At 47.0% G+C, this 54,111-nt stretch overlaps 1 long non-coding RNA gene and 1 pseudogene across 1 annotated transcript; both read left to right on the plus strand.

The window, feature by feature from the left end:
• Positions 1 to 1,305: 1,305 nt before the first annotated feature.
• Positions 1,306 to 35,211, plus strand: LOC130520848 (NACHT, LRR and PYD domains-containing protein 12-like; annotated as a pseudogene).
• Positions 35,212 to 47,465: 12,254 nt separating this feature from the next.
• LOC130520849 (uncharacterized) lies at positions 47,466 to 49,123 on the plus strand. The gene is made up of 2 exons (XR_008949077.1): positions 47,466 to 48,729; positions 48,806 to 49,123. It is a non-coding gene; the product is annotated as an uncharacterized LOC130520849 (long non-coding RNA).
• The last annotated feature ends 4,988 nt before the right edge of the window (positions 49,124 to 54,111 follow it).

Below are 54,111 nucleotides of genomic sequence, written 5' to 3' on the forward strand. Positions count from 1 at the left end.
TTTTCTGTGTCAACAAGGCACCAAAAGTTTGGTGCAGCCTGAGAGGCTTTGAGCTGCAGCTCATTTCACAATGTTCCAATTTCAATTAGCATCTGTGCAGCATCCAGGCTGAAGGTTGCACTGAACTGCTGAGCAATGCATGATATGTCCACGTTCATGAAGGGTTAGAAATGAAGGACACACATGGCTCAAGCTGATCCAGGTCCCAAAACCTGTTCTCAACTCTTCCCAAGTCTTTTTATGAGCTGAGAGCACTTTTCTGCGCTTTAGTCCAAAGCCTCACATGCAGAAGCGTTGTCTCTCAGCACCATCTGCACAGAGGGGAAGTGCAGCACCTTTTGTCTGGAAATGCACAGAGAAAATGTTCATCTTGGCTTTAGATGCATTTACAGCACTGATCCTCTCAGCAACAGTCTCACCTTTGCCTTGCAGCTCCCAGTTCAAACTGTTCCGTTTCCCAGTAATGTCCGTTAAAAATGCAAGGTCCAGTGTCCAGCCAGTGTCCTCCAGCAGCGCGGCGTCTTCCCCTCTGGACTGCATGAACTCTTTTATTTCACTCAAAAGGGACAAAAAAGGAAGCAAAATCCGTCCCCTGCTGAGCCATCGGATTTCTGTGTGTAGGAGCAGGTCACCATATTCAGTTGGCAGCTCCACTGGGGAACAATTTGAAAATATCCTGTTGAAATTATTCTAAATTATTCTGATCAAAAATCAAATTGGCACGCTGATTCCAAAATTACAGTCATTTCCCCCCAAGCCCGTCAAGTTTTGAAAGCTTCTCCTCCAGATCAGCAAATTTCCCCTAATGAGCTGGAGTCAGACTGGCCAGCTGATGACAACTGGATCAGCTCCGTTGGTGCCGTCACCATTAAGAGGTGTGTGCAGCCCCCAAAAGGTCAGTACTGTCAATATCCTATAGGGGACACTTTGAACCAGAGGGGATCCTATAGATCAAAAAGTTGACCCAGTTTGATTCCGCACCCAAAAACGAACATCTGTCAGACGAACTCCAGTTGTTTCCCAGTATTTCAGTTCAAACGTGGACCAAATTGTTCTGAAGAGAGGCGCTTGTGCCGGATATGACGCGATCCAACCACAAACACGGTGACGTGTAGAGAAGAAGAAGAAGTGAAAGTGAAAGTTCTCAACTTCGGGCTCCATCTTGAGGACCGAGCCCTGATGGAAAACCTCTAATATTCAGGTAGCATTTGGTTCTTTCACTGCTGTCGTCTCGAATCAATGTTCCGCTGCGAGATGCGGCTTAATAACTGCGTGTTCGCAATGAGCGTGCGCGTGTTTCGGACGCACATTGCGGCTGGTGGACGGGAATGTTGTGACGCATGATCAAACTTTGTACCGTGTTTCCTCTAACTGCGTTTTCCGCTAACCCTGAGCCAACATTTTAGAGGTTGAGGAAGCACATTTTAATACTCACAATAAGTCGACAATATTATTTGTTCGTGGAAAAATCCACGGAAAGAGGGACACAAACGCGACAGTTTTAGCCTCCTCTCTTTGTCCCTCCACCAGGGGACAATCAATCCTTTATTTAAAAAAGGAGAGTATGGAAAGAGGGAGAGATCAAGGCATTCCATTTTATTGTTTTAACAACTGGTTCTTTGTGGAATATGAATTTGTTATTATGGATTTATGAAATGTGTTCTGTTTTGAATGAAGCCGTCAAGAAAACGAAGCGAAACCTAAACCCATGGTGTTTTGATATTTTTGGTCCTGTACATGTGGTCAGATCAGATTAGTCTGAGCAGAATTGGGTGTTTTTTGCCCTTTGCTGTGTGTCATCTATTCTATTCAGCATGTTGGGTTGCTTGACTTCTGTTGGGTTGTGTCAACTTGATCATCACTTCTGAGATATTGACACACCTTTTTCCTGAGGCTGGCTCCAATGCTGCCAACACACCTGGCCATGGATATGGTGGGACTTCTGTGATGAGTGGGGTCAGAGGTGGTGGACAAGCTCTGCTCCAAAACAAGCTTGCTAGATATGTTTGGGATCTCCTCCGCCACAACCAGCAGCTGCAACTAGTAGCTGTGCACGCCATGCAGAGTTTTGACCTCTAGGTCAGGCTACAGATGTTTTTTCCAGCACCATCATGTGTTGGTGAGAAACATGATGCGCCTGATCAAAAAAGCTGCTTGTAATCTGACAGACGAGCCATGATGAGATGTCAAGGTGCGTTGTTGAAAATGAAGATCCTCTTCTTGGAATCCTGTCTGAGATGACAGAAGATGATGCTGCATTTGACCCACTTTGATGATGTGATGACGTATTTCTGTTTAGTTTTGAATGCATTCTCATCTTATTTGTTGAATTTAATGTTGAGAACTGACATCTTGAAAGAATTTAGGTTTTCTTGTAAACCATAACCAGATAAAAAATGATTTAATTTGTATTTGTGTGCGTCCGTCTGATGCCACCGCACCTTCTGAAACACCCAGGAGAAACATTTTTTCCACAACTATTTTATATTTAACATGGTGTAAACTTTTAAGATGTCCCAAAACTTTTTCCAATATATATGTGGCCTGTATGATGTACAGGGTGACATCATATAATAGATTTGATGTGAATGAGCCGACAATACGTCATTGGACAGACCTCTGCTTGTCTTCATGCTGAGAATCATGTTCTTTAATCTTCTTTTCTGTGTCAGCAGACTGTTCCTGCTTAACCGTTTAGACTCACATTTAAAAATGAGCGAATGTGTGATGGAAGAGGAAGAGAGAGCAGAGTCCACAGTGTCCAGCTGTGTGTCCATGAAGAGCGACTGGTCCAAAGACCAACCTTTAAACTTCGGTATTGGACCTCAAGGCTCACCTTTAAAGTAAGGTTTTCTGAACCACATAACTCTGCCTTAGAACATTTCACAACCATACAAAACATCATTTTGTGGGTATTAGCCTCCACTATCGTGAAAAATGAAATTCATCAGCTCTTTAAAATGAAACGGTGCACAGTCCTTTCACCATGTTGGCCTGTGGAAAACCAGTGTTGTGGGCCCGATGGACCAGCGTCCCCGTCGTTGCCGGACCACCGTTGGCCACCAGTTGGGTTTTGGGATCAAAGTGGGGGCGTTTCCTGTATCCGGTTCTCCTCACGGATCCATGACTACAACATGTTGCTGCAAGTGCAGAGACGTTTGCTCTGGAAAGAACTTTAGAGCACATTCAGTGCTGCAGGATGAGGGGCTGGAAAAGGTGCCAGTTCTTTTCTCACTGCAGGGAACAGTTAAAAAAAGCAGCTTAAACTCTGAAAACATGAAAATTATACAGAGACATCATTGATTTATTGATTCAGTTGTTATCCAGAATGGATTAGAAATGTTCCTGTTTGATAAAAATGCAGTGAATTGGGATTATTGAACTCCAACCTCTACAGATTATTTACCTTCATCACAGTCTCATCACTATTTCTGATGTTTCCTCAGGATGGACGAGGACAGAGCAGAGTCCACAGTGCCCAGCTGGGTGTCCCTGAAGAGTGACCGGTCTAAAGACTACCCTATAAACTTCGGCATTGGACCTCAAGGCTCACCTTTAAAGTAAGGTTTTCTGAACCACATAACTCTGCCTTAGATCATTTCACAACCATACAAAACATCATTTTGTGGGTATTAGCCTCTACTATCGTGAAAAATGAAATTCATCAGGTCCTTAAAATGAAACGGTGCACCAACATGTCAGGCGTTTGCTCCCATTAACTCCCATGTTAATTTTAGTGTGGTAAATCTTTTAAAACTGAAAATTGCTTCTGTTTTTAACTGGTCATTTCTCCTACTGGGTTAACATCATCTCACAAAAATTCCTAGGCATATATTTTAAAGTTTCCCAACAATGTCCATCATTGCAGAGTGCTCCAGCTCTCCATTTAGATACGGATGGGTAAGACATGGCAGGTCTGTGCAGCTGTTCTGCCACACTGTTCCACCACATGTCATGAAAATTCATTAAAAAGTCTATTTATAAGGCTCCTGGTTCTAATAAACCCATAGACAACAATATCAGTCATTTCTAAATGGTTTAAATAAGCTTTGAATACGCGTGACCTCTGTGCTATTTAATGATCAGTTTCAGAGACAGACGACTGTATTTGGAGCATAAATGGAGAACTTTTGTTCTATTCTATGAGTTTATATTCCTGATTTGGCACTTTTATTTTAACATAAATTCACAATGAAGAAAAGCCACTAAACACTTAGATCAAATACACTTTTCTCCAACTAAACGAGCTTGTTGGAACGTAAATAACTTTATATTTTTTGCTCAGTGTTCATTCAATCTTCAACTGTCAGAGCAAACTGAAAGTAGAAGTGAACGCAGCCTTTCTTAGGCGTTGCTAACGCCCAGTAGACATGTATAACCACTATTCCCATTTTTGACAGGTGTCAGAAACGGTCTGCTTCCATTGGAGATTCCTCCTGTCCCGAGGGTGAAAACAAACGGAGAACTGAACTGCAGACCGCCGACCTGAACAACAGCGTCTCACGTAAGCTCGTACATTTGTATTTATAAGATACTTTGGGTCGGAATAAAGGAACAACTTGTGTATTTACAATGTGCAAGAGAAGATCCAGAGAGCACTTGTTTGGTTCCACTGGAACCCTGGGACCCTCTTCAGACCTTCCTAAATGCTTAGACAGTATTTAGCAACATTTAGTCACTTAGTTCTGGAAAGTGTTAAAGAGCTGAAGGCAGGTGACCTTTACAGGACAATGGGTCTGCTGAGTATGATGTGTTTGGAGAAGGTTTGATGTGTTTTTCTAAATATCACCAGCTTTTACCAGCTGTTTAGTCCAAGCAAACTCTGGAAGACATGGAAATGGTGTTATAGACTAAATTACATTGAAACCCAATGAAATAAAAGAATAGGTGTACATAAGAAGACATAACATTTAAACTGACAGTGAGATGGGTCATTACCCGACTGTTGCTTCTATCATTCAAACATGACAGAATATTTTCCAGTTGAGGACATCTGTGTTACTGCTGTAGATGACAATTGTAAAAGGATTTAAAAGATTGTTTGTTTCAGAGGGTGGTGAACTGCAGGAGGTGATAGAAGGTCATAAGATCAGTCTGAAGAGAAGATGTGAACATGTGACTGAAGGAACTCATGAAGCAGGAAGTGGAACCCTGCTGAACAAGATCTACACTGAGCTCTACATCACTGAGGGACAAAGTGAGGAGGTGGACACACAACATGAGGTGAGACAGCTTGAGAGAACCTCCAAGAAGAACATCCAGGACACTCCAATCAGTGCCAGGACATCTTCAAAGTCTTATCTGAGCAACAGAGACACATCAGAGTGGTTCTGACCACGGTGTCGCCGGCGTTGGAAAAACCTTCTCAGTGCAGAAGTTCAGTCTGGACTGGGCAGAAGGTTTGGAGAACCAAGACATCAGTCTGGTGCTTCCGCTCTCATGCAGGGAGCTGAACTTGATCAGAGATGAGCAGCACAGTCTTCTCTCACTGCTTCATGTTTCCATCCAACATTACAGAAGATCAGAGCAGAAGATCTGACTGTCTGGAAACTTCTGTTCATCTTTGATGGCCTGGATGAAAGCAGATTTTCACTGGGTTTCAACAAGCATCAGCTCATCTCTGATGTCACACAAGTATCGTCCGTTGGCGTGCTCCTGGTGAACCTCATCCAGGGGAACCTGCTTCCCTCAGCTCTCATCTGGATCACCTCCAGACCTGCAGCAGCCTATCAGATTCCTCCCTCGTGTGTTGACAGGATCACAGAAGTACGAGGCTTCACTGACTCCCAGAAGGAGGAGTACTTCAGGAGGAGGTTCAGTGATGAAGATCTGTCCAAGAGAATCATCTCACACATCAAGGCCTCCAGGAGCCTCCACATCATGTGTCTGATCCCAGTTTTCTGCTGGATCACTGCTATAGTTCTGGAGGACATGATGACCAGAGACCAGAGAGGAGAGCTGCCCCAAACCCTGACTGACCTCTACTCACACTTCCTGAGGGTTCAGATAAAGAGGAAGAAGCAGAAGTATGGAGGAAAGCAGAGACCAGGGAACTGACTAAGGCTGATAAAGAACTCCTTCTGAAGTTGGGTCGGCTGGCGTTTGAACATCTGGAGAAAGGAAACATCATGTTCTACTCAGAAGACCTGGAGCGATGTGGACTGGACGTCTCCGAGGTGTCGGTGTACTCAGGAGTTTGTACAGAGATCTTCAAGAGAGAGAGTGTGATCTTCCAGAAATCAGTCTACTGCTTTGTTCATCTGAGCATTCAGGAGTTTCTGGCTGCCGTCTACATGTTCCACAACATTACACCAGACAGACACAGTGGTTATATAATCAGTTCCTAAAATATTCTGAACCAATCCGCTTTTCCGGGTTTGTTGGGTTGTATAATAACGATCCAGCCACATCTCTTGATGACTTCCTCAGGAGAGCACTAATGAAATCTCTCAAAAGTGAAAATGGCCACCTGGACTTGTTTGTTCGCTTCCTTCATGGTCTCTCTCTGGAGTCCAATCAGAGGATCTTGGGTGGACTGTTGGATCAGAGGAACAGCCACCCAGAAACCATCCAGAAGGTCCTCAACAACCTGAAGGAGGAGAACAGTGATGAATTCTCCCCAGACAGAAGCATCAACATCTTCCACTGTCTGATGGAGATGAAGGATCAGTCAGTCCATCAGGAGATCCAAGAGTTCCTGAAGTCAGGGGAGATATCAGAGAGGAAACTGTCAGAGATCCACTGTTCAGCTCTGGCCTACCTGCTGCAGATGTCAGAGGAGGTTCTGGATGAGCTGGACCTGCAGCAGTACAACACCTCAGATGAGGGACGACGTCGCCTGATTCCAGCTGTGAGGAACTGCAGGAAGGTCGAGTAAGTAAAGATTTTTGGGGCCGGACATCGGCGTTTAAATCAAGCGAGTGGATCATGTCAGGTAGCAATACCCCCTCCAGTGGTCATTCCTTCAATTCTTTATCTCCATTGCAGCGTCCATAAATTAAAAACAACAATTCATCCAGAAATGTTCAACACTGGCTGGATATAAGTTCAAAGGTCAATCCAGACAAACCAACATAAGGCAGGAATAATAGGAGCCACAAGTTAACTGACTATCATGAAATTACTGTCATGTCATTAAATCACTTTTGTTTGTTTGTATACATCGTATTCTAACAACAGAAAAACACATTTTAACTAATGACACGTGACTATTTTGCTTCATTTGTTCAACGTAAAAACAGCCGGCCTCGTTGGTTTAAATGGGTGTTTTAGGTCTTTGTGGCGGTTCCGTTTGGAGCCTTTATGTGACCCACAAAGTTGTTTGAGCCTTTCCACACCCGTTAGGTGGCAACTTCATCACTAGCAACAAAAGGTGCAGTGAAAATGATTTGAAGGGAAACAGGCAGATAGAACAGAAGCTGAGGGCAATCGATGCAACCAGAGACTCTGATGTCATCGATCGGATCGCTGAATTAAGACTTGACGCACCATCGTACAAATTGGATGAAATGCAAAATATCCAAAGAGCCGATAGACAGATAAAAAGATGCACGTTTCTTTAAACCATTTGCTACAATCATTTTAAATATTGAGTAATTATGAGCTGTTCTAAAATAAGACAAATGTTGAGAATAATTCAGTTGCATTTCAGATCTGATGGTCGTTCAAACTGTTGCTCTACGGTGTTGAATTTAGCTTTTCCAGGAAATGAGCTACATTTGTGTTGAGGTAGATTCTCAGATAAGTTGATGAGAAATCCCAAAGTTTGACTCACTATTTTTGTTTCATACACAACAGACTGGCTGGTGATGTTCTTTCAAAGAGTCATTGGGAAGTTGTGGCCTCAGCAATGACGTCAAACCCTTCTCATCTACGGGAGCTGAGCTTAAGCAAGAACCAAAGCCTGACAGATGCCGACGTAGAGTTACTGTCTTCTGCAATGATGCATCCAAACTGCAGACTGGAGATGCTCAGGTCAGGAGGCCTCTGTTGGTCTTTTCTAAATTTCTTTACATTTTCTGCTTTTCTCTTCATTTTCAGATTTAGAAATGTGTTTTTATTTGCCCCATTTATTCCTTTTCCAGGCTGTGGAACTTCAGGTTATCAGAGATCAGCTGTGACTCTCTGGCCTCGGCGCTGAGGTCCAATCCCTCCCATCTGAGGGTTCTGGACCTGGGTGGGTACCAGCTGAAGGATCCAGAAGTGAAGCTGCTCTGTGGTGCTCTCCAGGATCCTCTCTGTGAGCTGGAGACTCTCAGGTCAGTCAGAGATGATCCAGTACTTTCCCAGGTGTAACTAGTTAGACAATAAATGTTTACATGTTTGATCTTTGTTATAAACGTAGTGTTACAGTTCTCAGAAAAAAGACCACACAGGACAGATTTGCAGTATTAAATTGGTTGTGGAAATCTGTCCCATGTGAGGATGGTCATCAATGACTAGAAAGGAAGTATCAGTTGTAGATTTGTCTTGTTTTATTTTAGGCTGGCCACAAAACCGCCCAAACATTCAGACCAATCAAAAAGGGTTCTTCCTGTCTTTTAAAGATCAGAAGGAAAACTAGAAACCCCAAAAAGAAAGCTGCTGCAGTGTGCCATGCCCCTTCTCTCCTGAGAAAAGCCATCCCAAAAAAGAGAAAAGCCCAAGTGTGAAGTGAGCCCCCTGTTAAACCTTGGTACCGAAAGCCTGCAGTCATTCTCATCTTAGGTGGCTTCATTCCAGCCAGAAGCCCAAACCTGCCTCCCTCTTAAAGGGGCAGCAGGTCAGTCCAACCACAGAAACCTTCATGAAGATCTGAAGCTTTCAGCATCCACAATTGTTGCACCTCACTTCCATTGGAGTCCAAATCAGAAGTCAACAAGTTGATTCTACACCGATTCTACACAATGCAACCATTTTAAAAAGGTTTCCATCCATAAGTTTTCACGAATATTTAGATAAATCTGTTTGTTCATCGCCTCCTTCTGTTGTAATGGTCATTAAAGAAAATGACCTTATTGGAGTTTTTCTCCTCACAAATATGACTTTCTATGAACGATGCAATAAATGCAGCTTGCAATCTAAGACAATATGGAAGTATGTGTATATAATAGTAGTGGAAGGAGCTCATAAAATAATACATTTGCTCTTCTCATCGAATCTTTCTATGTTATTAAAGAAAAACCTGCTCTTAGTCAACAACATCTAAGACATCAACCAAACATCCTAATTTTATACAATCTAATATAAAACAGTAGAGAAGACTCTTTCTGCAGAGACCCTGGTGGCAGGAATGCAGAAGTATCACCTGCTCAACTTGGAAGGTGGAGCATAAACCACCAGCTGAGAAGGTCCTCAGCCAGAGGAAGTGGTGGAGAACCATGAAACTTGCTCAGCTCCACCTCAGCTCCAGAGACGGGCTGAGCTGGAGCTGTGGCACCAGGTATCGCCCAGAAGAGCCTCCAACAAACAAGCTCTTCTCTTGGGAGGAGAGGGCTTTGAATCTCAGCTCAGTGTGCTTGTCTCTAGTAGGTGGCAGCTGCACCTTTTCCTGAGCTCCTTGTTGATGCCCTGAGGGGAATTGATGCTCCTGCAATGTTTTCTGGCAGCATTGAGCTTGCAGTGGGGCAATCAAACACACTGTGGGGGGGCTCTCTTTCCTTCTCTCATCTGGAGAACAAGTGACACCAGCTGCCAATCATTGTTGGAGAAATGTGCAGTCAGGGGAACGATGCGTCCAGACTATAGCCACCCTTCCAGCATCCAGCAGTGTCTAAAACCTTTGATTTGGTTTCACCAGAGAGTGTAGGGATTGCAGGGTCGCTGCAGCATCGCCCACAAGCTATCAGGAGTGGGTCGCTTTGTCCCAACTCCTGACAAGAGTTGAGTGCTATTGAGAAATGTGGTCTCACAAACTTGGAAGGTGTTTTGACCCACACACACTTTACATACGGTGGAGATCTTGTCCAACCGCCCTGAAAGAACCCAAAATAGGAACATACGGCAGATAAGCCGGTGCAGGACCAGAGGTTTGTTGCTTGTAAGCTGTGTTTTGCTCTGGTACATGTTGATTTTTATTTGTCTTCTCTCAAAATAATTGTTATTTTAGACTATGGGGCTGCAGTTTATCAGAGACCAGCTGTGATTCTGTGGCCTCAGCTCTGAAGTCCAACCTCTCCCATCTGAGGGTTCTGGACCTGAGCTTCAACCCGTTGCAGGATTCAGGAGTGAAGCGGCTCTGTTCTGGACTGGAGAGTCCAAACTGTAAACTGGAGAGGCTCAGGTCAGTCTTCATTTTTCTACCTATATACCAGCTGCTAAGATGGTGAAGTGAGGCTGTTCTCAACACTGCTGTGATGCACCACATTAAAAAACTTCCTTGGAATATCGTGAATTCAGGTCTGACCCAACTAAGAACTAACGTAGGTTTAGTACTGACGCAGATAACATGCAGCCCTGCACCGTATAACCTCATCCTGCATTTTTCAGATTAGAGCTTTGCAGGTTATCAGAGATCAGCTGTGGCTCTCTGGCCTCGGCGCTGAGGTCCAATCCCTCCCATCTCAGAGAACTGGACCTGGGTCAGAACCAGCTGAAGGATTCAGGAGTGAAGCTGCTCTGTGGTTTTCTCCAGGATCCAAACTGCCGACTGGAAACTCTGAGGTAAACACCATTCTCAAAAATGTCCATTATTCCATCCGAGGGTCCTCACACTTTCTGAGTGTGTGTGTTGTGCCCAGTTCCTTCAGGAGGGAGGGCCACACGGGGACCACTTATTCATGATAAATTGATTTAAGGACAATGAAAAAGCCGACAGATGGTAACCAAAATTAGACAAAACTAGGTGAGGGTGCCTGGTAGACACCAGCCAACGAGGAGGGAGATGGTGAGGGAGACAGGAAGTCATCTAAGACAGGTTGTGCCTTTAAAGATGAGCCACAGGTGAGATGGATCTCCATGATGAGATGGGAGGGAAAGAGGTGGGAGAACCTGGGAAGAGTGAGGGCCAGAACAATATATATTCTCCTTTGGAACAGTGCAAACCTGAGAGGTTGGAATTGTGGTAATTACATATTACTATCATTTTTTAACCTGTAACTAAATTAAATATTTACAGATCATGCCTTTGATTAACCTTTCAGATTAATACTGGTTTCACTTATAACCTTATAAAAGTTTCCCTTCTTTATTTAGATTAAGGACTGCAGTTTATCAGAGATCAGCTGTGGCTCTCTGGCCTCGGCGCTGAGGTCCAATCCCTCCCATCTCAGAGAACTGGACCTGAGTGAGAACCATCTGCAGGATTCAGGAGTGAAGCTGCTGTCTGATCTCGTAGAGAATCCACACTATGGGCTGGAGACATTGAGTCATGGCTTTAGAAGCCAGTCAACTCCCGCTCATCTGCTGCATCACTCACTGACCACTGGTGAAGAGCATCTGTGGAAACATCTGCCGTCTACTCCCTCCATAGAAAAAATTCAGTTTTTAAAAAGCGCTGGTGGACTTTCAGGAGATCAGTCGATGGTCGACAAAGCAGAAGCAGCTTCGCCTTGAAGTTAAATTAGTTCCTGGTATCACACAATGCATCTTTATAAAGTTCTAAATGGCTCCTCGGCCACTCTTAGAAGCATGGAAACATTCTCTTAATTGTCTCTTCAAATGTCTGTATTATACGTTACTATTTTACATCATGCCTTCAGAATCTTTAGGGTTTAGTATTTACTGTCTCTGTGACATGGAGCATTGGAATATTTCAGCTGCAGCCAGCAAAAACCCATCAGAATGACGGCTATCGGTGGGAACCACAGGTCATTTGACTTTAGTCAGTCTGTTCAATGTTATAGGATTTATTGCAATCTAATAAAAACTATGAATAAATGTGGGAAATAGGAAATAAAAAGAAGCAAAATGACCAAATAAATCTCCCATGAATACTGTAAATTTAAAGATGTCAAGAATGGAATATCAGCTTAAATGGAATCAAACATAAAGGGAAAAGGCCTCCTTTAAGTTTACTGCAAAAATAAACACTAAATCAAGAGCGACACGCGCCAAAAACGTCTCATTCTCTCTTCTGTCTCCACTCATTCTTTTATATTCTCTTAAGATAATGGGGAGGGGGTCGTGTGATAACAAAACAACCTAATTGGGGACTATATTTTTGTTGCAAGAACTTTGGCTCTTCAGAAGTTTCTATGTTGGCTTCCACAGATTGTGCATCCACTAAAACTCAGTGTTTTTGAGGAACTACAGGAGTGGCTGGAGTGGAGGCCAATGACGCTATAGCTACATATAGCTACATATAGATCACCGTGATCCTCAACCCAAAAGACCACCAGTTGGCGCAGCAATACTAAAGATAGGAGGTTGTGGTCGTTGCGCAGACGCGGAGTGATATCACGCCCAAACGTGCCCTATGTTCTATATACCGTATGTTCGCGACCAAAGGGCGCACCGTATTAAAGGTGCAGCCTCAGTTACGGTGCTATTTCTGTATTTAACACATACATCAGGCGCTCCGGATTATAGGGCGCGGGCATGGTAAAACATACCGCTACCATAGCTTAAAACATGCATGCTAGCGCGTATTTAGCAATTTTGCCAAAGCCGGCAAGTCGAACAACCGACAACAATGTTTCCAAAATTAAAATTTTCGTATTTTTCGTATTTTGTTATTAAGCCCCGGAGGGCTGAAGCAGGACCGCTGTTAAAAATGTATCAGTCCGCGCTTCCAGTTCTGGTGCAACGTCCAGTTCTAAATGTATGAATCCGCGTATTGACGTTTCAACGTCCCATCAGTAAAGGGAGAGATTTGGATATAGTCCCCCTGAGGTGGTGTTTTTAGAGCAGTTCTTAACAACTTTCTCTTTGCCTGATAAGAGGTCCAAACATTATTTCAGTTCCCTATAAAATACTCTAAAATTTGCCATTCAAGATCAGATACCACCAGGTATAATTCATCCTCTAAATTTTCACAATTTCTTATTCTGTCAGGCTGTTTTTAAACCTTTGGCAACATCAAATAAAGCACTCAACTGGTATTATGTCAGGCTGGTTTACATCCCATTAAAGAAGCCAGCAGAAATAAAGCACAACAGTTACACAGACTACGCACAATAATATAGAGGATATAAAAAACAGTGCTGAGATGGGTTTGTGTCACTTTAGTAAAATCAAAGCATTTTTCTTTATGTGCCAGCAACGAACACAATCTAAGAAGTCTCTGACACTAAACATATGGAGCTCCTATAGAACAAACTAAAGATTTGTTGTTATTAAGATAAGAAATGCAACATTTCCCCCAGAGAAACGATGGCGATGGAAAAAGCCCTGGCTGTGTGTGTGCATCACAGCAGGCGTGGGTTCTCCTCTCTGGAGTCATGCGGGGCTCCTTTGAAGGGCAGATGAGGAGGTTGGTTACAGATTCCCCTCAGAAAGATGATTACGGTGCCAAAGGTCATCACCGGGGTAACCAGGAAGAGGCAGAGTCGGTCTACTGTACGAGCGATGCCGCTCCAGTTATCCTTCTCCTGTCAGGACCAGACATTTACGCCACTTTTGATCTTTTTAAATCAGACTTTGGGTTGAGGACTCTGTTTGAACCCTCTGAGCTCATTGTAGTCGTTCTTGTTGCGCATGTGTTTAATGATGTAGTGGCTCCATCCACAGCCGGCTTGATCTCTGCGTACAGCTGATGGCTCCTCCCTCTTCTTGTGGTTTCACAGCTCCACACAGACACCAAAGCTCAGAACTCAAATGAAGCTACTGATGCTTCTATATCTCATGTGTTTAAATGTTTCTGGAAACGTCCTGGCAGCGTGTGTGACTCGGGTCACCAGTCCGTGTCTCCCAGACTGTTTCTCAAACATCAGCTCACTGCGGGACTTCACACTGTCGTACTCCTCAGCCGAGGCAATGGAGCCCACTGAGCTGGATCGCCGCGGTAACGCTCCATCCCAGTACGGCTCTGCCTCAGCAGGGCGGGACATGCGCCAGATGCGGGGTAATCGCTGGAGGAAGAGCTGGCAGAAAAAGAAAACAGGATTTGGAACACTGATACTGATGTGTGTGTGTGTGTGTGTGTGTGTGTGTGTGTGTGTGTGTGTGGTGTGTTATAGTGTATAGACCCAAATCTCCAGTTTTTAGATGGTGGCTCAACCAGATGTTGTCCTGATGTGACACAGGAGGAACTTTTGGGCTTCTTCTCCTGGTGGAACAGCCGATGTTCTTGTACGAAGCTCCCCAAACCAAGACGTATCCGAAGCGGGTTCGTCTGGTCCGGGTTCCCGGCGGTCCGTTATCGAGACCCGATGAGGCCGAACAGGTCGCAGCATTTGTGCTTTTGCCTTTATTTGAGCAGCTTGTCCCGGTTTTCAGAGGGCGCGGAGCTTTGCTCTGTTTGGAATTTAACGTGTCCCGCACCCCCCCGAGGGATCACGATAATGGGCTTTTAGCGAAATGAGATCCCAAAGTTTAGCTGCGTGCCCGTCTTAACACCGTCTGGTGGTCGGGTTCCGTTATTGGAGCCCTGATCTGAGGGGAGAGGGTTTAATCAAATAAGAGTGAATAAATAACAACGGGGACTGAGGAATTAGCTTCTAACATTAGCATTTTAAGGCAAATATTAAAGCAGCCATTCATATAATTCAGGTCAAACCTGTTAGCGGAGAGGCTCATGGCTTCCAGAAACGGCATTAAGTCCGCAGACAAATTTCCAAAACTCAGCTAACGACATTAAAAGTAAAACTCGAAGAAACTGAGATTCAATTCGCTGTGATCACATTTCTGGCAGGGAGCCACCCGGAGAACAGCGGGATATTTCAAATGCGGAGTTCATTTCTAATCCCGAAACCTCAAACATTCCGACCCACCTGAGCGCAGAACCGGTCCCAGCATCTCCATCACGTCCGATGACGCCGCGGCGCCAAAGACGGCGCTAACACGCCGGGGGCCGCTGCAGCGCGGGACATAAATCTCGGAGCGTTCTCGTATCCAGATGGATGGATTTGAGGGTTGGAATGAAATGAAAGAAAATGAGGGGGGAGGGTGTTTTGGAGAAGGGAGATGGGATGCGATTCTGGACAGATGTTCCAGATGAGCCGGAGATGGGAACAAATGTGAGATTATTTCACAGATGGATGAAAACGCGACTTTTTATTCCTTTGTTTTTAATCCAGATCAGCTTTTTTTTGGCGCCCTCCTTTTTATTTTCCCTCAGTAGCCGGAACTGTAGCATACAGCACGCCGATTAGCATGCAGCGCGGCGCAGCCTCGTTAGCTTGTCAAACCAAATTACAGGGGCGACATTCCCCGGAGGGTCCCCGAGGAGGCGGAGAGGGAGAGGAAAGCAACATGGATTGGAAACTGAGCAATTTGCCAGAAAAGAAGGAAACTTCAGGCGTGGCGGAGCAGCTCTGGGTTCCCCAGCGCTCCAAAGACCGGCCCGTTAATTGGTGGCAGACAATTAACTGGTCTGTGTTGTGTGTGCGTGCGTGTGTGTGTGTGTGTGTGTGCGTGTGTGTGTGTGTGTCAGGCCGGTGATGAACCGGTCCAGACTCCGGGGGCGACCCGGCTAACGTCAAAGATCAGCTGCGGCCCCCTGCGAGCGGGAAGAGGCGAGGAGGTCGGAGCTAATGGGTGGATGGAATCATGGTTTCCCAATTAAAGCTGCCGGCTGAGGGATGTTGAGTCGGCATTAAAGGTCATTTGATACTGAAATAGAAGCGAGTGAGGGGAGGAAAAAACGACCAACAAGGTCCAAATCCATGATCCCGGCGCCGGAATTAACCTGGCGGCGTCCCGCTGAAGCGCCCGTGATGCTAATGTAAGCGCTAACGGAGGCGAAGGTCCTGATGTGGTCGCCGCATCTCATGACTCCACGTGCATCGCGTCTTAGCGGCGTCTCCCCTCTGCACGTGCACGTTGTGGTTTTGGGGCGCGACGCCTCCGTTTAAAACCAGCAGCAGAATCGTGCTGATATGAGCAGCAACACAGGGAGGCTGCCAAGGACATTCAGACCATTATTCTATATAATCCTTCCAGCAGGAGCTCCAGACTTGTCAACGTATCCCGTTTAATGGAACGAGCATTAGATCCCCGCACACTTCCGCGTGCACACTCCCTTTGTTCTTGATTAAAATATCCTGCACTATTTCTGCAGACTCCTGGAGGAAACGCTGATGAAAGAACACGAATCCGCCCGTCGCCTCAATAAAGTGAATGAGTTCCGTCCGTCTGCTTGTGTGTGTTTGCGTGTCTGAAACGAGCCGTCTGATCCGGCACAAAACGTCGGCCCAAAACAGGGAAGTGTGAGGCGGTGCCACAGCTCGCAGGGAGGTTCCTTCCTTCTTTTCTGCGTGTTGAACCCAGCGCCCTCGTGTTTTGGAGCCCAGCTTCTGATTGGCTCCTCGTGGCCCGAGGCAACGCGAGGCCTCTGCTCCCCCGCGTTTCCTGTTCCCACTCTTATCCGACTTATCGGCCGTGCACGCGGCCGTGGAGCCGGGTGGAGTTTAGCATATTTTCCTTGCGCGGCGTCCCTGCGCTAGCGAGCCGAGCTCGGCGTGATCGATGCGTCTAATTTCACATGTTCATAAAGGCCGGTCTGGTGACCTTCCAGGGCCCCTCCCAGACGCACCGCGTGACTGACGAGCGGCGCCAGGCTGGATCCGTGCACGTGTGAGCGTAGTCCACCTACGCCGGCTTGATTTGTGCGTCGGCTGTAACGTGATAAATTGGCGTAAATGTGCCATCTAGTGTAAAAGGTGTGATGTCACGCCGCCGCGCGGCCCCTCCCTCCTGTTAGCGAGCATCTGCTTCGCTTCCAGATGTTCCGTTAGCTTCCGGAACCGCGCCGCCGACAGTCGCTTCGGTCCCGAACGCCTTCAGGCGTCGATAATCACGCGCCGGCACGTCTGGCGTGGCGAAGCGCCGGCCGTCGGCTCTGGTTTACAGCCGCGGTGATCGAGGTGGCGCTGAGGCGGAATGCTAAATGAGATTTAAAAACGTTACAGTAGCGAACCTGCCAACTTAACAGGCCTTAACGGGGCAATAAAGGAAGGGAAACACGCGGCGCTTGAAGGGAGGTTTCATCACGGACACCCAGCGAATTCCTCGGAGACCGTAAAGCCTTTTACGCCGCTCCTCCCGGAGGCTTGGATGTGACAGGGAGAGTGATTAATTTAGACAGTGCTTAAGGTGGAAACGGTGTGCCGACCGGCGCCGTGATGAATGCATGGTGACAGTTGTCTACAGCGCTGTGCGTTACGCCAGCCCGTGCTGCATTCCCTCTGACCACTGCAGTCAGACGCTAATGCATCGATATTACTTTCCTGTCTGGTGCGATCAGCGGCGAACCGGGTATTCGCTGATATTTGTTAGCAAATGAGGTGGAGGGGAGGCGATCTCTGCCGCTGCGCTGCTAGCTGCCACAGATTATGAGCGTTGTGTAGCATCGCACTCACCAAAAGTAGCATCGGCGGCGGTCAGATATGGTGTAGTGACACTTGCTTTCCTCTAGGGGGAGATAGGTGCCGCCTCGGGCCTGTTTCTACAGGTCAGGCCCACAGGGGTGGACCTGTAAACCGGTCCTGGTTCTGGTGTTCAGCACCAGGGACAGAGACCATCATCAGCAGAAGGAGATTCTGTCGTGTCGAAGCAGCAGCAGCCTTCAGCGTTAGCATAAAGGAAAGCTGAATCGTGAGTGTTTTCCTTCGGAAGGTGACGGATTTTCTATCTCTGACGATCTCGCCGCTGTTGTGGAGGGTTAAAACGGGTCAGCCCAACCTGGCTGCTGTGAAAGAGCTGAGCTGAGATGTTTGGATGTGAGAGCTTCACTTTAGCGTCGACGTTTATCCTTCACATCACCACGTAGAAAACGCGCTCTGCAGCGCTCCTTTAGCTTCACAGTCACGCAGAAAGACAACGTGTGCTTCAAAGAGCAGCGCGACGGTAAAATGACCCGTCATTTTGTTGTGAATGGAAACGTAAAGAAGTCCTGGTCTGCTGAAATTGTCCTGTAAAGTCACAAATTCAGCTGTTTTGGACGAAACCAAAGGTTCAGATTTGCAGCAACGCTCTTCTTTTCCTTCAGTTTTGGATGAAATTCCAACATTCTACCGCAGCAACGGCAAATGCCGACCAATCATGTGGCTAATGTAGCCATTTCTGGGCGGTATTAGCAGCAGTGAGCAGCGTTATTAGCTTGTGTCGGGGTTGCCGCGGTGACAGATGTTTGTGTTGGATCAGCTCTGCTGATTTCTACCATGTTTACTCTTTACCTTTATTGGCAGGAAAAGAAAGTGCAAAGCAGCTCCGGAGTGGTTCCCGCAGAATAAAGGTGCATTTAAAGCGCTGCCATATTAAGAAAAGGACCCTGGAGCGTGAGCAGCTCTGCTCAGGCTGGTATTTGCTGAATGAACGAGTCATTTGGCGCCGCTATAATGCTGCTGCTTGCTCTAAATTGTGCCCCTGTTCTAAGTGAACGTTGTTGCCAATGATCTGTTCTGTCTGTTTGCTCTTTGTTTACTTCCTCGGCTTAAACGCTGGAGGAACGTGGCTCGTCTTCATCCCCCACAGGGACAGGGGGTGTCCAGTGATCCCCCGCCTGAGGTGAAGACGACACGCTTGGAAACGGTCTCTGGCGGGAGATTACAGTGGGACAGTCGGCCTGCGGCGGTTTAATAGTCCCCTCTGGGACGTGTGCTGGTTTACTGTTGGACTAGAGACATTTGGTGCAGACCACCTCCATTTTCAGAGCCGAGGTGGCCCCCGCCGCAGCTGAAGAGGGGCTTCAGAGAGCAGGAGGACTCTGTCCATCAGTCACGCAGCAACTGTCCCCGTTAGAGACCAGGTCTGATGAAGCATCTCCGGGGAGGAGATGTGGGTTTGACGGCGGACGTGTTGAAACTAGACTCACGCTAGCAGTTAAGGGACCACGTGGAGGCACAATCACGTCAAATGTCGTGAACTCCTGGCTTCGTCTTGACCTTTACGTGTCAAACTGCCCTCTTAGAGATGCAAAAGGGTGAATACGGTGTCCAGACACGAGCCTTTTCGCCGAACCCGTTCGTTTCCCGTCTAAAAATACCTTTAAACCCGCCGTACGTGCGTCAAACTGCGCAGGGCGTTATTAATATTGCCCCCCCGCGCGCGCGTGGCGCCCCGCACGCCTCGCGCTCCCACCGAACGGAAGCGCGCGGACATCGCGGCGGCGCTGACGCCACGTGAGCCCCGCATCTTTAAAGAGGCGCAGCGGGGCGACGCGGCGCAGGCGGCGGCGGCGGCGCAGGCGGCGGCGCAGGCGGCGGTGTGGGAGGTTCCGGATACTCGCTTTCTCACTCCGCGAGCTTCCAGCATCAGCTGTTCGACGCCGCGCGCTCATTGCTGGAAGTGGGATCCGGATGAGTCACATGACAGAACTGGAGGCTGACATCTGGAGAAAAGGCACCGCGTCCCGGCTCGCACCGCCATACTGTCTTTTGAGCCACATTCCCATTTTTCTCGCCACATTTTACTCCCGCTCGGTGAGCACATTTCCAACAAGCATATTTTTTTGCTCTTTTCTATTGCCCCCCCCTCTCTCTTTCCTCCTTCCTCCCCCCTCCGCCTTTTTTCCTCCTTTTTCCCATTTTTTCCTCCTTTTGCTGGTGTTTGAATTTGAGTATTGCCGCGGTGCTTCGGAGCGTCCCCCCCCCCATCCAGGCTTCAAGTTTCCAGCATGCAGTTGTTCTGGTCCCGGTGGCAGACGCGGTCTCACTTGCACTTTTGTTCCGATCGAGCAGCTTTTGTCAGTATTGAGATTTTTCACGCGTTGATTGGTGGTTTTGAGACATTTTCCCCACATTTTTGTTCCTTTTTGTTGTTGTGGTTGCTTTGGTTCGCATTTTGCAGTGTTGCTTGTTGCCTTCGAGTTTTGTGATTTGGGGTCGACCTCACCGATCCAGACCTTTGCTTTGACTTTCTTTCCTCTTTTCTTTATCTGAAGGAATCATTTTAACCTGGTGCTTTTCTTGCAGCTCGCAGGTTTGTCGTTTCTATTTTTATTTTTGGTTTTTTTTGTGTGTTTCACCTTTTTCGGTTTGCTTGTACTTTTGCTGGCAGTGTCGAGTCTCTTTTTTTTCCTTTTTACGGATGTTATTTTTCCTCTAGATCAGGGGTAGGCAACCTGCGGCTCTGGAGCCGCATGCGGCTCTTCAGCCTCCTTATAGTGGCTCCCGATGGCCATGACAAAAAAACATGGAATGTTTTTTTTTTCTTTTTTTCTTTTATTATGGTCATTATGTGTTCATTTTGTTGCACAGTTCCCCTAGGGTTTTAGTTGATACCATCTAAATAAAGTTTTTTAATTATTTTTTTTAATAATTTGTCACTTTAAATATATGTCACATCAACGTCAGCAGCCGTCGCCTTCACTTGCTGGTGGTACCACGGCGGGAACCCCTACCACAAGCATGAAAAGAGCCCAAAAAGAAAAATTTGGAAGAAAATAGAGAGTTTAATGCAGCGTGGAAATCTGCTTTTGCATTCACCGCCAATGACGCTGGCTTACCTGCGTGCTTGATATGTGGCGAGAAACTATCAAACAACAAAAAAGTAACGTTGAAAGACATTTTCAAATCAAGCATTTAGCATTTGCTGAAAAATACCCAACCGAAGATGAGCGCCAGAGAGCAATTTCGGAATTGCAACGACAAGCTGAAGAGGAGAACTATCTTTCAAAAAATGGATCAGCTCTCCACAGTCAACTACAGCTGCTAGTTTTTTGGCAGCTCAGGAGATCGTGAAGAGGGGTAAGCCGTTCACAGACGGAGAATACATAAAAGAAACGTTTATTCAAATATCAGAGCATCTATTCTCCGATTTTAAAAACAAAAATGAAATTGTTCAGAAAATTAAAGACATGCCTCTCTCTGCAAAGACTGTTAAGGACAGGACCATTAAAATGGCAGCAATATCAGTAGTAAGCAAATTGATGATATTAATTCAGCTCAAGCATTTTCAATTGCCTGTGATGAGTCAAGTGATGTAAACGATATTGAGCAGATAGCACTGTTATGCAGGTACGCCAATGCTAATGGGCCGCAGGAAGAACTGATTGAAAAGGTGCGTCCATTGATCACTGGCTGGCTGCCAACAAACCCGAAGAGGACGGGAGAACGCATGGTTACTACTATTAAACATATGTATATATACATATATTATTAAAGTGGGCTTGCTTGTTGTATTCACTGGTTTCAACTGTTAAAATTTAAATAAAGATTAAAACTTAGAAGTTTATAAACTCTGTAATTTTTTGCGGCGGCTCCAGACACATTTTTTTGGGAGGGGGGTGGGCAAAGTGGCTCTTTTGTTAAAAAAGGTTGCCGACCCCTGCTCTAGATGATGCTGGGTGGACGAGGGCAGTTTTGATTCTTGGGGTTTTTTGTTTTCTGTGTCACCGAGGATGAACAGACATTTCCCCACTCGCAGGTATCTGGAACGAGTTCATGATTGACACCTTCATGTCTCTAATAAAGGTGATAAACGTGCACCTGTGGCTGTTATTTCGCAGGACTGGCACAAACGCTTCATCAAGCCTTCTTTATCAATGTATCTGAAGGTTATCTGATCGGATCGATCTCTGCGTGACGCGACATGGCCGGTTCCAGACGCGGCTTGTGTGTTTTTATATTTCGGATGGTTGGTATTTTTCCGTCCTCCTCCTCCTCCTCCTCCTCCTCCTCCTCCTCCTCCTCCTCCTCCTCCTCCTCCTCCTCCTCCTCCTCCTCCTCCACGCCGCAGCTGAGGACCTGATGTAGCTGCAGGATGCGCCGCGCTCTCCGGCACCATCCAAACGCTGCCGGACGCGGCCGCCGCGTTTCCGCCCGCGGTGAGAACGCGCGTCCTGCGCGGCGGTGCGCCTCCATCCCGCAGCTGGCCCCGGCTCGAATTGGCTGAGTCAGGCTCGCTTCTCGCGATGGTCACATGAGAGGAGAGGCGAGCTGACAGGGTTTAGAAAGTGGCCTAAGTGGTGCAAAGCTAAAATGTGACGCGCAGGGTGGGTTTTGGGGGCCGCGTCCCCCCTTTCTGGCTGTTCCTGGCGCTGGCTCCAGATGAACCACATTTTGCTGCAGTAGCACGATCAAATCCCAGAGTGACCACCCACCCGGAATAAGGCTGCTAAGTCATTAAACAGGCGGACAGGATTCAGCCTTTTAATGTGCAGCAATTCAATATTGGTAAGAAACTGATTCTGGCAATTAGGACGGTACATCCCATCATGTATCGGGGAGCTGCTAGTGGGCATCGAGTTCCCTGAATGCAGATAAAAAGCCACAGGGGGCAGTTTTTAGGCTCAGTGATAAGGAAGAGCTTTGGGGAGGTGAGAGGATAAAAAAGCCATCTGGTCAGGGCAGGAAGAGGCCTGGACTCTTCCAAAACTTTCCAAAACTTCTTCAAGGCATCGAGCTTTGCTCCTGTTGACGTGCAGATGAGCCATCTGTTGCTAATGCTAATGCGCACCTTCCCACCCTGGGACGTGCCTCACGCTCCTGCTAGCGTTGCTGCTGACCAGTATGACGGCTTCCGATAGGTCCTGCGGCGCCGCGTCCCCCCTCCGGTCGGATCTCTCCCATATCTGAGGCAGACCTGCTCAGGAGGCCCGCAGAGGAATACGATCACTCGTGAATGGATACAGCCCTGATAGCATGAATAAAACATCACGCAGATGCAGCGCATCACTCAGTGTTGGCTGGAACTTGTGAGGCAGGCGTGTGTGGCGCTACACGTGCGCTTGAACATTAGCGCGTGTGTGTTGGGGCATGTGTAATGGGATCGTTGCTGCCATTAAGTTTAAAGTGTCATCGTTTTTGAACCACACAGCGTGCCAGCGAAGCTAAATTTAACGTTTTATTGGCGTTAGCGTGATTTATTTGACCCAGTAACGCGGCTATAAACGTCCTCGACCGGTGTTTGGGCCCAGATGTTATTCCTGGTGTTGTTTGAAGAGCAGTTTAGGGTTCCACAGTAAAGGTTCTTTAATGACTGAACATTAAATGAAGCTGTAGCACCTCCTCCATCAAGCTGCAGGGGTGGGGGAGGGGCGGCGCTCTGGTTTGGGAGGCAATTAAGACGTTCTTCCAGCAGATAAAGAAAGAGGGAGTTAATTACAGAATGAATGATGATGAGATTGCTACCATGCTTTCCATAATAGCGGGATCCCAAATAATAAGCCGATGTAAATCGCGCTATCCATGCGCCATATTTACTCCAAATCCCATTTAGCTGTCCTTAATGAGACACGACACTTTGGCTTCCTGATAAATAATGCTGTGTTTACAACAAAGAGCACTTCCTGGAATTGAAGTGGATCAATTCCACAATGGATGCGGACTGAATGATGGATTTATTACGTTTGTTAATCTAAATAAGGAGGCGCGAGCGTACGGGCAGCAAGAGAGGCCGCTTGAACTCAGAAGAGACGCAGAACGCCGCCCCACGCGTGCACGTGGGGGTGCACGTGGGGTATTACTCGTGCTCGCTGTCCCCTCTCACAGATAAACAGGGAACCTTTGGCACGGCGGGCGCGACAGGAAGGAGCAGCGAGTGCTTCCCTGTGCTTCACGCGGATCCCGTTCGGGTTCACCTTGACCTCCGCAGGGTGCGTCCTGGGCGTTGATTGGCGAGTGCATATTCACCGCGGCTGCCTCCCTTTTCACAAACCATCCACTCTGATCCGTTTTTCTGAAGCCTGCACGGCCGCAGACCTGCTAAATAGAAATATGGCAGGGCGAGGAGAAGAAAGAAGCTGCTGCACTTCATCAGGCAGGATGACAGGCCCTTCGCCCCGGCCGGCCCTGGAGGGATCCCTTGAGCTTCAACGGGGAAACTCTTTAAGAATCTGCAGCTAGCATCAGCGGCGGGAGGGAAGTGAGCTGTGCTGGCTCTGGTTAGCGCCCGCTAACACCCTCTACAACTGTGATGTCGCTGCAGAAACGTAGAGGAACGACCTTTTCTTCTGCGCCCCTCTTCATTCTGAATTATTCACGCACGGGGTAAATTCTTAAAGCGTGCGGCTGTTGGCAAATATTGAGACTTTTTAAATCCAACACCAGTCTAACAATTATAATTAATAATCAGTCTAACACCACGTAGTCTTTTATTCACCAGATGAATAAAAATGCATCCATCATCATTCCCAACAGGCGGTGTTTGATTAGAAACTCTTTCTGAGCTCTGGTGCTCTGAAACATCTCCGCTTCCATTTTCAGCTGTTTTTATTCTCAATAACATCAAATCATCCATCCATCCAAATCGTGGTCCTGTTGGACCACCAAAGGACAAACACTTTCCATTTAGCACGGACAAAAAAACCCAAATCCTGTTTAGCAATGAAGCTGTGGGGAGAGTTTGAGGAGCGTTTCTGAGGAACACGCTGCCATATTGGGTCCAAGCTGCTGGGGTTTTTGTTGTTTCCAGGTGAATCGGTGGGCAGCGGCGTTACCGCCTGTCTCTGCCCCCCCCCCCTCTCTCCCCGTGGTCGTGGTCACGCCGGGCATCTTTACTGGTCCCGTTTTAAACAGGTTCTGTTGGGAACAGGTGTTCTCCAGAACTGTATTCCAGGCTGCTGTGCTGAAGGGCTGTTTTCAGTAGCAATAGAGCCAGAGTGTGCCTGCTCCATATGAACCCCCCCAGGCCGTGCTTTCCTCCTGGCTGAGCCATAATCAGCTCTGGATGGACTGGTTCACGCTTGGACTGAGTCAAGATTTGATAGCTTGACTGATTCTTACAGTTTTGGATCAAACCCCCATCTGCTGATTCCAGGAGATCTTTAAAGGATCTCAGAGCTTCAGATTTATGAAGCCTGCTCAGCCCCCGGCAGCGCTGATGAAACCATTTCATTCCTTCAAAAAAGCAGAACATGAAGCTCCAGAAAAGGTTTTTGGATCAAGTTTCCAACAGAACGAGGACAAGTGGGTAAAAGCGCCACTTTAAAGCCTCCAGGCCTCAGAAAACATCCACCTTTAGGATGCCTGACTTTAGAGGATCGTCGGTTCGCTACGAGCACAAGAACAAACATGTTTAACCTCAGTCCAAGAACATCTGACCTAAAATGATCAAAACCTTCAGCGTAAAAATGGTGGAGAGAAAGCTGCTGGGAGGTTCTCAGAAGAGAAGTGGCATTAAAGCCAGCTGGAAGAGTCCAGCCTGCTTCCTGCTCCTCCAAACAGGCGTCTCCACACCAACACTGAGGAACACGGGCTTCTGTTCTTCCTTCTTCTCTTCTGACTATTGTGTGTTTGATAAATGCAGCATCCACTCACTGCCCCCCCCCCCCCCCTCATTTACACTGCTCCTGGTTTCACAATGCTCCTCAGACAGATGCAACCAGAGACACTGATGCCGTCAGACAATAAACCTGAGTGTTGTTGTGTCCGGTTATTAACATGTTCCATGCTTTTCCTTCTGCAACAGTTCATCACACCTGCTCAGGGAAACCTCGGTGTAAAGGAGGTGAAGCCGCCTCAGTGACTCTACTTTGCTGTTTTAGAAACTAACAGTTATTAGATGAATATACAGTGTGCACGTACGCGCACACGTGTGTATAAACACTTAATACACGCGTGTGCGTGGACGTAGACTTTTTAGTACTTTGGGTTCATAGACTTTTTAGTATTTTACAGCTACGTGTCTGTATATAAACCAGATCCTCCTGTAATAAAGAACTAAAGGCTGACTGTTGTCACGTGACCTGTCTCCGTCTGTGTCCGATGATGGAACCTGCCTGGAACATCTGGTTCAGAGAAAAAGCAAAACAGCTCACAGAACTGGTCCAGTTTAGACCCAAAAATGACAATAAATAATGAAAATGTGTGACACAATAGAAAAATGGACGAACTTTCTATTGGTCATTGACAGTTTCAGTCGTCATCAGAATTCATCAGAAATATTCAAACCAACAAACTACACACAGAACCGCAAAGTTTAGAGCTTAAAGGGAGCGACAGGTGAAGATTTAAAGCTCAACGCAGCTGAAGAAGTTCCAAAAAGGAGAAATATCATGTGATGCTTTACCGCCACCCGGTGGACACGCGTGGAACTGCAGACAATAGTCAAACGCGCTCCGACACATTCTGACCTCTGCTGCTCCTCCTGGACTCCAGGGCTGCAGAAATATGCTGCTTTTACAAGTCTTTAAAATCTGTCAAGCATCATAAATCTTATTTATTTATTTAACTAAGTTAGTCAGTTTTCATTTAAATGCAAAAACATATTTAGGGCATTAAATAGCAAAACAACTTTTAACCTTGAACCCTCCCAGAATGCTTTAATGGTAGTAATATATACGCCATAAAGCTGCTGATTAGGTTTTAAAAGTGAAAGTATTCTGTTCAGACGAAGCAGGAAGAACAACAAGGTGAGTGTAAAGTGAGTATTATGCTGTTAACGTTGTTAGAGAGTCTTAACAGGTATTAACAACATTTTAAAACTTTTTTGTGACAGGTGAAAAGCTCTTAGAGTTATTAGAGCTGTTCAACAGTCCAGGTCACAGCTGGATATTTTGGTATTACCTGTCAAACAACATCTAATCGTGGGCAAGTTAGCATCTCTCAGCCGGACCAATTTAAGACAATAAACTAAATAACTAAATCCACACAGGATCACAGGACACCAACAGGATTTTGGGTTCATGTTGCACGTTTTCTCCCAGTGGTTTATTGTTCTATGTTGTGGAACCACTGTGACAGAAATGCAGGAGGGGGTGTCATTTCTTTCATCTATTTTAAATAGAGCAGTGATCTTTGAGGACTTGGATCATAGAAATAATTGAAGAGGGGAACAAATGAGGGAAGTTAAAAAGTCCTGACTAGTATGTTTATGTAGCACCAGATAATTTAGTGGCTGAGCTGAAGACAGTCCTTTCACCATGTTGGCCTGTGGAAAACCAGTGTTGTCGGGCCGATGGACCAGCGTCCCCGTCGTTGCCAGACCACCGTTGGCCACCAGTTGGGTTTTGGGATCAAAGTGGGGGCGTTTCCTGTATCCGGTTCTCCTCACGGATCCATGACTACAACATGTTGCTGCAAGTGCAGAGACGTTTGCTCTGGAAAGAACTTTAGAGCACATTCAGTGCTGCAGGATGAGGGGCTGGAAAAGGGGCCAGTTCTTTTCTCACTGCAGGGAACAGTTAAAAAAAGCAGCTTAAACTCTGAAAACATGAAAATGATACAGAGACATCATTGATTTATTGATTCAGTTGTTATCCAGAATGGATTAGAAATGTTCCTGTTTGATAAAAATGCAGTGAATTGGGATTATTGAACTCCAACCTCTACAGATTATTTACCTTCATCACAGTCTCATCACTATTTCTGATGTTTCCTCAGGATGGACGAGGACAGAGCAGAGTCCACAGTGCCCAGCAGGGTGTCCCTGAAGAGTGACCACTCCAAAGGTGGACTAATAACCTTCAGAAGTTCAGAGGAAATGTAAGAAAACTAAAGCGTGATGATGTGTTTGTGTGGCAGCTGTTAGTCACATTAACAGCAGCAGGTTGTGAGTTTATTATTGGAGATGTTTAACACTTAAACCTCAGACAGTCATATAGTTACAGACTTAATGTGAATATTGTTGATTAGAAACAAGAATCAGGTTTAAACTGAAAGATGAATTCAGACATAATGCTGGAACAATATTGAGTCTTGATCAGGTTCTTTCATCCTATAAATCAAAGGACTAATAGAGATGTGTTTCATAGTGAGAGGGGGGAGCACATCCTATCAAACTGGGACCAGGCAGCTCCACCAGGAGAGTCCTCTTGTTCACAATCTGGAAGCAGATCTGGAGATGCTGAAATGAAGCCCAAACAAAGTAAAACTGTTCAATATGAGATTTAATTTGTGATGTCATGAATTTGGAGTTGTGTTGATGATTTATTATAGACGGAAATCATTGGTTTATTTATGTTCAGGAAGTGATCTGCAGGAGGTGATAGAAGGTCATAAGATGAGTCTGAAGAGAAGATGTGAACATGTGACTGAAGGAACTATGAAGCAGGAAGTGGAACCCTGCTGAACAAGATCTACACTGAGCTCTACATCACTGAGGGACAAAGTGAGGAGGTGGACACACAACATGAGGTGAGACAGCTTGAGAGAACCTCCAAGAAGAACATCCAGGACACTCCAATCAAGTGCCAGGACATCTTCAAAGTCTTATCTGAGCAACAGAGACACATCAGAGTGGTTCTGACCAACGGTGTCGCCGGCGTTGGAAAAACCTTCTCAGTGCAGAAGTTCAGTCTGGACTGGGCAGAAGGTTTGGAGAACCAAGACATCAGTCTGGTGCTTCCGCTCTCATGCAGGGAGCTGAACTTGATCAGAGATGAGCAGCACAGTCTTCTCTCACTGCTTCATGTTTTCCATCCAACATTACAGAAGATCAGAGCAGAAGATCTGACTGTCTGGAAACTTCTGTTCATCTTTGATGGCCTGGATGAAAGCAGATTTTCACTGGGTTTCAACAAGCATCAGGTCATCTCTGATGTCACACAAGTATCGTCCGTTGGCGTGCTCCTGGTGAACCTCATCCAGGGGAACCTGCTTCCCTCAGCTCTCATCTGGATCACCTCCAGACCTGCAGCAGCCCATCAGATTCCTCCCTCGTGTGTTGACAGGATCACAGAAGTACGAGGCTTCACTGACTCCCAGAAGGAGGAGTACTTCAGGAGGAGGTTCAGTGATGAAGATCTGTCCAAGAGAATCATCTCACACATCAAGGCCTCCAGGAGCCTCCACATCATGTGTCTGATCCCAGTTTTCTGCTGGATCACTGCTATAGTTCTGGAGGACATGATGACCAGAGACCAGAGAGGAGAGCTGCCCCAAACCCTGACTGACCTCTACTCACACTTCCTGAGGGTTCAGATGAAGAGGAAGAAGCAGAAGTATGGAGGAAAGCAGAGACCAGAGGAACTGACTGAGGCTGATAAAGAACTCCTTCTGAAGTTGGGTCGGCTGGCGTTTGAACATCTGGAGAAAGGAAACATCATGTTCTACTCAGAAGACCTGGAGCGATGTGGACTGGACGTCTCCGAGGTGTCGGTGTACTCAGGAGTTTGTACAGAGATCTTCAAGAGAGAGAGTGTGATCTTCCAGAAATCAGTCTACTGCTTTGTTCATCTGAGCATTCAGGAGTTTCTGGCTGCCGTCTACATGTTCCACCATTACACCAGGAAAGACACAGCGGTTATAAGTCAGTTCCTAAAATATTCGAAACCAAACCCCTTTTCCGGGTTTGTTGGGTTGTTTAATAACGATCCAGCCACATCTCTTATGGCTTCCTCAGGAGAGCACTAAGGAAATCTCTCAAAAGTGAAAATGGCCACCTGGACTTGTTTGTTCGCTTCCTTCATGGTCTCTCTCTGGAGTCCAATCAGAGGATCTTGGGTGGACTGTTGGATCAGAGGAACAGCCACCCAGAAACCATCCAGAAGGTCCTCAACAACCTGAAGGAGGAGAACAGTGATGAATTCTCCCCAGACAGAAGCATCAACATCTTCCACTGTCTGATGGAGATGAAGGATCAGTCAGTCCATCAGGAGATCCAAGAGTTCCTGAAGTCAGGGAAGAAATCAGTGAGGAGACTGTCAGCGATCCACTGTTCAGCTCTGGCCTACCTGCTGCAGATGTCAGAGGAGGTTCTGGATGAGCTGAACCTGTGGCAGTACAACACCTCAGTGGAGGGACGACGTCGCCTGATTCCAGCTGTGAGGAACTGCAGGAAGGCCGAGTAAGTAAAGATTTCTGGGGCCGGACATCAGCGTTTAAATCAAGTGAGTGGATCATGTCAGGTAGCAATACCCCCTCCAGTGGTCATTCCTTCAATTCTTTATCTCCATTGCAGCGTCCATAAATTAAAAACAACAACAATTCATCCAGAAATGTTCAACACTGGCTGGATATAAGTTCAAAGGTCAATCCAGACAAACCAACATAAGGCAGGAATAATAGGAGCCACAAGTTAACTGACTATCATGAAATTACTGTCATGTCATTAAATCACTTTTGTTTGTTTGTATACATCGTATTCTAACGACAGAAAAACACATTTTAACTAATGACACGTGACTATTTTGCTTCATTTGTTCAACGTAAAAACAGCCGGCCTCGTTGGTTTAAATGGGTGTTTTAGGTCTTTGTGGCGGTTCCGTTTGGAGCCTTTATGTGACCCACAAAGTTGTTTGAGCCTTTCCACACCCGTTAGGTGGCAACTTCATCACTAGCAACAAAAGGTGCAGTGAAAATGATTTGAAGGGAAACAGGCAGATAGAACAGAAGCTGAGGGCAATCGATGCAACCAGAGACTCTGATGTCATCGATCGGATCGCTGAATTAAGACTTGACGCACCATCGTACAAATTGGATGAAATGCAAAATATCCAAAGAGCCGATAGACAGATAAAAAGATGCACGTTTCTTTAAACCATTTGCTACAATCATTTTAAATATTGAGTAATTATGAGCTGTTCTAAAATAAGACAAATGTTAAGAATAATTCAGTTGCATTTCAGATCTGATGGTCGTTCAAACTGTTGCTCTACGGTGTTGAATTTAGCTTTTCCAGGAAATGAGCTACATTTGTGTTGAGGTAGATTCTCAGATAAGTTGATGAGAAATCCCAAAGTTTGACTCACTATTTTTGTTTCATACACAACAGACTGTCTGGTCGTTTTCTTTCAACGAGTCATTGGGAAGTTGTGGCCTCAGCAATGACGTCAGACCCTTCTCATCTACGGGAGCTGAGCTTAAGCACGAACCAAAGCCTGACAGATGCCGGAGTAAAGTTACTGTCTTCTGCAATGATGCATCCAAACTGCAGACTGGAGACGCTCAGGTCAGTCAGAGATGATCCAGTACTTTCCCAGGTGTAACTAGTTAGACAATAAATGTTTCCATGTTTGATCTTTGTTATAAACGTAGTGTTACAGTTCTCAGAAAAAAGACCACACAGGACAGATTTGCAGTATTAAATTGGTTGTGGAAATCTGCCCATGTGAGGATGGTCATCAATGACTAGAAAGGAAGTATCAGTTGTAGATTTGTCTTGTTTTATTTTAGGCTGGCCACAAAACCGCCCAAACATTCAGACCAATCAAAAATGGTTCTTCCTGTCTTTTAAAGATCAGAAGGAAAACTAGAAACCCCCAAAAGAAAGCTGCTGCAGTGTGCCATGCCCCTTCTCTCCTGAGAAAAGCCATCCCAAAAAAGAGAAAAGCCCAAGTGTGAAGTGAGCACCGTGTTAAACCTTGGTACCGAAAGCCTGCAGTCATTCTCATCTTAGGTGGCTTCATTCCAGCCAGAAGCCCAAACCTGCCTCCCTCTTAAAGGGGCAGCAGGTCAGTCCAACCACAGAAACCTTCATGAAGATCTGAAGCTTTCAGCATCCACAATTGTTGCACCTCACTTCCATTGGAGTCCAAATCAGAAGTCAACAAGTTGATTCTACACCGATTCTACACAATGCAACCGTTTTAAAAAGGTTTCCATCCATAAGTTTTCACACATTTTTAGATAAATCTGTTTGTTCATCGCCTCCTTCTGTTGTAATGGTCATTAAAGAAAATGACCTTATTGGAGTTTTTCTTCTCACAAATATGACTTTCTATGAACGATGCAATAAATGCAGCTGCAATCTAAGACAATATGGAAGTATGTGTATATAATAGTAGTGGAAGTAGCTCATAAAATAATACATTTGCTCTTCTCATCGAATCTCTCTATGTTATTAAAGAAAAACCTGCTCTTAGTCAACAACATCTAAGAGATCAACCAAAAATCCTAATTTTATACAATCTAATATAAAACAGTAGAGAAGACTCTTTCTGCAGAGACACTGGTGGCAGGAATGCAGAAGTATCACCTGCTCAACTTGGAAGGTGGAGCAGAAACCACCAGCTGAGAAGGTCCTCAGCGAGAGGAAGTGGTGGAGAACCATGAAACTTGCTAAGCTCCACCTCAGCTCCAGAGACGGGCTGAGCTGGAGCTGTGGCACCAGGTATCGCCCAGAAGAGCCTCCAACAAACAAGCTCTTCATTTGTTCAACGTAAACCAGCCGGCCTCGTTGGTTTAAATGGGTGTTTTAGGTCTTTGTGGCGGTTCCGTTTGGAGCCTTTATGTGACCCACAAAGTTGTTTGAGCCTTTCCACACCCGTTAGGTGGCAACTTCATCACTAGCAACAAAAGGTGCAGTGAAAATGATTTGAAGGGAAACAGGCAGATAGAACAGAAGCTGAGGGCAATCGATGCAACCAGAGACTCTGATGTCATCGATCGGATCGCTGAATTAAGACTTGACGCACCATCGTACAAATTGGATGAAATGCAAAATATCCAAAGAGCCGATAGACAGATAAAAAGATGCACGTTTCTTTAAACCATTTGCTACAATCATTTTAAATATTGAGTAATTATGAGCTGTTCTAAAATAAGACAAATGTTAAGAATAATTCAGTTGCATTTCAGATCTGATGGTCGTTCAAACTGTTGCTCTACGGTGTTGAATTTAGCTTTTCCAGGAAATGAGCTACATTTGTGTTGAGGTAGATTCTCAGATAAGTTGATGAGAAATCCCAAAGTTTGACTCACTATTTTTGTTTCATACACAACAGACTGTCTGGTCCTTTTCTTTCAACGAGTCATTGGGAAGTTGTGGCCTCACAGCAATGACGTCAAACCCTTCTCATCTACGGGAGCTGAGCTTAAGCACGAACAAAGCCTGACAGATGCCGGAGTAAAGTTACTGTCTTCTGCAATGATGCATCCAAACTGCAGACTGGAGACGCTCAGGTCAGTCAGAGATGATCCAGTACTTTCCCAGGTGTAACTAGTTAGACAATAAAGTTTCCATGTTTGATCTTTGTTATAAACGTAGTGTTACATTTACAGTTCTCAGAAAAAAGACCACACAGGACAGATTTGCAGTATTAAATTGGTTGTGGAAATCTGCCCATGTGAGGATGGTCATCAATGACTAGAAAGGAAGTATCAGTTGTAGATTTGTCTTGTTTTATTTTAGGCTGGCCACAAAACCGCCCAAACATTCAGACCAATCAAAAATGGTTCTTCCTGTCTTTTAAAGATCAGAAGGAAAACTAGAAACCCCAAAAAGAAAGCTGCTGCAGTGTGCCATGCCCCTTCTCTCCTGAGAAAAGCCATCCCAAAAAAGAGAAAAGCCCAAGTGTGAAGTGAGCACGTGTTAAACCTTGGTACCGAAAGCCTGCAGTCATTCTCATCTTAGGTGGCTTCATTCCAGCCAGAAGCCCAAACCTGCCTCCCTCTTAAAGGGGCAGCAGGTCAGTCCAACCACAGAAACCTTCATGAAGATCTGAAGCTTTCAGCATCCACAATTGTTGCACCTCACTTCCATTGGAGTCCAAATCAGAAGTCAACAAGTTGATTCTACACCGATTCTACACAATGCAACCATTTTAAAAAGGTTTCCATCCATAAGTTTTCACACATTTTTAGATAAATCTGTTTGTTCATCGCCTCCTTCTGTTGTAATGGTCATTAAAGAAAATGACCTTATTGGAGTTTTTCTTCTCACAAATATGACTTTCTATGAACGATGCAATAAATGCAGCTGCAATCTAAGACAATATGGAAGTATGTGTATATAATAGTAGTGGAAGTAGCTCATAAAATAATACATTTGCTCTTCTCATCGAATCTCTCTATGTTATTAAAGAAAAACCTGCTCTTAGTCAACAACATCTAAGAGATCAACCAAAAATCCTAATTTTATACAATCTAATATAAAACAGTAGAGAAGACTCTTTCTGCAGAGACACTGGTGGCAGGAATGCAGAAGTATCACCTGCTCAACTTGGAAGGTGGAGCAGAAACCACCAGCTGAGAAGGTCCTCAGCGAGAGGAAGTGGTGGAGAACCATGAAACTTGCTAAGCTCCACCTCAGCTCCAGAGACGGGCTGAGCTGGAGCTGTGGCACCAGGTATCGCCCAGAAGAGCCTCCAACAAACAAGCTCTTCTCTTGGGAGGAGAGGGCTTTGAATCTCAGCTCAGTGTGCTTGTCTCTAGTAGGTGGCAGCTGCACCTTTTCCTGAGCTCCTTGTTGATGCCCTGAGGGGAATTGATGCTCCTGCAATGTTTTCTCTGGCAGCATTGAGCTTGCAGTGGGGCAATCAAACACACTGTGGGGGGGCTCTCTTTCCTTCTCTCATCTGGAGAACAAGTGACACCAGCTGCCAATCATTGTTGGAGAAATGTGCAGTCAGGGGAACGATGCGTCCAGACTATAGCCACCCTTCCAGCATCCAGCAGTGTCTAAAACCTTTGATTTGGTTTCACCAGAGAGTGTAGGGATTGCAGGGTCGCTGCAGCATCACCCACAAGCTATCAGGAGTGGGTCGCTTTGTCCCAACTCCTGACAAGAGTTGAGTGCTATTGAGAAATGTGGTCTCACAAACTTGGAAGGGATTTTGACCCACACACACACTTTACATACGCTGTAGATCTTGTCCGACCGCCCTGAAAGAACCCAAAATAGGAACATACGGCAGATAAGCCGGTGCAGGACCAGAGGTTTGTTGCTTGGAAGCTGTGTTTTGCTCTGGTACATGTTGATTTTTATTTGTCTTCTCTCAAAATAATTATTATTTTAGACTAAGACGCTGCAGTTTATCAGAGATCAGCTGTGACTCTCTGGCCTCGGCGCTGAAGTCCAATCCCTCCCATCTGAGGGTTCTGGACCTGAGCTACAACACATTGCCAGATCCAGGAGTGAAGCGGCTCTGTTCTGGACTGGAGAGTCCAAACTGTAAACTGGAGAGGCTCAGGTCAGTCTTCATTTTTCTACCTATATACCAGCTGCTAAGATGGTGAAGTGAGGCTGTTCTCAACACTGCTGTGATGCACCACATTAAAAAAATTCCTTGTAATATCGTGAATTCAGGTCTGACCCAACTAAGAACTAACGTAGGTTTAGTACTGACGCAGATAACATGCAGACCTGCACCGTATAACCTCATCCTGCATTTTTCAGATTAGGCTACTGCAGGTTATCAGAGATCAGCTGTGGCTCTCTGGCCTCGGCGCTGAGGTCCAATCCCTCCCATCTCAGAGAACTGGACCTGAGCCTCAACCAGCTGCAGGATTCAGGAGTGAAGCTGCTCTGTGGTTTTCTCCAGGATCCAAACTGCCGACTGGAAACTCTGGGGTAAACACCATTCTCAAAAATGTCCATTATTCCATCCGAGGGTCCTCACACTTTCTGAGTGTGTGTGTTGTGCCCAGTTCCTTCAGGAGGGAGGGCCACACGGGGACCACTTATTCATGATAAATGGATTTAAGGACAATGAAAAAGCCCACAGATGGTAACCAAAATTAGACAAAACTAGTGAGGGTGCCTGGTAGACACCAGCCAACGAGGAGGGAGATGGTGAGGGAGACAGGAAGTCATCTAAGACAGGTTGTGCCTTTAAAGATGAGCCACAGGTGAGATGGATCTCCATGATGAGATGGGAGGGAAAGAGGTGGGAGAACCTGGGAAGAGTGAGGGCCAGAACAATATTTCTCCTCTGGAACAGTGCAAACCTGAGAGGTTGGAATTGTGGTCATTACATATTACTATCATTTTTAAACCTGTAACTAAATTAAATATTTACAGATCATGCCTTTGATTAACCTTTCAGATGAATACTGGTTTCACTTATAACTTATAAAAGTTTCCCTTCTTTATTTAGATTAAGTGGACTGCAGGTTATCAGGGATCAGCTGTGGCTCTCTGGCCTCGGCGCTGAGGTCCAATCCCTCCCATCTCAGAGAACTGGACCTGAGTGGGAACCAGCTGCAGGATTCAGGAGTGAAGCTGCTGTCTGATCTCGTAGAGAATCCACACTATGGGCTGGAGACATTGAGACAGTAGCTGGTTGTAGCCAGTCAACTCCCGCTCATCTGCTGCATCACCATTTTTTCAAAGGGAAAAAAAAGGGAAACGTGGGTTTGTCCCCGGCTTCAGCTTCCTTAAGGCTTAATCCCATTAATAATTCCTAAACTTCCAGGGGTTTTGAGCGCTAGCGGCTGGACGGATGCTTCTATTTTGTCTTGGCTGGAATAAAAGGGCGACTCTTCCCGAACCTTCTCTGTTCCTGCCTTTTATGATCACTCCTCCAGCACAGAGGAAGCCCTGGCAAGGACTGAAGACGCCTTATCGGACCGTCCTCTCGGCCTCCGTGAAGCTTTCCCTCCCGTTCCGAGGCAGCTCTCTCTGTGAGCCGGCATCTCTGGACCCTCGATGATAATCGTCGGAAACCTTCACACCTCTTCCGGCTCCGCCACCGACAGCCGGAGCTTTTCCGGAGACAGTTTTTCCCCTTTCTTTCTGACCTCGACGTGACCCCGATTTCCTGACGAGCTCAAGTTCTTGTGACTTTAATTGTAACTTAATAAGCTAGCAAAGCTCCAGCTCCAGGAAAACAGCTAATTAGCTTTCATGTATTTTATGCTGTTGGTTTTTTTTGTTTTTTTCTTCTTTGATTTTTCTTCTTCAAGATGAGAAAGAGAACGACGTCAACATGAAAGGAATGATAAATGAACGGGTTTAATCCATAAGTTTACACTTAATAGCCTAAGACAGACACTCGCTCCAGCCGATCAGAACGCGCTTGCTCGCCGCTTTGATGCTCTTTAATGATTTCAGGGATGATTCCATCACAAAGTAGAAGCTGAAGAAAGTCGAAAAGAGTTAAATGCGCACGTAGATTCGGCACAGACGGCAGCTTTCACTCTGAATATGATTCCTTTTGTCATTTTGACGCACAGATTTTGGGCAAAGGTCAGATCTGAGCAGACAAAAACCTTTTAGCATTAGCGTAGCTCCGGCTCCAGACGTCAGCCGCTCCTTTGTTCAAAGGAAATGTCACAAAAGTTACGTCAAGAATATCTATTTTCATCCGTCTCTCGTCTTCTTTTAGCCTGACAGTTGCTGCTCAGGGCACCGTGATTACACCAAACTACAGCCAACCGGCTTCACGAGTTAGCATCGTCACTCCATAGCAACGAGGTTTGGAGGCTGGACTCCCAGCTGGGTCAAAGGTCACCGGCATGGCGAGCTATTAACGGTTCAGAGAAGCTGTTCGTGGTAAAAGTTCTGCAGATTCTTCACATTCGCGCGTGTTGTTGATGAACGTTAAAGGCGTTAGCCTGCGTCTCGTTCGTAGCATCTGTACGGATCACCTAAAATGTTGTCGAGATTTGACTCGCATCAATTTAACTGCAAAAAAGGGTTTCACTTAATTAGCCCTCGTCAGGTCTAGCGAGGGTGATCCTAGCTGACTATAGAGATGACCTTAGCTGTTAATGCTAGGCTAAATTCTCAACAGGCTAAACGTTTTACCTTCGTTTCTCTAATCACTTATTACTAATAGGGAGGGTCTAACATGGTGGAGTCCAACCCCTTTCTTCTGATACGACCACAGTTGCTAGCTACAGATGCTACGTCCTATCTGTGCCGGTCACTCTGGTCGTGGTTCGTATTCAAAACGCAGTTGCCCCGGCGGGGCAGGAGGGTCGCAGTCGGGCCTAATTACCTCTTTACCGGGACGCAATCTCAGCACGTCTCGCATTAATCTGCCGCTTTGATCTCCAGGTGATGTCATCAGTCCCAGATTACGAAGCTAGCCTAATTAATCCGAATAAACGGCGCCCGTTTTGAGTGTCGTCTAAGAGCGTTCGGCCTTTCCCTCTGTCGCTACGCGGAACGTTTCGGGTTCCGGATATATTCCCGAGGACACTTTGACCTCTGTGTCGCTATGGTAACCACCTGAGCCACAGAATATGGTGGCAAATTGATGTTGGAAGCGGCAGCTCTTCCTCCGCCGTGCGTCGGTGTACGTGCTGCTCTGTATGTGTTATATTTAATGATGTGTTTCTTTGCTGCGGGAGCCTCCATATATGCAGATGTTCTTCGCTAGCTTAGCGACACGACCAATTTTGCCAAATCTGCCGGCGACGGGTGCTTGGCGTGTTTAACGAACGGCTCCTTTTGTTCAACAGGAACTTTTCGAAGGCGTAAAACACAAACAAGGCTGCTTCGCTTTCGTCAGTTTTCACGTTCCAATTCCTTTTTCTTTTTTTTTTTCGGAAAACTGTGGAGAAAACGGACTCGTCCGGGTGGCTGGAGGAGAATCTGAGAGTGCTAATTAGACGCAGGCTGAGCCTCTTGTGTGCGATGCCTCCATTTTGAAAGGATCTGTAATATTCATGTTGTTAGCATTCGGGCTACAACTCCCCGACGTGCACGCGTGGCGTTCCTGTCGCAGTCGGGCTCTTTTTCCCGGCGCTGCGAAGCGGAGCAGGTAGCATGAAGGTGTCGGAGGCAGGACGTGCGCGCTGCTTTGATCTCCTTTGATCCTCCGCACATGTGCATTCCCCACCTGTAAAGGCCAATTGATGAATCGACTTTATCTTCTTTCCAATGAGCCAAACTCGGGCCGTAAAGAGCACTTTGCAAGCTTTTATTGGAGGATAGTATCTGGAAGCGCTCGTGCATAAATCATGTCGCTGTAACCTGCGTCCTTCAGCACAAAGCTCTGCATTTTAATGCCCAGAGCCCAGCGGCACAAAGCTGCGGCTGGGCGCCAGTCAGCTCGCTGCAGGGCTCACCTGCCAGCGGCGTCACAGCAGCCATTCATTACACCCGGGCAGGCGGCGGGGACAAGAGCAGGCGACAGTCTGAAAGAGCCCCCCCACCCCCCCCACCCGCATGTTTAAGGTGAGACCGCCGTGGACGCCAAAGGCGGCGCGGGCCTGCTCAGCTATTGGCGGCTGCAGAATCGGATGGCCCCCCCCCCCCCCCCCCACACACACACACACACACACACACACACACCGCTCGTTTAATCCTTTCACGAGCCACATCACCGTCAGGAGCTAGCGTAGCACAGGGCAGCACTGGACGCTAGCATCCTGCAGGCGAATTCTCTGCTAACAATTCCAACCAGGAAGCGTCTGATTTAAAAAAGCAGGCAAACTTTATGGTCTTGCAGCAGGGGGACAAGTCCCACGTGCACGCTGGCACAGCCTGAGAGTTGGACCCCCCCCCCCCCCGTTCTGAGGAGCGAGTGGTTCACAGCTTGAACAGAAGTTGCAGAGCATTTTATTCTTCCGTGTGTAACACAAGAGATCATTTTTTTGTTATTTGGACCATTATCATGTCCTGCTGACGAGTCCTTTCCTGCAGATTAAGGTCACGTTTCCACTGTCAGGTGACAGCTTCTGCTCCCTGAAGCAGGAGCTAGCGCAGCGCCCAAAAAGGCGTTCCTGCCTGTAAAACCCTCCATAAATCCAACCAGGAGGAGATAAGCCTCACACCCCGTCACCGACACCCAACAAGCGGGCTTCTTCTGAGCTAATTTAGTGGTTTCAGCAGACGTTCTGCGAGGAACACATTAAACATGCATCTTTGGTGGCTTCAGTGCCGCTGCGCTCAGCTGTGAAATGAACCACTGTTGAAGAAGAGATTGTGACCGGGACTTTGACCACACCTGTGGTTCCGCAACGGAGAAATCAGATTTATTAAAATGGTTTCTTTCTTCTGACGATCCGGGGTGGAGGGGGGCCGTCCCAAATTCAGCTATTAAAATTCAGCACGAGTCCTCGTCTTCTGAAACGGGCCCTTGGCGTGCAGCAGGACCCGATGCTGGAGCGTAGGACGCCATCTGTGAGAGCTTCGGGCGACTCCAACAGGTCGGGTTCTTCAGTTCTATGAAGCGTGCTTTTATTTTGGAGGAAGGTCTCAGCTGAGGAGGCTCAAGGGTTCCCATCCCTGGACCTGCTGGAGGGACAGTCTGGAAGACCTGGATGATCTCCTGGAGCAGGTGGAGGGGAGGTGGTCAGGGCCGCCCTGTGACCCGGCCCATCATGGGCCTGACCGAGGAGCCTGGATCATATGAGGAAACCCACCAGGACACCAGTGAGAGGAGAACGAAGGTGGTTCCTGCTGTGGTGATCAGAGAACACGTGCGGCGATGTTCCTCCCGCGGAGCCACAGGTGCAGAAAGGCCGCCGCTCCCGGAACGCCAGCGCAGACACAATGAACTGTCGTGTACTCGTGTTAATTAATTATCCAAAGGGCAGGAGCACAATCAGCCTGTCTCAGTAGGACAATGCTCCTGGCCAGGAGAGTCCTGCTGCTCCAAAGGTCACGCCGCTCCGCGCCCGCGCCCGCGCTCCGCGGCTCCGCGGCTCCGCTCTGAAATGAAAATATTCCCACGCGATGAGACAATTAATGTGACCGCTGCTAATGAGGTGGCACATGTTCTTCCGGAAGCCTGGCCTCCGTTTTTTTGGATTCTGTGTTGACGTTTGCTTTGACCTGTGGCTCTAAACGCTTGTTTGTTCGGTTGGAGCGCCACCATAAACAATCGGCGCCTTCAGGGGTTTAAGGGTGTTGGATTGCAGTACCTATCGTGTGTCACTGCCAATCCGCGTGTTCTTTAAATGAAGACTTCAAGTAAACAAATGTCAATTTCAAAATGTATTTAGCAAACATCAATTCAAGATACAAATATTACAGAGCTCTGGGCCAGTTCATAACCCTAACAACAGCAAAGTCAATTGTCAGGGCATGAAGTCTGACTACCTAACTATCCCTTGACCCAGTCTTTTATAGAAAGACATATGTAATTATTGATGCTAATTCAGTCCAATTCTTCTTGGGTGACCTCATCTTCTTCTTCCTGCCTCATCTGGTGTTGGTGTGGTCCTTCTTGTCCATTATCTTCTCCAGATGGCCAGGTCCGAAGTCATATTCCTGCCAAGGAACTTATCAACACCAGTAAACTACGTTGTCATGTTTTACGATGGGGGTCTACCATTTCCTGTCTGGCTGGCTCCAACTGTCTGACCAGTCCTCAGGTCAAGGAAGGGTCAACTGACTTGCTTATGTGTATTCCTACTAAAGAGTATATAGTATTCCTAACTTCTAAACTAACTGTAACATAAAACAAAACATATAGTATAACACATGCTAATAAGATAAAAGATCCTAACAAGATAAAATAATTCTCTTCAATCCCCCTTTTGGCCTCGCCTAAACTAGGCCAATACTACCAAATTATTGTCAATTCCCTTAAATCTCTCCATCACTTACTCCCATCAAGGGAATGGTTTCCCTTGAACTTGAGCCATCTGGTAAGGAGGAGGTTGCTTTCCTTCAATTGCAGTTACGATTATACGATTACATAGAGAACGAATACAAGGAATACAACAACAACCACACAAAATTAAGCCGGCGGTTGCAGAAATTAATGACATCAAAACAGATAGAATGATCACTTTCCATTTACCAAACATTCTATCCATCCATTTCTCTAGTGGATTAGTTACACCAGAATGCTCCTTCATTTCGTCTGACAATGTCCGCAAACCTTCCAGTGCCGGGTCACAGAACCATCTGGAGCTGTATTATTAGGAATGAATGTACAACATTGATCTCCAAACATAGCGCAAACCCCTCCTTTTTCTGCTAAAAGCATATCAAGGGCCATTCTATTTTGCACAGTCATCAAAGAAGTGGCTGCAACCTGTTCTGACCGGCCAGCCACTGCATCTCTGGTGAGATTCGCCAATCGCTGCACATTATAATGAACATAATTGATTCTATCCACATTCTTATTTGGAGTTATAGGAAACAGTGCAGAGATTAAAGGTAAATGCCGCGCTGACGCCACGTGAGCCCCGCATCTTTAAAGAGGCGCAGCGGGGCGACGCGGTCGCGGCGCAGGCGGCGGCGCAGGCGGCGGCGCAGGCGGCGACGCGGCAGCGGCGGAGGCGGCGGCGGTGTGGGAGGTTCCGGATACTCGCTTTCTCACTCCGCGAGCTTCCAGCATCAGCTGTTCGACGCCGCGCGCTCATTGCTGGAAGTGGGATCCGGATGAGTCACATGACAGAACTGGAGGCTGACATCTGGAGAAAAGGCACCGCGTCCCGGCTCGCACCGCCATACTGTCTTTTGAGCCACATTCCCATTTTTCTCGCCACATTTTACTCCCGCTCGGTGAGCACATTTCCAACAAGCATATTTTTTTTTGCTCTTTTCTATTGCCCCCCCTCCTCTCTCTTTCCTCCCTCCTCCGCCTTTTTTCCCATTTTTTCCTCCTTTTGCTGGTGTTTAAATTTGAGTTTTGCCGCGGTGCTTCGGAGCCCCCCCCCCCCCCATCCAGGCTTCAAGTTTCCAGCATGCAGTTGTTCTGGTCCCGGGGGCAGACGCGGTCTCACTTGCACTTTTGTTCCGATCGAGCAGCTTTTGTCAGTATTGAGATTTTTCACGCGTTGATTGGTGGTTTTGAGACATTTTCCCCACATTTTTGTTCCTTTTTTGTTGTTGTGGTTGCTTTGGTTTGCATTTTGCAGTGTTGCTTGTTTGCCTTCGAGTTTTGTGATTTCGGGTCGACCTCACCGATCCAGACCTTTGCTTTGACTTTCTTTCCTCTTTTCTTTATCTGAAGGAATCATTTTTAACCTGGTACTTTTCTTGCAGCTCGCAGGTTTGTCGTTTCTATTTTTATTTTGGGTTTTTTTGTGTGTTTCACCTTTTTCGGTTTGCTTGTACTTTTGCTGGCAGTGTCGAGTCTCTTTTTTTTCCTTTTTACGGATGTTATTTCTCCTCTAGATGATGCTGGGTGGACGAGGGCAGTTTTGTGTCACCGAGGATGAACAGACATTTCCCCACTCGCAGGTATCTGGAACGAGTTCATGATTGACACCTTCATGTCTCTAATAAAGGTGATAAACGTGCACCTGTGGCTGTTATTTCGCAGGACTGGCACAAACGCTTCATCAAGCCTTCTTTATCAATGTTATCTGAAGGTTATCTGATCGGATCCATCTCTGCGTGACGCGACATGGCCGGTTCCAGACGCGGCTTGTGTGTTTTTATATTTCGGATGGTTGGTATTTTCCCGTCCTCCTCCTCCTCCTCCTCCTCCTCCTCCTCCTCCTCCTCCTCCTCCTCCACGCCGCAGCTGAGGACCTGATGTAGCTGCAGGATGCGCCGCGCTCTCCGGCACCATCCAAACGCTGCCGGACGCGGCCGCCGCGTTTCCGCCCGCGGTGAGAACGCGCGTCCTGCGCGGCGGTGCGCCTCCATCCCGCAGCTGGCCCCGGCTCGAATTGGCTGAGTCAGGCTCGCTTCTCGCGATGGTCACATGAGAGGAGAGGCGAGCTGACAGGGTTTAGAAAGTGGCCTAAGTGGTGCAAAGCTAAAATGTGACGCGCAGGGTGGGTTTTGGGGGCCGCGCGTCCCCCCTTTCTGGCTGTTCCTGGCGCTGGCTCCAGATGAACCACATTTTGCTGCAGTAGCACGATCAAATCCCAGAGTGACCACCCACCCGGAATAAGGCTGCTAAGTCATTAAACAGGCGGACAGGATTCAGCCTTTTAATGTGCAGCAACTCAATATTGGTAAGAAACTGATTCTGGCAATTAGGACGGTACATCCCATCATGTATCGGGGAGCTGCTAGTGGGCATCGAGTTCCCTGAATGCAGATAAAAAGCCACAGGGGGCAGTTTTTAGGCTCAGTGATAAGGAAGAGCTTTGGGGAGGTGAGAGGATAAAAAGCCATCTGGTCAGGGCAGGAAGAGGCCTGGACTCTTCCAAAACTTTCCAAAACTTCTTCAAGGCATCGAGCTTTGCTCCTGTTGACGTGCAGATGAGCCATCTGTTGCTAATGCTAATGCACACCTTCCCACCCTGGGACGTGCCTCACGCTCCTGCTAGCGTTGCTGCTGACCAGTATGACGGCTTCCGATAGGTCCTGCGGCGCCGCGCCCCCCCTCCGGTCGGATCTCTCCCATATCTGAGGCAGACCTGCTCAGGAGGCCCGCAGAGGAATACGATCACTCGTGAATGGATACAGCCCTGCTAGCATGAATAAAACATCATGCAGATGCAGCGGCATCACTCAGTGTTGGCTGGAACTTGTGAGGCAGGCGTGTGTGGCGCTACACGTGTGCTTGAACATTAGCGTGTGTGTGTTGGGGCATGTGTAATGGGATCGTTGCTGCCATTAAGTTTAAAGTGTCATCGTTTTTGAACCACACAGCGAAGCTAAATTTAACGTTTTATTGGCGTTAGCGTGATTTATTTGACCCAGTAACGCGGCTATAAACGTCCCCGACCGGTGTTTGGGCCCAGATGTTATTCCTGGTGTTGTTTGAAGAGCAGTTTAGGGTTCCACAGTAAAGGTTCTTTAATGACTGAACATTAAATGAAGCTGTAGCTCCTCCTCCATCAAGCTGCAGGGGTGGGGGAGGGGCGGCGCTCTGGTTTGGGAGGCAATTAAGACGTTCTTCCAGCAGATAAAGAAAGAGGGAGTTAATTACAGAATGAATGATGATGAGATTGCTACCATGCTTTCCATAATAGCGGGATCACAAATAAATAAGCCGATGTAAATCGCGCTATCCATGCGCCATATTTACTCCAAATCCCATTTAGCTGTCCTTAATGAGACACGACACTTTGGCTTCCTGATAAATAATGCTGTGTTTACAACAAAGAGCACTTCCTGGAATTGAAGTGGATCAATTCCACAATGGATGCAGATTGAATGATGGATTTATTACGTTTGTTAATCTAAATAAGGAGGCGCGAGCGTACGGGCAGCAAGAGAGGCCGCTTGAACTCGGAAGAGACGCAGAACGCCGCCCCACGCGTGCACGTGGGGGTGCACGTGGGGTATTACTCGTGCTCGCTGTCCCCTCTCACAGATAAACAGGGAACCTTTGGCACGGCGGGCGCGACAGGAAGGAGCAGCGAGTGCTTCCCTGTGCTTCACGCGGATCCCGTTCGGGTTCACCTTGACCTCCGCAGGGTGCGTCCTGGGCGTTGATTTGGCGAGTGCATATTCACCGCGGCTGCCTCCCTTTTCACAAACCATCCACTCTGATCCGTTTTTCTGAAGCCTGCACGGCCGCAGACCTGCTGAATAGAAATATGGCAGGGCGAGGAGAAGAAAGAAGCTGCTGCACTTCATAAGGCAGGATGACAGGCCCTTCGCCCCGGCCGGCCCTGGAGGGATCCCTTAAGCTTCAACGGGGAAACTCTTTAAGAATCTGCAGCTAGCATCAGCGGCGGGAGGGAAGTGAGCTGTGCTGGCTCTGGTTAGCGCCCGCTAACACCCTCTACAACTGTGATGTCGCTGCAGAAACGTAGAGGAACGACCTTTTCTTCTGCGCCCCTCTTCATTCTGAATTATTCACGCACGGGGTAAATTCTTAAAGCGTGCGGCTGTTGGCAAATATTGAGACTTTTTAAATCCAACAGCAGTCTGCTGCTGCGGAGCACCGTGCAATTAAAGAGGAATAGAACGAGGGGGCGTGATGAACCGTCTACTTACAGGCAGAGAGGGCGGTAGCCATTTTTAATGGCACCACATGCAGCCGGACGATTAAACACCGCTGGAGACGGTGTCGCTCGCCTGCCTCCGTCTGAGACCCTGTTGTTCGTGTGCATCTCTGCTTGTTCTGCATGACGCGCTGGCCCCGCTTTGAAATTCATAGCGTGCGTGGGCGAGAATATAAGACGCTTGCTGCGCTCTGTAGTTGCGCTGCTGCGGCTCTCGCGGGACCTGCAGGTTATTGAGATGCAGCCCATCAAACACGGCCCCGTTAGGTCTCCTCTGATCTTTGGGAGCTGTGCCCTTCGCTGTGAGAGGCCCTTCACGGCATGAGGCTACTCTTATACGTGCATTTTAAATAGCAAAGGATCAATGGAATCAAAGACCCAGCCGGCCGCGTTAGTATATTTGACTCCACATCTTTTGTCCACGCTACGTCCCTCTGATCTATAGAACCAAACGGGTTGTAAAGCGCATTGATTATTCTTGAATGGTGGACTGTGGCGAGCGCAAACACCCGGAGAGTTTCCACGAGTCTCTGCCAGCTCAGGTCTCCGGATTTAATATTTATCAGCTCTGTCTGCCTGTGCGGAACACATACAGCTGAAGACGGCATCTGTAATAAAAGTTGCATTAACCTCTCAGAGCGCGAGGGGGGATACAAGCGCGGCTCAGTGTCTGAGTGCAGGTTTCTGCCATGTCATTAATGTTCAATGAGCCAGAGACATTAAATCCTTGAGCTTTGCACTCTATCAATACTGTATATATTTATATATCACATTTAATCTGCCATCCCCCGCTGAGCTGCCTCGGTGTCCACCAGTCCGGGGTCCAGGATCTTCTCGTCACTACTCGTATCTCCACGTAAACGCTGCCGGGTCCCACAGCTGTCTGTCCAACCGGCCCCACGTTTGCATTCAGTCGGTGTGGAAAGTACTTGAAATTCATTTAAAGTTATAAAAAAATCAAATCAAATCTCCTCTGAAAATGACTCGGGTGAAGGTGGGAGAGCTGCAGGCGTCCCTGGAGGGAATTATTTAATCCGATGGCAGGAATGATCCCATTTTGGTGGCGAGGGGTCGTGACTTGCCCAGGATTCAGACGTTTCTACGTGTTTGTACTTAGTTACACGTTGGCACGTCGGGTATATGAGGCAGTTCATGCTTTCTTTTTGTCTCTATCTCATGTTTTTGTTGTGTTGTAGTTGTTGTCTGTGTCTTTTATTGGCTTGAACTTCCTGTCTGTGGTCTGCGGCTGCCCCGCCCTAATGTGGTGCACCTGTGTGCAGCTAGCTGCACCCTCCTGGTCAAGTTTGAGTCCCCTCGGATGTTTCATTGGAGATTTTCCCCTCAGTCGGTCTGATTGTGTTGACGGTCTGCCCACGTCTGCTCCTCCTGCCGGACGGCGAGCTTGCTGAGTGCCATCAACATAAAACGTCTGCTCGCTGAACTCCCGACTCAGTAAATCCAAATCTCCCGGACACCTGCGGAGTGAAGAGGGGTGAAACTCATATTTGCCAGAATTGCATCTTCTGTCTTCAAAAGGTCACATTAATCCAGAAGGAAACGGCGTGTTTTTCTGCTCTCGCGGCTAAAGCAACAGCAAGTCGGCACTTCCGAAGCTCCTCATCCAGTGACAGAACAGAAACACACCCAATTCCACGTAATCTGTCCATATTTGAGTCGAGGGGGAGGAGTCGGAACCTTCAGGCTGAGCAGAAATTCTGAACCTTGCCTCCTTGTCTGCCTGCTGCCCGCAGTGACCGCTCCATCGCCCCGGTGGCGTCGGGAATTACCGGACGTTCCGTCGGGGGCTTTTGTGTTTGACGCAGGGAAAGGACGAGACTTGGACTCGGTTAGTTTTCTGTTTTCATCTCTTCCTTTCTCTGCGCCCCCACCTCAGCGGCGGTGACCAGGATGTTTGTACCTGCTAGACACGGCGGTGCTATCAGTGCAATCCCGGGGAGCACTTTGAGGATTAGGCGCTGAAGCATGAAGAAGCTTTTGAAGTGGCTTTGAAGTTTGCGGTGCAAGTTTAATATTTCCCCCCCGTCGCTGCGTTCTGCTACCTTTGAACATTCAGCCCCCGGCAACGCCAGCGGGAGGGAGTTGCGTGATGATACAAAGGAGATTTGTATCATGGGAGGGGGGCCTCCAAACATCAGCGTCCCTCCGACAGCTCTACACACGCGTGGATTTGTCGGAATGACCAACAAAACAGGAACGATATTTGTGTGTTTTCATAAAGGCTGCGGCGCCTGTGAGGAGCTCAGACTCCGCCAGGACGTCACAACAATTTCAAAGACGTGAAGCGCACAGCAGCTGCCCTCGCTGACCGACAAGGCTTAGCGCTAAGTTAGCCTGGGTCCTGCTGGGATGTTTGTTCCATCATGAGGAAAACCCAACAACAAACTTCTGATCCGCGGGCTCTTGGCAGGCCGAAGGATGATGAATAATAACGGAGGGGACGCTGGAACGGCCTCCTCGCCCAAGCCCGGCGGCCACGTGGAGCGGCGCCGTGTCCAGATGTTTCTTGGCTGGCGCGCTTGCCTTCCCTGGCTGCTCACCTCCGTAGGAAATTAATGAAATTCCGACTTGATTGATTGTGCGGCTCGGGCTGTGCGAACGCCGGCCGGGCCAGCTGCATCTCTCAGCAGAATGAGGCTGCGCCGCCCCGACCCTGGCGGCCCACCAGCGGCAATATGTTCACCACCCGGAGGAGGGTGATAGGAAAGCAAGGGATGGTCGACCCCCCCCCCCACGCGACACCTCCAGAGGAGAGGAGACGCCAAGAACGCTTCCCCGCCAGCCTGAAAACCATAAAAACATTCAGCTGTATTCAAATGTGCATGACCGGAGTGCATAGAATTGGAAAAATGACCCTCTTTGATGGCAGAATATTCCTTCATTCTCTGCGCAGCGAGTCCATAAATGCAACCTGTGGAAATTTAAAGTCATTTAAATTCCACTGAGGCGTTGCCAAGTCTTTGAAGCCAAAAAATTGCTTGTCACCCTTTTACAATTCACATTATTGAGCACATGGCGCCTCCCAGGAGCACCTAGAAATAAGAAACATCCCTGTGCAAACTCTTGATTGTGGGGAGCTGAAAAAGCATCGATTCAAATGTCCCTGACTGATGGAACACGCAGGGCCGCTGAAACGTAGCTTCTCCTGCAGAGCATCCGCTAACAAAATGCTCATTTTTCCACATTTAAACTCCTGCCAGCTGCAGCTGTACCCGTGAGTGCTAATGACAACAACATCCTGATTGTGGTACAGCCACAGGATCCAGCCCTCCAAAACAGCATCATGTCCAGGAGGGGTGCCCAATGAGCTCTACTACTTACCACACCGGTAATATTTGATGGTAGATTGTCTGCAGTAATTTTGTTTTTCAAATAAATATCATAATATCTTCTGTGTAACATAGGTTGACTCCAGAGACTGTGGATTTCAAGTTGAACAGACTCAACTGGATGCTTTTCCTGAGGCTCCCCTGACAAGAGCTCCATGTGGGGATGCAAACATGCAGGAGTACCTGGACTTGGCCATGCAGAGCAATCATTTACAGAAGGCAGAGTACTGGCAGTCTGCAGCTGAGCTGTATCTGAATCTAAAAGAAATTACTCAGCTATGATTGAAAAGACATTATAAAGGTGTAACTTGTACACAAAGTGTCTTAATTTGTCACCTGCAGCATCATTATTTTAAAGTGGGAAATATGAATAAACATAATGCGTAGTAATGAGCATGGATTCCCTTTTTTTTTAATAGATAAAATCGGGAACTACTGTTTCATGAACAGAACACACTTTCAGAATGATGAACCCCCCCCCCCCCCCCCCCCCCCCAAATGAAACAAAAAACAAAACGGCCTCTTACTTTAACATCAAAACACTTGGAACTGCACCTTTAGGTGCACCAATGACAACGGCATAACAGCAGAAGAATAAACATTTTTTGAGTCCAATATGGCTCATAAACAGCCAAATCCTGGACTATTCTGAATTCCAAAGTCCATTTGTGCCTTAAACACACTGTAGGAATCCAGGAGTAGTAATTTCAACAAGTTAGAACAAGTATTTGACATTGGGAATGGAGAGCCATCCAGGAACTCAATTTTTGGCAACGGTTCCAACCCAGAAGGAGGAAGTGATGTCAGCCCCGTGGCAAACATCAAAACTGTCTGGTTCCCAGTTTTTGGGAACTCTTTTGCAGGGTTTCTCCTGCGGGGGGCGTGGTGGAGCCATGCCTCAGCCGCAGGTGGTGCCGGGGACTGGTGCACCTGCAGATGATCGGTAATCAAGCCACCTATTTATGGACTGTTCTCACGGGTGGCCAGCGTTGGCGTGTCTTGTCTGTTTCGGAATACCCCGGCTATACCCTCCTGGACTATCGTGAGACTTTTTCTTCGTGGATAACTTTTGAACCCGGTTATCGGATTATTGTTTGTCTTTATCCTTCGTGGACTGCTTTTGACCCGGCTTGGGATTTTGTCGTAAGTTTACATTCCCTGTTTTGATGAAGAACTGAGTCGTGGTCTCCACGCCTTTTTGAGTTGCTCAACGTTCTATAAACTTTAATAAAGCTTCTTGGAAAACGATACGCCACTGTGTCCTGCCTGCTTTCGGGTCCTGATACAACCGCTCGTAACATTACACGCCAACCAACATGGATCCGGCGGATCAGGACGCAGTGCGCCGTACATTGGAGGCTCAGGGTAGGTTGCTGGGTCAACACGACCAGCTCCTTACCGACATCTGGACCTCTCTCCGGACTCTTAACGCCAGCGTGACGAACCTGCCTCGCCACTGTGTTCTGCCTGCTTTCGGGTCCTGATACAACCGCTCATAACAAAAACGTCTTTCACAGACAGAGCAGCCTCGCCTTCTGCAAAGAAATGTTCAGGTAGATATACAGTACATGGTAGTTATAACAAAAAACAAACCTTCAGTCAAGGAGATAGTCTGCCCAGTAGGCCAAGATTACACTTTCTTTTTGTCTCCTGTTGCTCCCTGCAGGGCTGACGTCAGGTGTAAAGAGTCTCAATTTCAAAGCCAGCGAGTCGCTTTTCAGAGTGGCAGAGAACTGGTGTCAGCAAAGAAGGGTGTTGCTGTAGTGCTGTCAGAAACTGAAGGGCTGAAAGGCCATCTTTGAATCTACAACGTGAACACAAACACTTTCACTGCTGTGTAGTGCCAACAGCAACAACCAATTAAACTATCTAAATTGTATTATCTTAAGTTTATATATTTTATAAGATTATATTTGGTTGTTATATTGAGTATTTATAGATTAGCATAAGACAGAGAATGGAGAGACAGACATCATATAGGCTAGCAGTTGTAACACCATAGATATACATGCCATGAGACATTTCAAGCAAATTTCATTTTTTTGGGGTGGAACGACAAAAAACAAATGAAAATTAACTTACCTGTCAATTACAGATGAGTTGCGGTCAATAACATACCATCGGACGTAGTCTGCCACAATGTCCTTCTTTTCTTCAGTTAGAAAGTTAGCAGCCGCTAACCAATGGTACAGCTGATTCACTTTGTACGTACTTCAGATAGCGAATAGTTCCCTCTCATGGATCAGGCAATAGGTGGCAGGCCCTCCATTCGGCCCCCATGCCTCATTGCCTCAGCCTGGGGGAAGAGCCATTCATTTTCTGAGTCAGGCTCCTCACATTCAGTCCCAGATAGACCTGATGGAGAGTCAGGGACAGAAGTGGAGGAACCAGGGCCAGCACCACGCCAGCGCCAGCGGTGCGATAGGGTCCTGGAGCTGCTGGAGAGGGCCGAGGAAAGGGCAACAAGAGAGGAAGCCAGGGAGGAGAGACTTGTAAATCTGTTACAGAAACTCGTAGATAAAATGTAATAAAATTGGTTGTATTTGCAGTATTAAATTGGTTGTGGAAATCTGTCCCATGTGAGGATGGTCATCAATGACTAGAAAGGAAGTAAGTTGTAGAGTCATTTTATAGATTTGTTGTAATTTAGGTGTCAAAAAGCAAAACAGACAGAATCAAAAGAAAGTTCAGTGTCAAAAGTCAAAGAAAGGAAAACTAGAAACCCCAAAAAGAAAGCTGCTGCAGTGTGCCATGCCCCTTCTCTCCTGAGAAAAGCCATCCCAAAAAAGAGAAAAGCCCAAGTGTGAAGTGAGGCCCCTGTTAAACCTTGGTACCGAAAGCCTGCAGTCATTCTCATCTGAGGTGGCTTCATTCCAGCCAGAAGCCCAAACCTGCCTCCCTCTTAAAGGGGCAGCAGGTCAGTCCAACCACAGAAACCTTCATGAAGATCTGAAGCTTTCAGCATCCACAATTGTTGCACCTCACTTCCATTGGAGTCCAAATCAGAAGTCAACAAGTTGATTCTACACCGATTCTACACAATGCAACCATTTTAAAAAGGTTTCCATGCATAAGTTTTCACACATTTTTAGATAAATCTGTTTGTTCATCGCCTCCTTCTGTTGTAATGGTCATTAAAGAAAATGACCTTATTGGAGTTTTTCTCCTCACAAATATGACTTTCTATGAACGATGCAATAAATGCAGCTTGCAATCTAAGACAATATGGAAGTATGTGTCTATAATAGTAGTGGAAGTAGCTCATAAAATAATACATTTGCTCTTCTCATCGAATCTTTCTATGTTTTAAAGAAAAACCTGCTCTTAGTCAACAACATCTAAGACATCAACCAAAAATCCTAATTTTATACAATCTAATATAAAACAGTAGAGAAGACTCTTTCTGCAGAGACCCTGGTGGCAGGAATGCAGAAGTATCACCTGCTCAACTTGGAAGGTGGAGCAGAAACCACCAGCTGAGAAGGTCCTCAGCCAGAGGAAGTGGTGGAGAACCATGAAACTTGCTCAGCTCCACCTCAGCTCCAGAGACGGGCTGAGCTGGAGCTGTGGCACCAGGTATCGCCCAGAAGAGCCTCCAACAAACAAGCTCTTCTCTTGGGAGGAGAGGGCTTTGAATCTCAGCTCAGTGTGCTTGTCTCTAGTAGGTGGCAGCTGCACCTTTTCCTGAGCTCCTTGTTGATGCCCTGAGGGGAATTGATGCTCCTGCAATGTTTTCTGGCAGCATTGAGCTTGCAGTGGGGCAATCAAACACACTGTGGGGGGGCTCTCTTTCCTTCTCTCATCTGGAGAACAAGTGACACCAGCTGCCAATCATTGTTGGAGAAATGTGCAGTCAGGGGAACGATGCGTCCAGACTATAGCCACCCTTCCAGCATCCAGCAGTGTCTAAAACCTTTGATTTGGTTTCACCAGAGAGTGTAGGGATTGCAGGGTCGCTGCAGCATCGCCCACAAGCTATCAGGAGTGGGTCGCTTTGTCCCAGCTCCTGACAAGAGTTGAGCTATTGAGAAATGTGGTCTCACAAACTTGGAAGGTATTTTGACCCACACACACTTTACATACGCTGTAGATCTTGTCCAACCGCCCTGAAAGAACCCAAAATAGGAACATACGGCAGATAAGCCGGTGCAGGACCAGAGGTTTGTTGCTTGTAAGCTGTGTTTTGCTCTGGTACATGTTGATTTTTATTTGTCTTCTCTCAAAATAATTGTTATTTTAGTCTAAGTCGCTGCTGGTTATCAGAGACCAGCTGTGATTCTGTGGTCTCAGCTCTGAAGTCCAACCTCTCCCATCTGAGGGTTCTGGACCTGAGCATCAACCCGTTGCAGGATTCAGGAGTGAAGCGGCTCTGTTCTGGACTGGAGAGTCCAAACTGTAAACTGGAGAGGCTCAGGTCAGTCTTCATTTTTCTACCTATATACCAGCTGCTAAGATGGTGTGAAGTGAGGCTGTTCTCAACACTGCTGTGATGCACCACATTAAAAAAATTCCTTGGAATATCGTGAATTCAGGTCTGACCAACTAAGAACTAACGTAGGTTTAGTATTGACGCAGATAACATGCAGACCTGCACCGTATAACCTCATCCTGCATTTTTCAGGTTGATTTACTGCAGGTTATCAGAGATCAGCTGTGGCTCTCTGGCCTCGGCGCTGAGGTCCAATCCCTCCCATCTCAGAGAACTGGACCTGAGTCAGAACCAGCTGCAGGATCCAGGAGTGAAGCTGCTCTGTGGTTTTCTCCACTTTCCAAACTGCCGACTGGAAACTCTGAGGTAAACACCATTCTCAAAAATGTCCATTATTCCATCCGAGGGTCCTCACACTTTCTGAGTGTGTGTGTGTTGTGCCCAGTTCCTTCAGGAGGGAGGGCCACACGGGGACCACTTATTCATGATAAATTGATTTAAGGACAATGAAAAAGCCGACAGATGGTACCCAAATTAGACAAAACTAGGTGAGGGTGCCTGGTAGACACCAGCCAACGAGGAGGGAGATGGTGAGGGGGACAGGAAGTCATCTAAGACAGGTTGTGCCTTTAAAGATGAGCCACAGGTGAGATGGATCTCCATGATGAGATGGGAGGGAAAGAGGTGGGAGAACCTGGGAAGAGTGAGGGCCAGAACAATATAGATTCTCCTTTGGAACAGTGCAAACCTGAGAGGTTGGAATTGTGGTAATTACATATTACTATCATTTTTTAACCTGTAACTAAATTAAATATTTACAGATCATGCCTTGATTAACCTTTCAGATGAATACTGGTTTCACTTATAACCTTATAAAAGTTTCCCTTCTTTATTTAGATTAAACCACTGCAGCTTATCAGAGACCAGCTGTGACTCTCTGGCCTTCGCGCTG

The sequence above is a fragment of the Takifugu flavidus genome, unplaced genomic scaffold (assembly GCF_003711565.1).
Source record: "Takifugu flavidus isolate HTHZ2018 unplaced genomic scaffold, ASM371156v2 ctg558, whole genome shotgun sequence".
NCBI classification, from domain to species: Eukaryota; Metazoa; Chordata; class Actinopteri; order Tetraodontiformes; family Tetraodontidae; genus Takifugu; species Takifugu flavidus.